Source organism: Rhineura floridana, chromosome 1 (assembly GCF_030035675.1).
Source record: "Rhineura floridana isolate rRhiFlo1 chromosome 1, rRhiFlo1.hap2, whole genome shotgun sequence".
NCBI lineage: Eukaryota > Metazoa > Chordata > Lepidosauria > Squamata > Rhineuridae > Rhineura > Rhineura floridana.
The window spans coordinates 35,672,520-35,727,664 of NC_084480.1; the positions used below are offsets into that span (position 1 = coordinate 35,672,520).

Genomic DNA, 55,145 nt, shown 5'->3' on the forward strand with positions numbered 1-55,145 from the left:
CATTTCAGATTTCAGTAGCAGAGCCAGCGTGGAGTAGTGGTTAAAGTGTTTGACTACTGGGAAACCAGGATTCAAATCCCTACTCAGCTATGAAACTCACTAGGCTGACCTTGGACCTATAGGGCGCTGGGCCCAATGTCCTGTAGGACCCTGCAGAGTTGCGTAGCAGAACGGAGAGTTTTGAGCGAGCTTATGTGTGTGTGTTTGAATCTTTGCTAAGATTCTACCTTCCCTGCAAATTAGTCAGACAGAGGCTTTAAGCTTTAAAATAAGAAAGAACTACTTTATTCTGGAAGTACATGCTTGATAGGAAAGAGTCCTATATCTAGCTAACTAGCTAAGTTGGAGCAATGAGCACCGCGCCCAGTACTCGCCCTCATGCTGGATGAGAGGGACAAAGGAATATGTCTGCTCCCCTCTCGAGAAAGAAAAAGACTGGGAAGGAGGGAAGGAACTGGGATCAACATCCTTTGCATATCAGTCTAGCAGGAAGGAAGAGACAGCAGGAGATCAAAGGGATAGGTATAGCCTAGCAACCAAGAGGTCTCCTCTCTAGCTACCCTTTTTAACCCCATGCAGCCTCAACCCACAAGTTGGAGTTGAACCTCATACATTCCAACAGGACTAGTCACTGTCTGTTGGCCTAACCTATCTAACAGGGTTGTTGCAAGGATAAAATGAGGAGAGAGTGAAACATATATGCTACTTATTTGTCATGGCCTTTGGCTAGCACAATAAATGTATTATTATTGTATGTATGCTACCTTTAGCTCCTTGATATAAATAAATAAATAATAGGGATGGAGAAAAAAAAGAATATAAAAACATAAAAAGAGACTTGCTAGATCAGAACAACGGTCCATCTAGTCCAGTATTCAGTTTCCCACAATGGCCAACCAGATGCCTATGGGAAATAATTATTAAAAGGGTGTTGGACCAGTTTATGGAGGGAGTGGTATAGCTATATAGTTTTAGACCCTAAATATAGTGCTGCTGTTGTTCATGTTTAATAATAATAATAATAGACTGCCATCAAGTCGATTCTGACTTATGGCGACCCTATGAATAGGATTTTCATGGTAAGCAGTATTCAGAGGTGGTTTAACATTGCCTTCCTCTGAGGCTGAGAGGCAGTGACTGGCGCAACGTCACCCAGTGAGCTTCATGGCTGTGTGGGGATTCGAACCCTGGTCTCCCAGGTCATAGTCCAACACTCTAACCACTACGCCACACTGGCTCTCATAATAATAATAATATGATATTGTTGTTATTATTATTATTAACCCCCATCACCTTAAGGGCCTAGGGCAGGTTACAACAATTTCTTAAAAACAATGTAAAAACAATTTACAGTCACAGAAATACGGTGGTCAGCTTTAGACGGCCATTTAGTCTTCATTACTGGAGGTTTATCCTCCATGAATTTGTCTGTCTTGACTGGGACAAGACTGGCAGTAAAATCCATAAGCCTACCTTGGATTTATTTTTAAGATGAAAGCCCCACTCACTTCAAAAAAGCAATGGTTTGTATCCAGCTAAATTGACCCATTGAAATTAGTCATGTCCATTAATTTCTACTCCAAGTATGATTAATGTTAGACACAACTGAATATATTTGAAGAACATCTGTTGTGGTTAATCTGGGGTCGTTGTTCTTTTTACTCCATAATAAGCAGAGATAAAGGTGCTCTTGAAGAACAATCACATGTGGTTTGAAACCTGGAGGGGGAGGGAGTTAACCCCAACAATAACAACTGTCCTCTCTCAGTCTTGAATGGAAAAGTCCCTTTGTTGAAACTAAAAAGACCTCGTCTCCCACTCACTTCTATTTTCTGCTCTATGTACTCACTTTAATCTCTGGCACAATTAACCTGAAATGTCACTGCTGATTGGGAGGAGGAAACCAGCTGTTTTGCCCCTGTGACCTCTCATATATCTTCCTTGCCTTGCTTTGCCTTGCCTTGCTAATGCATTCACAAATAAATTGTGATATATCTCATCAACTTGCAGTTTCTAGAAGGCTGCTTAAGGGATAGTGCCTTCATTTTAAATGCGTAATTAATTTCTCTCATATTCCAGTGAACAAACACATTTAAATTCCTTAACTGTTTCCTCTATTGTGCAGTACTTTTTTTCCCCAGAAGCTTGGGGCATTTCCAGACCATTGCTATTGCTATTTTCAGGTGAGATTCAATTATGGGCTGGCAAATTCAGATTAATTATTATTTTATTATTTATTACATTTGTATACCGCCCCATAGCCGAAGCTCTCTGGGCGGTTAAAAACATTAAAAACAAATATACAAATTTAAAAACACTTAAAAAAAAAACAATTTAAAAACACATGCTAAAATGCCTGGGAGAAGAGGAAAGTCTTGACCTGGCGCTGAAAAGATAACAGTGTTGGCACCAGGCACGCCTCGTCAGGAAGATCATTCCATAATTTGGGGACCACCACTGAGAAGGCCCTCTCCCTTGTTGCCAGACTCCCAGCTTCCCTCCAAGTAGGCACCCGGAGGAGGGCCTTGGATGTTGAGTGTAGCGTATGGGTGGGTTCATGTCGGGAGAGGTGTTCTATCAGGTATTGTGGTCCCAAGCCGTGTAAGACTTTATAGGTTAAAACCAGCATCTTGAATCGAGCTCAGAAACATACAGGCAGCCAATGCAAGCTGGCCAGAATCAGTTGTATATGTTCGAACCGTCTGGTCCCTGTTACCAATCTGACAGCTGCATTTTGCACAAGCTGCAGTTTCCAAACCGTCTTCAAAGACAGCCCCATGTAGAGTGCATTGTAGTAATCTAACTTGGAGGTTACCAGAGCATGGAAAACTGAAGCCAGGTTATCCCTGTCCAGATAGAGGCGTAGCTGGGCCACCAACCGAAGTTGGTAGAAGGCACTCCATGCCACTGAGGCTACCTGAGCCTCAAGTGACAGAGATGGTTCTAGGAGAACCCCCAAGTTACAAACCTGCTCCTTCAGGGGGAGTGCAACCCCATCTAGATTGCGCAATTCAAGTTGATTAGGAGCCCTTGTGCAATAAAAACACTTGCCTGCCAAATGGAACTTTTTAACATAGGAAAAATCATGGGAAAATTCACTCAAAAGTGCAGGATAAGATTTGTTTGATGCCATGCTAGCTAACCTTCCTGCAAACAAATAAGAAAAAACACCCAATAAATAGCTGACAATGACTTCATACGCACAAGTTTAAACCACATGACTTCCCCGCAAGAATACTGGGAACTGTAGTTTGTTAAGGTGCTCAGAATTTTAGCTCTGTGGGGAGTAAACGACAATTCCCAGGATTCTTTGTGGGAAGCCATGTGCTTTAAAAGTGCAAACAAATTACCATAAATTCTTGATAAACATGTTGTCTGGAAGCAACCTGTGTTTCTTCCAGATTGTGCAAATTCACATGTAAACCTAAGGTACAGTTTAGAAAGTTCAGCATTTTGAAGTCCCATTGATTTCAAAGGGAGAGATTTAAGCATGTGCTTAGTGCAATTCTATTACATATCTACACAGAGGTAATGCCCATGAGGGCATTTATTTTAGGAACTGTTACTGGGTGTCTTATTTTTATTTTTTTATTTATTCAAATAGCTTGCACGTGGAAGCCTCTCTACTATGTACAAGCCTTGACATTTGGATTGATGTGGAAGTGGTTCAAACCTTTTTTTAAAAAAAGAGTAAACAGCGTTGCAAATGCATGTACACAAGTTACTAGCCTAGCAAAATTCTTATTAGCCTGCCCACCCAACAGTAAATACATGAATTACAAAGCAAATTAAAAACTGCTGCTTATGATCCACACCCTACTGTAGCAGAATTCTTACAAAAGAAAGAATGAAGATACAGAGAACCAGACATCACAGTGTACAGGGAGACAGATTTTGTTAAGTTTTTCAGAAAGACTGGTGGTTTGTAAGAATCCTAAGAATTACTGTGTAATGTGCCCTATATTCTCCTGTCGCTATTATATTTCACTAACATTTCATACCTTTAGCCAGTGTTTCAGTGACTTCCAGCTTGAATTATACAGCCACAAGCAGAGCTTGGAAAAGTTACTTTTTTGAACTACAACTCCCATCAGCCCAATCCAGTGGCCATGCTGGCTGAGGCTGATGGGAGTTGTAGTTCAAAAAAGTAACTTTTCCAAGCTGTGGCCACAAGAGTGGCTGTATACTATAGCCAGCATGGTTTTTTTTGCATTCCTCCATGTTAAATTGAAGATACCCTCCAAGCTTTCGGCTGCTTCCCATAAGCACATTTCAAAACAAAATCTTACAAAACTTATACTCCTGAACTCAGAAACACTTGCTTAACAATCCTCTAAGTTTTCATGGCAATACACAAAACACTCTGAGAGAATTGTCAATTTAAATTCCAAAACAACAGTAAAAAATCCAGACCCTGACAGTGGCCTCAAAATTTGTTGAAATTAATTAAAAATGAGCCATGTTCACAGAGTATCTGTAATCCTGTTACTGACCTTGCCCCATACTCTGACCTTCATCATCTGTCATTTAAAAGTGACAAAATACATAGCTGATTTTTAATTAATTTAAGAAAATTAAGATTGGAGTCAATGATAAGTACAGGCATGGTCAGTAACAGCCAACTGTCAGTGTTCTAAAAACCTAACAACTGTTTGGCTTGGCTAATCAGGAGACTCCTGTTCTCCTGACAGAGGTCCAATGGCCAGAGTGGCTTAACAATCAGCGCCTCTTCCTAAAGAATTCTGGGAACTGGAGCTCTGTGAGGGGAATAATGGTCTCCTAAACAACTCTCAGCACCCTTCACAAACTACACTTCCCAGGATTCTTTGAGGGAAGCCATAACTGTTTAAAGTGGAATAAATGTCTGGTCTGGATGTGGTCAGGATCAGCTTTGGTTTAAATTTGTGTGAGAGACTACACGTGTCTGCTGTAGAATAAAAAGGTGGGGGAAACCCTGAAAAATAATGATACTGTTTACAATGTTTTCCTTTTGGAAAGGAAATGGGCTACCTGTGCGCATCCCTGCCATGAGCGAAGATGGTGGCAAAGGCTTCAGTCCCTTAGGGAAACCATCTTGGTTAAGGCAGTGCTGTGCATGCAACCGCACAACAGCCAAGAAAGGTAGGTTGAGCAAGGCAATGATGGAGGCTCCGAAGCTCTCACCGTGTGATCTGCAGCAGCAATCCTGCCGCAAATTGCAGAAAGGGAGCACCAGGGCCTGGGGCAGGCTTGTGCCCAAGGGCCCTGGCATGTCTGCGGCTGGCCCTGAGTATAGTCTCCCCCTCACAGTTTTATTTCCCACCACCCTTAACAAACTACACTTCCCATGATTCTGTGGTGGGATTCATGTGCTTCAAAATTATGTTGAATGTGCTTTAAATGCATGGTGTGGAACTGCCCTAGTATGCTGTGCATTCATTAGTGAATTGAAAAGAACAATTTAAAAAGATACTTTTAAAAACAGGGCTGTAGTTCAGTGGTAGGGCACATGCTTTGCATGCAAAGGTCCAAAATTCAATCTCTGGGAGAGACTATCGCCTAGAATCCTGGAGAGCCAATGCTATTCCATGTCATCAGTACTGAGCTAGATGGTACCAAATGGACTGACTCGGTATAAAAGAGGAAAGAGACTCAAGGGTCACAGTGACTCCAAAATTTATTTATGTATTCTATTTACAACATTTATATACCGCTTTATTGTAAAAAAAAACTCAAAGTGGTTTATAGAATGAATTAGAACAATAAATTTATTGGCAAAAACAGTTAAAGACAGGTATTTAAAAACATTCAAAATAATACAACCAACAATGAGGTAAAACAGTTAAAAAACATGCCTGGGTAGGCTTGCCTAAACAAAAATGTTTTTAGCAGGTGCCAAAATGAGTACAGTGAAGGTGCCTGCCTAATGTAACTAGGCAGGGAGTTCCAAAGCATAGGTATTGCGCACACTAAAGGATCAATTTCTTACAAGAGCAGAACAAGTACTATGTGGAACCCGTAACATGGAAAGAACGCCTTGAACGTGGCCTTGTAGCAAATTGTCAACTAGTGCAGATTTCATTATGGTATTATGTGCTGATAGGGTCTCAATCATATCAGCGATCATGTTGCAGCATTCTGCATTAACTGTATCCCCCGGGTCAGGTTGTATTGCATGGGAATTTCTGTGGCCTTGGCTAACTGGCTGCCAGGACTTTTTTAGTTTTGGTTAGGAACCCTGACTGGTGCTAAGTTTTCTGTCTTACTCATAGGAATCTTGTTGTGGTTGGTGTGATATTGCATTTAGGAAATCATCATTGTCTTTTGCTTTTCTTTTTCTATTTGCATTTCATTTACCTCTGACCTTGCTCCCTTAAATCCATAGAAGCAACAACAGTGGTTCCGTGTGGTCAGCTCAACCCCCTTAAACCCGCTGATGATGCACTTTGTTATTTGCATGATGGTTTATTTCTTGCCCAGAGAGCCAGTGTGGTGTAGTGGTTAGAGTGTTGGACTACAACCTGGGAGACCAGGGTTTGAATCCCCACACAGCCATGAAGCTCACTGGGTGACCTTGGGCCAGTCACTGCCTCTCAGCCTCAGAGGAAGGCAATGTTAAACCACCTTTGAATACCACTTACCATGAAAACCCTATTCATAGGCTCACCATAAGTCAGGATTGACTTGAAAGCAGTCTATTTATTTCTTGCCCAATAGTGATAAAAGAATTCACATACTGGAACGTGTGGCTTCAACTGCTGTTGTTCCCAATCTACTGCCTGTTAAGGTAGACCATGTGTGTTTTCTCTCTCAGTTATTACTCACTGGAATTGGGTTGGCTGTCAAAGTGAGTTTATAGCAGCCCACAGAGCAGGCAGGAAAGAGTAGAGAATCTTCTTAACTCTTACTTTTTTCTCAAATCTCTCTCTGCAGTGAAGGGCCAAGTCTGTAAAGAAGTTTGGAGCAGCCATGTTAAAAGGCAGGCAGGGCATTCCAAGCAGGGGGTTGCCAACCCTGCTTTGATACACGTAATAATAATAAATAACAATAAAATTTAATTTATGTGTCGCCTATCTGGCCAATGGCCACTCTAGGCGACGTACATATAATAAAATGCAGCACAATACAATACAGTAAAATACAATATAACAATATAAATTAAGATAATAACAATACAGGGTAGGAGGCATTTCAAACATAAGAACATTAAGCTTCCCCAGAAGTCCCAAAAGCCTGTTGAAAAAGCCAGGTCTTTAAGGCCTTGCGGAACATATTCAGGGAAGAGGCGTGCCGAAGATCTTGTGGGAGGGAGTTCCAGAGGGTAGGGGCCGCCACTGAAAAGGCCCTCTCTCTAGTTCACGCCAATCTAGCTAATTTGGTTGGCAGGACCGAGAGAAGGCCCTGTGTGGCCGATCTTGTCAGGCGGCATAATTGGTGGCGTTGTAGGCGCTCCTTTAGATAGACTGGGCCGAGACCGTATAGGGATTTAAAGGTTAATACCAACACCTTGAATTGGGCCCGGAAAACAACTGGAAGCCAGTGTAGATCGAACAACACTGGTGTGATGTGATCCCAGCGACGACTGTTTGTAAGTAGTCGAGCCGCCGCATTTTGTATAAGTTGAAGTTTCCGGACCGTTTTCAAGGGTAACCCCACGTAGAGCGCATTAGAGTAATCTAATTGAGAGGTGACCAGGGCGTGCACTACCAGTGGGAGCTGATGAACAGGAAGGTAGGGCTGCAGCCTACGTATGAGGTGTAGTTGATACCAAGCTGCTCGGCTCACTGCCGAAATCTGAGCCTCCATGGACAGCTTGGAATCAAGTGCAACCCCGAGGCTGCGGACCTGGTCCTTCAGGGGTAAACTCACCCCATTGAACTTCAGGTCAACAGTTCCCAACCTTCTCTTGTCCCCCACGAGTAGTACCTCGGTCTTGTCGGGGTTCAGTTTCAGCCTATTCCTTCCCATCCATCCACTCACGGACTCCAGGCACTTGGACAAGGTCTCCACAGCCAACTGTGGTGAAGATTTAAACAAGAGATAGAGCTGAGTGTCATCCGCATATTGGTGACACTGCAACCCAAATCTCCTGATGATTGTCCCCAGCGGCTTCATATAGATGTTAAATAGCATGGGAGAGATGATAGAACCCTGTGGCACACCACAATGTAGAGGCCAAGGGTCTGAAACCTCCTCCCCCAATGCCACCTGTTGGTACCTGTCAGAGAGAAAGGAACGGAACCACCATAATACAGTGCCTCCAATTCCCAATCCCTCCAGGCGATATAAAAGGATACTGTGGTCGACAGTATCGAAAGCCGCTGAAAGGTCAAGGAGGACAAGAAAGGTGGGTTCTCCCCTATCTAATGCCCTCCTCATATCATCTACCAGAGCGACCAAGGCTGTTTCAGTTCCGTGACCAGTCCTGAAGCCCGATTGGTATGGATCTAAGTAATCCGTTTCATCCAAGTGTGTCGACAACTGATTAGCCACCACTCACTCAATGACCTTGCCCAAGAATGGTAAATTTGAAATTGGGCGAAAGTTATTAAAAACTTGGGGATCCAAGGAGGGCTTCTTCAAGATGGGCTTTACAATTGCCTCCTTGAGGGCTGATGGCAACACACCCTCTTTCAAGGATGCGTTTACCACCGCCTTAATCCCCTCACCCAACTGTTGGGCTGTGACCCATGGGCATTACTGTCTCTAGTTGTTTTCCAGTAAGCCTGCAAGTTTGGAGAAGTAACTGTTATCTCTTGGCCTGAGAGTGAGCAGACATCCAAGGCCAGCGGTTGTCATGGTAACATGAGATAGCAACTGGGAAAGTTCTAACAGAGTCTGTAAGATGTGTCTTCTGAATTATGCCTCTGAACTGTGAGGCTGGTCTTCTGTGTATTGCCTCTGAACTGAGAGGTTCTCTTCTGTGTTTACCTTTGAAGAGAGAGGCACCAGAAGGGGGGTGACTGAAGAAACTCTACATGTATTTACTCTTAAGCCTTAAGCCATAATGTCTTAATAAAAGACTCTTAACATGCTCTAATGTTCTGAAGAAGTTTCTTGCTCAACTTAACTCCAACGTAATGTATGCTGTTTCACGCAACAACGCACACACGTCTCTGCAGTTCATAATGAGCCACGATGGGCAAGGGTCAGTTAGACAGGTGGTAGGCTTTACAGTTGAGAGCACCTTGTCCACATCCTCAGAAGAGAGAGGCTGAAAACGATCGAAACATACCGGCGTGCAACTGGCCAACTCTGGTTCATCTACCGTATCCACGGCGCATGGGATCGAGCTCCATAAGCGTTCGATTTTATCGGCGAAGTGCTTAGCCAAAATGTCACAGGAGGCTTTTGACTGTTCCAAGGGTTCCTGAGCAACTGGACCGACCAGGCTTTGGACCACTTGGAATAACCTCCTGGGACAGCACTCTGCAGACGCAATAGAGGCAGTAAAGAAAGCCTTCTTTTCTGTCTTTATTGCCACTTGGTAGGCAGTTACAGCTGCTAACTTGTGTCCGGACACCTTCGGAATGGGATTTCCGCCACCGGCGTTCTAGTCGTCTCACCTCCTGTCTCAGAGTACGCAACCGTGGTGTGTACCACAGTGCTAACTGAGTTCTGTTCAGGGGGAGAGGACGTTTCGGAGCCACCCGGTCTAACGCCCTGGTGATCCTTTCATTCCACTCCATCACCAGGGTTTTGACCGGGCGACCTTCAGCAGGTTCCAATTCCCCTAGCGCAGTCAGGAATCCATCAGGATCCATCAGGTGCCTGGGGCGGACCATTCTAATAGGTCCATCACCCCTGCGGAGGGGGTGCGGCAACGAAAAGTCCACGTTTACCAGATGGTGATCTGACCATGACACAGGGGTGGAAAGAACCACTCCCAACTTCAGAGCACTTCTCTCCTCTCCCAGGACAAACACAAGGTCGAGAGCATGACCGGCTACATGGGTGGACCCAGTATTACTAAGGTGCAGTTCCCAGGAAGCCATGGTTTCCAGGAAATCCTGAGGGGCTCCAGTGAGAGTGGTCTCGGCATGCACGTTGAAGTCACCCAGCACTAACAATTCTGGGGACTATGCCCGTACAGCCGAGACCACCTCCAGCACCTCGGCCAGGGAGTCTGCTGTGCAGCGGGGTGGGCGGTACACAAGCAGGAACCCTAAACTGCCCTTCGGGCCCAACCTCCAGTACAAGCAATCAACAAACTTGGTCCTATAGAGAGGAGGTCTGGCAAAAACCAAGGACTCCCGGTAAATAACTGCCACACCTCCTCCCCGCCTTCCCACCCTCGGCTGCTGTGCGCAACAGAAACCTGGCGGACACATGGCCTCAAGAATGGGAGCAGAGGCCTCATCCAGCCAAGTCTCCGTAATACATGCCAGGTCTGCATGCTCATCCAAGATCATGTCGTGGATGAGCGAAGTTTTTTGTACCACAGACCTGGCATTACACAACAGCAGACGAAGGTCGGTAGGAACCTTGCGTCCCCCAGTTATCGTCTGGTTTTGGGCAGACCTGGAACAGGGGATAGGTATAATGCATCTACCCCCTGTTCCCCTATGCTGGCATGGTCTGCCAACAGCACCTTTCCAGCGCCTGCCGCCCAATCTTTCAATAACTTGGCTCCTCACCTCCCCTGTCACATCCCCTCCTGACTTGCACATAACTCTATCCCTGCCCGCCAATCAACAGGCCACCCAGCCTAAAACAATAGTGAATCATAAACCCACCCCCATACCCCTTAGTGATAAATGAAAAAAATACAATTAAAATCAATATAATTATAAATTACATCTCAGCCGCACATCCACACATCCATACATCCAAGGTGCCCACGTGCAGAGCAGGAGCCCCAGAAGGAGAGAGCAGAGCTGTTAGCCAAGCAGCAGCAGCAGCACAAGGAGGCAGATGGCTCTCCCTCTCTGGGCGGTGATGGTCCTCTTCCCCTTGTAGGCACTGGTATAGTTGCAGAGGATCCCTAGTCAAGACTTACCAACATCACAATCCTAACAATATCTACTAAGAAGTAAGTCCTGTTGAGTTATTTGAGGCTTAGTCCCTTAGTAAGTGTGTTCAGAATTGCAGCCTTCAGGGCCACCCATCTGTGCTCCTGAGTGCGTCCATCTAACATCTCCACAACACTAGACTTTCTTCCTACAACAGCCTTCTGGTGACTGGCCTGGCCTGAGGGCACTTAAACCCTTCTTGCCAGAAGCAAGTAGGCTAGATTAAATGTTCCTTACTTAGGCTCTCTAAGCAGGTGAGATGGAATGATCCCATCATTTCAGCTGGACCTGGGAACACCCTCATTTAGCTTCTATCTTAATTTCCAATCAGATAAATTTTTTTGTTTGAGTAGTATGCTCCAATGTGGTTGATGCTTAATGTATCATGCTTAATGACATCACTAGGCTTCCCCCCTTGACATTTCAGGGTTTGAGATGCTTCTGACCCGGCAACCCTACCACAAAAGTGCATCTCATAACTTCACTGTAGTTTTCAGTGATCACTGAATGCACCTCTTTATTCTGGCCTTTGATACCTAAGATGTATATTTTTAGGACCCATCCTATTTTTATTATTGTTTTTAAGGGTGTATTTTAAATTGTTGTAACCCACCCTGGGACCTCAGAATAAAGGGTGGGTAATAAATTAAAATAATAATAGTAGGTGTCAATCATGCTAAGGGCTCCTTCACACTGTAAAGAAAATATGAGACTTGTATCCATTGCATTCCCCATTATACACAGCTTACCTGATTTGTTTTCACTAAGCATATCTCTATGGAGAATCATACCTCGCCCTGGGTTCCGAGAGGAAATATTTTTTATTTTATTTATTGTTACATATATATCCCTCTCAAAAGGAGCCAAAGGTAGTAGTAAGCATGCTATTCCTCCAATTACAAGTTGCAGGGGGGTGGGGGTATTGCCCTTACACTCTAATTGTAAACTTACTGTGGCATCTCTCAGTGGTGGCCCCCGAACTCTGGAACAGTCTCCCTGATGAGGTGCGCTTGGCGCCGACGTTACTGTCTTTCCGGCGCCAAGTCAAAACCTTCCTCTTTTCTAAGGCATTTTAATCTAACTTAATTTAGTTTTAATATGTGTTGTAATTGCTTTTAGTTTTCTTATTCTTTTACATTGTTGTTGTATTTTACTATGGAATTTTTGTATATTTTTGCACTTTGTTGTACACCGCCCAGAGAGCTATGCTAGTCGGGCGGTATATAAATCTAATAAATAAATAAATAATAAATAACAAATGTGGGAGTTAAAGTCAGGACTGAACTTTAGTATGATCCAGCAAGTCAAGCCTGGTATGGTGGAAACCTATTTGATATGTCTAGTCTGCTAACCCATGTATCATCCATCCTTAACATAGTCCAATTACGTTTTTTTTATTTGAATGTCTTTGACTATCTTGTTTTGAAGTGGACTCATCAAAAGAAAACTGCTAGATGAAGAGATTCATCTGATGATGGAATGGCAAGTGAAATTCAAGTCCTGTTAAGAAGACAAGTATTTTATACATATTCAATACAATTATGCTTTGTATTATCTTTCCTAGTTACAGATGTGTCTCCCACAATAAGTAGCCTTGCAAACAAGCAGGACACAAAATAGCAACATTTATTACAAACCTCACCAAAAAATGTATTTCAAATGCTAGAACACACTGGTCACCTTGGGCCAGTCATTATCTACTTCACATAATCTACTTCACAAGGTTGGTGTGTGGATAAAAGGAAGGGGAATTAACCCTATATGCCACTTTGTGTTCCTTAGAAGAAAGGTGGAATATAAATACAAAAAATTAATACTGAGCTGTCTGACTACTGCCTATTGCTAAACTTGAGATAGTTGATCTCCTCCCCCTCCCCCTTTTAAGTATCCGCATGAACTGCAAACTGCTTATTCTATAAAGAAAAGTCTAGAATAAAAATACCTTTTTATGTGGAAAAGCAGCATATATTCTTACAAAGTAAGTTCTGTATAAATCCTTTGCAACCCACTAGGACAGCCTTTTTTAAAAAAAGAAACCACACTTTTATTTTGCTATCATTACTTTTTATTATAAAGTGCTGCCGATATTCAGTGTTTTACATGAAATTACAGCAAGATTGTAATTTGTGGAGGAAGTAAGTTTGTTCTTCAGGGTATTGTACTAAAGCTTCCCACCCACAGAAGGATTGCCACTTGCACAAGACTTTCCCACCCCACCTCCCCCCGCACATACTCCATGCCTTCCCCAAATCTGGTCCAGAGAATTGGGGGAACTCCTAGAACACATTTGAGGGTCAAACATTCTTTTGCACAAGCAAAAAGCCTTGCACTGACAGAACAATTGCCTTTGGACTATGTTGGATTCTACCTTCAACGTTTCAAGTCTTGGTTCAGGATTCAACTTTGCTCCTTCATTCTAGCAAGTTTCACCAAAGCGAAGAGTTCTACCACAATTATTGCATCACTGTGATGTGAGCATCTGACATGGACTACACATATCATGTTAACCCTCTCTATAGTTCAGGGCTGGGCACATTCTTTGCATGGAGGTAGTTTTGGGTTTAATACCTAGGATTTTCATTTTTTTTTCAATGCAGCTGTAGTGTAGATGTGAAAGTTGGACAGTGAAAAAAGCAGATAAGAGAAAAATCAACTCATTTGAAATGTGGTGTTGGAGGAGAGCTTTGCGGATACCATGGACTGCAAAGAAGACCAATGATTGGGTGTTAGAACAAATTAAACCAGAACTGTCACTAGAAGCTAAAATGATGAAACTGAGGTTATCATACTATGGACACATCATGAGAAGACGATTCATTAAAAAAGACAATAATGCTGGGAAAAACAGAAGGGAGTAGAAGAAGAGGAAGGCCAAACAAGAGATGGATTGATTCCATAAAGGAAGCCACAGACCTGAACTTACAAGATCTGGACAGGGTGGTTCATGACAAATGCTCTTGGAGGTCGCTGATTCATAAGGTCACCATAAGTCATAGTCGACTTGGAGGCACATAACAACAACAACAGTGGCAGAGCTGGAAAAGAGACCCCCGCTGCCTGAGAGTCACTTCTAGTCAGAATAGATAGTACTTGACTAGTCTGGCACAGTAGGCAACTTCATGTGTGCATATATGTCCATGAACTCTGCAAGCCAGGGAGGAGACCAGAGAGAAACAGTTGGAAACATAGGGTGATAGTCATACTCACAGTAGACCCATTGCAATCAGTGTACAAGTTACAGTACATTGATTTCAGTGAGTCTACTTCAAGTATGACTTGGGTCACATCCACACCATACATTTAAAGTACACGCCTTCTCCTAACAAATCCTGGGAACTGCAGTTTACTCCTCACAGAGCTAAAATTCTGAGCACCCTTAGCAAACTACAGTTCCCAGGATTCTTTAGGGGGAAGTCATGTGCTTTAAATGTATGGTGTGGATGTGACCCCAGCTGGTTATCCTCTATAACTCTTCAAGCTGTTTGAAACTGCTTGTCATTCTATTCAAAGTTAGCTGAGGAAATATGGAGGCAGTGAGTCATCAGACAAATTACAACTTTTGCTCAGATTGGTGATGAAAACCAAGCCACAGAAATAAAAAAAACACCATCAAATTCCACAATGTACATAAAAGCATAATTGGGATTATAACTGGGAAAATGTGTTTATAGAAATACTAATGTACAAAACATGGTTTTGTAAATTTTCTGGTATTGTAAAAACTGTACCCAAACATCTTAGTCCAAAAAAAAATTTCAGTATCTTTTAATAGTATGTTTGATAGAATGTGGATAGCAAAACTTTAAACAGATGCCACTTAAATCAAGCACATTTGTTCCAATAATAGTAATGCTAAGCTTTGTTGACCAACACTATTTAGAAAGTCACTTTCAAATTCTACTAGTCACCAGAAAACTCCTTTTATATTTATCCTTCATAGAAGATTTCCCCAACAATATGTTCCCCCTACCTGTGTCAATACCCAAAGTAATAGCAGCCTCACCCTTCCTAAACCAGAAGCTGAGTCCTTCAGAAAATCCCCCCCTCCATTTAGATAGAATATTGTGACTATTCAAGGCACATTTTGAATAAAATGGAGGAGATCATGTACTTCATAATTTCTATACTGCTAGGTAAACAGTTTTGACATAAAATGGCTTACCATAAGAGATACTAGGTGTAAAGCAACCTTGTAAATAAAATTACTAGCTCAAAAGAAAAAGTGATCAGCCTGCATGCCTATACACTGTAAAGCAAGCCATTTGTGGCAGTAAGAGCTGGAAAAGAGCTTTCCATTTACAAAAGCTCTCCTGCACGGTTGCTTGCCAATATTTACAAATCTGCTAACAATTTTCTTAAGCTGCAGTGCTGTCCCCCACACCTAAGAGTTAAGTCCCATTGGACTCAGTATTTCTGAGTAAACATGCCATCCCCATCTTCTGTTTAAGATGTAGGCTGATCCAGAAAGCACCAAGGATCACTATTTTTTCAGAATTCCATAGAAATACTTTATCTAGCCTTAAGAGGTCAGAAGTTACAAATAGGAACTGCAACAAAATGTTGCTTTGTGGAGCTCTCCTAATCACTGTTCTAGTCAGCAACACCCTTCTGCCATTCCATTCTCCCCCCACCCTGTTTTAGGTTCCCTTCCCCACTCCGCAGTCACTCAGCCAGCATTCTGTGGCCACTGACCATGCTCAGTCCTCTTTGCGCCATTTTCTGTGTCCCCCCTATTTTTCCCCATTCTACAAACCTTGGGGTTCAGCAGGGCCTGCTGATATCTTCCTCTTGTGTATGGATGGTGTTGTTTTGGCTACATAAGAAATGGTACTCACACCTGAACATTGGAAATAGAGTGAATTATTTATACTATTTTCTCTCTTGCTGACAAATGTACATTAGACACATGATGGAAATCCTTCAGTCTTTGTAAGTAGTTCCTGCTGTAGGATACTTAAAGGAAACAAACATCAATCCCCACTGATGGAGGGGGAGGAAGAGAAGAGTCATCAAAATGCTATCAAACAAAGATTAGTGAAAATGTTATAGAAGCATAAAGAAGAGGACATGGCTTCCAATTAGGGAATAGGTTAATAGATCAGGGATCCAAAACAAAAGTTATTAATAACAACAAAAATTGACATCAACCTTCTTAAGGCACAGTGGTAGTAAAGAACGTAAGGTTCTTATTACTTGGGGGGGGGTTCCAATAAATGGAATAGGGGGAAGAAAAACATCTATGTGAGTTTTAAACAGATGTCCTAACCTGCAGCTGAATATTAGCAACTCTGGTTTACATAAGTTAGCCATAAGCAGCAAACATCTGAAATGCCTTGGTGGAAGCAACACTAAGAATTAACATGAGCAATTCTTTGGCAGGAAGTCACTGAAAGGTGAGGCAAGTGTAGTTAGCTGATTGCATCCCACTTCAATCAGCTGGGAACCCATCTAAACTTATAGCCCCCAGTGGCTGTCCTGATTGTAAATGCATTGCCTTGAGGGAAGGCCAGTGTCCGAATGTTACAATGCTCTTTGATAGCTGTCCGGAAGGACACCCCTTCCTCGAGTTCACTGCCACTGAGGTCCAGGCAGCTGTGGCTGCTGTATGTCTGCAACCCCTGGAAAGCTCCATACATATGAATTGCTTCATTCTCTCCACGCGGGCGCTTTGGGCCTCTGTTGTCATCAATGGACTCCAAGGCTGCATTGCATCTGTCTGATATTTCTTGCAAAATTTCATTCACTTCCATGTCATCCTCTTGTTCAGCAATGGACACCTGCTTGAGGCTTCTCTTGTTGGGACCATTGGCAAGGGAGAAATCTGCACTGTCTTTGCATTGTGGGATCATCAGCTTCTGCCAAGAATCAAAGATATATAACGCTGCAAGTCATTCACTGTGTGACTGGCTTGCATGCCAACCTGAGCGGGAAAGATTCACAAGGCTCCTGGGTTTTTAATCAACAGCACCCCCTATAGAATAAACTGTTAAAAACCCTCATACTCCAGGATATACTATCGTTGATCTGCCATGCTTAGCCACGGATCTTTTTGTTGTTATATGCCTTCAAGTTGACACGACTTATGGCGCCCCTATACCATTGCCTTCCTCTAAGCCTACGGAACCCAGTATTCCCAGGCGGTTTCCAATCCAAGTACTAACCAGGCCTGACCCTACTTAGCTTCCAAGATCAGACAAAATCAGGTGTGTTCAAGGTTTGTTGTTATGTGCCTTCAAGTCGACTATGTCTGACAGCATCTGTCACGAACCACCCTGTTAAGATCTTGTAAGTTCAGGTCTGTGGCTTCCTTTATGGAATCAATCCATCTCTTGTTTGGCCTTCCTCTTTTTCTACTCCCTTCTGGTTTTCCCAGCATTATTGCCATAGGCCATAGATTTTTAGAGGATCCTAATATAACAACATCAAAAGATTGGATCACATATAGATATAGAAGCAACAGGCTCATCTGAGTTCAGCCCCTGAACCTATTCAGTATACTCTGAATATCCGCCCTGGGCGCCTACTGGGAGGAAGGTCGGAATATAAATCAAATAATAAGTAAAATAAATACTCTGGGAAGAAGAATGTGTGCCCGCCTGGGCAAGTGGGGAGACGAAATTTCCATTGTCCCCGTGTAACATCAGCAAGGTTTCCAAACCGGAGGGCACAACTGCCAGACACAGAAAAGAAGATGCAGAAGAGAACAAGTGGGAAAGACATCTCAGCACTTACATCCAACACAGAGGCAAGCTGCTTTGCTTGGCTGGCCAGTTCCTTCAGCTGGACATTTCTTTCCTTCAGAGAAGCAATCTCCTCCTGCTTTTGAGTCAGTGTCAGTTGGAGCTGTTAGGAGATGAATAGGGTCAGTTTTGAAAAAGAGGAAGTCATTAGAGCACAAGGCAGCCTTTTCCCAGTCTGGCGCCCTCCAGATGTTGTTAGGTCTATAACTTCAATCATCCCTGATCATTGGCCATGCTAGCTGAGGCTAATAGGAATTACAGTCCAAAACATCTGGAGGGGACCACGTTGGAGAATGCTCAACTAAGCCTAATGTAGCCACTAGTCATGCATTATGATCTACCAAGTACCTAACAGCCTACCTGTTTTTGTACTCATAGGTAGGTTGCTTGATTAGGCCTTTGGTGGGCCACTGTACATAATGAGTAGGCTGTATTTAGCCTGGTAGGTCTGAATATAGGAGAATAGCTAGATAAAAGTTTCGCGGGCATATGTTTGTCCATATACTTCTCCCATTCTCATATAGCAACCTATTCATTTAACTTTGCAAGTATATTTCACAATCTTGCTGTTTAAGATGTTTTATGTTTAAAATGTTTTCATGATGTTTTGTTTTTGAATTTTTTAAAGACTTTTTAGTGTTTTGTTCTTGGTTTGCCACCCTGGGCTCTTTCTGGGAGGAAGGGTGGGGTAGAAGTTTAAATCATCATTACCATCAGCTGTGAATATTTCCATAATATAGGTGAATATTTCTAACAATCTTAGCAAGTCCTGCAAAATGTGATTTTACAGATACCTAAAAAAACCCAGCCAAAGTGGCCTCCTTGAATAGATAATTTACACCTAAACATGCTAACCTGTTCAACAGAATTTTAATTTGTGATCTCCTGTACATAAGGAGTAACTGTGCTTGAAAGAACCATTCCTTCCAAAGCACATATACTGACTGATGGATTAGTTTACATTTTAATGGGAGGTAATGAGCCTCAGGCTCCTTCTCCTATAATCAAACTACACAGCACAATTCTATGCATTTTTACTCAGAAGTACACTCCATTTAATACAATGAAACTCACTAGCACAAGTAAGATTACAACCCTGATCCAAACTAGTTTAAGAATTGCAAATGGACAGCTCAATCTACAGCACATTAACCAACCTATTCATATTTAAGTATGACCCATTCATCCTTTTGTTTGGATGCCAGTGACACGGAAACCAATGCAACTTGCTTTCATGTAAATGTGTTTCATCTCAGTGTGCTATTCAGCTTATATCCAGGACTTTGTCTTAAGTACTAAAGAAACCAGACTTGCTAAGAAACCAGTCAGGCTGGCTTGATTTTTTCTTTTTCTTTTGCATATTCATTTTATTTTTATACCTGATTGTTTTCCACAAGTGCATCCCCCAGTGCTTTCTGGTTGTGATCTGCCAAGTCTTTCCAGTACTGCTCAGTGGAAGAGATGTTTGTGACATTTATCTGAGAAACAGAATCATCCTGTGCAGGCTGATGAAAGCAAGGACTGAAAGCTCTTCCATCATCCACAGGGAAAGGAAAATCAGGAGAGTCCAGTAGAGGTGGCATCAGAGAGGATGGATCTAGGGAGATCAATAAGAATCAAACAGCTGGTTAACTTCTCTTACTTGACATACACATGTCAAAAACAAGATGTTTTCAGCACAATAAATTACAACTTTGAAGTTTAGACAGGGCAAAGCAGACTGCAACTAGGATCTACTGTGTTTTTAAAAAGACTAATTAGGACCCTACATGGTTGCTTGAAGACTGGAGAAGTGGTGCTCTGAGGAGAGGTTCTTAATAATTTCCCTTACCCTTTTCCAACCTAAATCCACCCGTATTGGCTATTGGCTGTGGAGTTTTCTTTCCCTCTAGGAGCAAATAAGTGCGGGGGGGGTATTTGAATGGGAAAACATTCCTCTCCTCCACCCTGATGCAGTCCCAATCTAGTTTCCTCTCTCTTTGCAGCTGTTTTGTTACAAATAATGGCAGATGTCCAACATCTCATCTTCTTGAACCTTTTAAAGTAGGGGAGAGCAACTTTTTTCTGTTGAGGGGTACATTTCCTGAGGGATAATCTGGTGGGGGCCACATGCTGGCAGTGGGTGGAGTCAGTACCAGTAATGGGACACCAGAAATATATTTGTCTTAAACAAAGTACTGCCCCTACAAAAAAAAACCGATTGAGATCACACTTAAACAGGAAACACACAGGAAGGAAATCTGATGGGACAGAAGACCATGGCAGCTTCAGGAGCTACATAAAAGTGTGTTTGAGGACTATATACAACCCCTAGGCTGAGGATTGCCCACTTGTGTTTTAAAGCAAGTATCACAAGAACTAACGGAATTTATGCCTACAAATGCTGTTTAACAGCAATTTCATGTGTGTTTACTCAAAATTAAGCGCAATTGTATTCAATGGAGTTTTCTTCACTGGATTGCATCCAGACTAGGTTAGACAAGATGCAACGTTGGGAGATCTCTCTCACTGTTTTGCTTTGAATTTCAACAGGGAAATTGGACTAGATCTATTGTGGCAGCAGGAAAAGGAAATTTAATGCCTTCTCCTACATCACTCCTAATTAAACTCCCGCCTCTCATTTACCATTTGACACTTAGGGGAAAACATACAGGCAACCAACAAATCACAGATCTTTCATCAAATCTAGTTTAACTCTTTGCTTGAACAATCATCAAAAGTCAGTCCTGCAGTAAATAGGGCTGCAGTGTTTAGTTAATTAAAAGGTGGTTAATAAATCCAGAAGAGTTTCCATATTAATTGGGTAAAAGCTTTTAAATTGAGTTTTTAATATAAATGCACTGTTTACTTTCCTGCAGAGGGACGCAGCATGCGGCGGAATTCCCTACAATTTTAAAGAGCGTTTTTAATCCATTGACAGCTCTCATCGTCCCCACGTTAGAGACGTTCACTCTAAGGAAGCCATTTTCCTTTGATTGGTGCAGTTTTAAACTCCACTCCGAGAATACTTGCCGGATATGAAGTTATCCACCGCATCGCGAAACTGCTGGAAATCAAACTCGGGCTCGAGTTGCAAGCACGGGCTCTGAAAAATACAAAAGGAACGTGGCGATTAGAGAAAACCCTTACTGGTTCTCAGTTCCTGTCGCTTCCTCTGCCAGAAAAGTTCGCACGTTTAAGACAGGCACGCACCTGAAAGACCGCCGGCCAAGGTAGACAGCGGAGCAGGCAAGCTTGCACTGCCATAACGAAGGAGAAAGCAAAAGGCGCTATCTAAACAGCAGCGACTAAGCGATCCCTATTGGAACGTTCAACACAAAGCACAAACTGAAAAAACCCAGGTAATCCAAGCTCGTGCCGTGTCACGGATGCTTCCCTTTACAGCATTTAACGTGATCTCATTGGCTAGCCGCGCCAGCCAGTCAGACTCCTTTGAGCCGGGCATTCTTCTAGTCCCGGTGAAACATTAACCTGAGCTAGAACTGACTGTGCACCCTCTACATTCAAGCGCAGTGCTGGGCGGGTTCAAAGAGGAAGGCGAATCCTAGCGGCCAGCAGTAAAAACCCACGCGCTGCTTAAGCCACCATTCTTAAACTGGCATTCGTAAAGATCACAGCAAGCAGATTTAACCGATTTGTGTCCGAAAAACAGAGTTTAAGGGGAAATGAACCAGTTTCTGTCCCTTGTGGATTGTCTGGTGACGAATATTTGTGGTTGTGAAGATTCGAGTGAGTCAGGTACCAGTTTCTTCCCAGACAGCGTTCGGAACCTAATCAGTTACGATCCTAAACAAGAAGTACATTCCATTTATAATTCCGTAGTGAAGCGCAGGTTTTCCTGGTAATAAGCAGCACCATTCAGGTCAGTGGGAGTTGCTTCTGAGAAAAAACTATTCTTTATCAAAATATTTGCGCTACAACTTCCTCCAGTTAAAAACGAGGTAGCCATTGCGGTGCCCTCTAGGCAAAAGTGTCCGCAGAAATATTTCGGGGCGGGCAGGGGGAAGGTCTATGAATTGTTACTACAGGAAGCAGGAACGTCCACTGATATAAAGGTGAACTACCAGCATCGCTGTTCTCTGAAATCCTCATGCCCACCGAGAGATCCTCAATACGATCGCTCCGAAATGACTCCGCTTTCCGATTAGGATGAGAACAAATAGCTTTGAGGATCTCACCCTCCAACTACGTACCACTTACTCCCAGTCGAAACACCCTGACCCACTATCATCGCGCCATTTCCGTTCAGATCCATTCCATACGTTCAAAGCATTCCAATACCACTTCAACCGTCATGGAGAATGCTGGGAAAGCGTGCTGAAAATTGGAACTCTGTGAGGTCAGCACCCGTAACAAACTACAGTTCCCGGGACTATTTGGCCGAAGTCTTGACTGTTAAAATGGTATAAGGGTGCTTTAAATAAGTGAGCTTGCCCGCTTCTTCTTCAAAAAGAACCTGCTTCTAGCGAGAATGTATCTACAAACCACATAGGAATGAGGTACTTGCTCCTAAATTTACCCCTTTGGGGGTAATCTAGGGGGGTTCGCTTTTGTTCCTGTGAATGCATCCCACATGAGAGGTTGGTGCCCTGCAAAGTGGCAATGGTTGATGCCAGTGGAAAAATAGCAGTTGTGGGATGGCATCCAGGACGGCTGGGGTAAAGGGTTAAAGCCCTGCAAGGACCGGCCCTACTAGTAGGCACAGTAATGGGTCAGCCTCAGGTGGCATATGCTGTGGGGGGCGGGGGTAGGGCGTGGTGTCACACACCCGGCCTTGGGCCAAGAAGCTAGCTTGCTGCCATCAGGTGCGATGGAGAACGCTATCCCAGCCGGTTCTGAAGTGAGATTCAGCTGCTAGTCCGGTTGGCTTCTTTGCGTGGAACTGGGTCTGGAGCATCTTGCCCTTGTAGCCGGTCCGGCTTCTACCCGCGCCACAGTCCCGATCCGGATCGACCTCGCTGTTCATTTACTCCCCCCCCCCACACCTCGTGCATACATAAATGGGTGAATGGAGTCGCGTCTATTTCAACCCTGGGCAGCGTGCCATAAAGTTCAGTGGGATTGAGAGCAACCATTGTCCATTACCTGCTGGCTTGCAGTGACTCTAGATGCCTCCTGCTGAAAGACTGACGTACAGTCGGCTAAGTCTTGCCAATCGATGGTAGCAAACGCTAAAAGTGAAAAGGGCAGGTCATTGGAAACGCAGGTTAAAGCTTTATTTGGGGGGGTGAGGAGAGAGAGGGAAGAGAAAATGTGCAAGAAAAGATGGCTGTAAACTTGTCAGTAGAAAAGCGAATCATTTTAAAAAAACAAATATACCAACGATTAAAATTAAGCTTCTTTATTCCAGATTAGTTACATTGCAGTAACTGTCACCCTCGGACTGTGTATATACAAATTGCTAATGGAATGATCTTAATAATTGTCTCTTCTCAATCAAAGGCATCTGCTAGGATTATCTCAGTGGTATAACGGTAAAGTCTTAGGTGCAGGAGGTCATCCTGACAGCCCCATAGCATATAAAGGCTAGCAGTACAATGCATACTATCCAGTCTATTAGCATCAGCGTGACTGCAATCCTATGTCTCATTTCCTGGGAGTAAATTCCATCTGAACACACTGGTGCTTGCTTCTGATTGCGTAGGTTCAACTTGTAAAACACAATGAGCTTTAACAAAAGACCTGCAAAAACACAGCCTTTAGTTTTTAATTTGAAATGCAAACAATCTCGCAAAGAAGTGTTACAATTTAAATTGTGAGCATAAAATAGAAATCCCAACAAAGAAAAGTAAAGAAGTATCCAACCTCCGGTTGACTAGGAGTCTGGGCTCTTACTGGGAGGAAGGGCAGGATATAAATTTAATAAATAAATAAATATTTCCCTCAGTCTCTGATTTCCTCTGTTAATCCGACACAAATTTGAAAATCTCATTATCACCTCATTCATCTGAGGGAGCAATAGGGCTCCTCCATTAATTACCATGGCGCTCTGGCATTTTACCTGCTGTTCTGAAACAAATACGGAGCTGTGTTTCCCCCTGCAGTACACCACTAACCGCGATGTATAAAGGGGTAGTTAATGTATTTCTTTAAAAAAAAATACCCCACATTTTGCAAACTGCAGATTTGAAACCGAACTCACCTAAATCTACAGAATCCGGAGGTGGGTCGTTATAAATGACTATTGGGTTGCTTCTGGGGCTGATCTTCCGTGGCACCTGCCAGTAAACAATTACAAACAAAAGCATTAGGGGTCCAAGGCTGCACTCCTGGGCACATTTAGTTGAGAGTAAGCACCACTCTGACTTCCCTCGGAGTAAGCATGTGCAGAGGGATTGGGCTGCATAGCCCTTTGGATGCGCGGATCCTTACTTCTGAGTAAACTTGCTTAGGATTGTGTTGTAAGAGCAACTTTAGATCGTGAGGGCATCATTACTCTAAAAGTAAAGGTACTGGGGGCCTGGGTTTCCCTGGAAACAGCTCCCTTTGCAGTAGAAACTTCCCCGTAATTTCAGACGGCTACCGGTGGTTAATTCTGAAGGCAAAGAACTCTGCACATACTCAGTCACTCCTGGCCTTGCTATTAGTTCCCATCTTCCGGTGGTATGGGGAATAGACTCTTTTGTGGTCGAAAATAAGTCCTTGCTCTAACCACTGGGAGACGCTGTCTACCGCTGGAGAGAGAGAATTGAGTTGCTGCGGGGGGAGAGAGAGACAGGTTTCTCAAGCCAGGTGGTGAGACTCGCTTCTCCGGCTTTGCAGACTCACTTTTCTGCCAACGCACCTTTTTCTCTGCCTTGCCCAACTTTTTGCCCAGACGCTCGGCCAGATCTTGCACCCTGTTGGGGCAGAGGCTGCCACAGGCTTGCCTGCCGCCGCCGCTGCCGCCGCGGTTTTGCATGGCACTTTCTCGCCCGACTCGCTGCCGGGGATGCGGCGATCGGTTGGCTGGGCTCGAAGTGAGCCACGCTTCAGGGGAGCCTGGCAGCCTCTCTGGGGAGGAGAGAGTCGAGGGGAGGCGGGCCGGCTGTCGATTGAGCGCCAGAGGTGGCGCCTTCGCCTTGGCACACACCAGCCTGGCAACAAGGGAGCCCAGCCCCGTCCCCTCCTCTTCCAATCCTTTCCCCTCTGGGATTTTAGACCCGGCCGCTGCCCGGAGCCCACACCACCAAATTGCGCCCTTTCGCTAGACATTGGCGCCGCGGCCAACCGGCGAACGGGGAGTTGGCTTTGGCTTAATTCTCCAGGGTCGGATGGGAGCAAGTAGCGGCTCCCTTTGTCCCAGGGATAAGTCAGTCCCAGGACTTAGGTCTCAGCCCTAGAAATGTGGGAATGCCTTTGAACATGTGCAAAGCACCGTCCCCTCTTCTTCCTGGATCCATTTTCACACGAGGAGCTAACAGCCCAGTACTAGGCATGTAATGTTTGCTTGGATGTAAGACCCGGGAGGGGGTGCCCAGTGATTCCCAAGTTAAGTGTTCGCCCAGGACTGGTGCCTTAAGCATCACTGAGCATCTCTTTGGAATGGTTCAAATGTTCAGGAATGTCGCATGATTTCTCAACGCTTGACTGCTTAAGTGAGACTTGACTCACAGCTACCTGATCCACACATGCAGGGGTATAAGATGGTAGAAGGGACTGAACCACTTCAGACTGCAGGCAAGTAGAGAAATAACATTTTTGCTCTACTTTAAATAAATAAATAAATAATACTTGAAGCACTCCCTGCAAATACAAAACCAGTACAGCAGGCAAAGGGCTATGGTCAAACCTCTTCCTTTGGCATTCGAGTTTTCCATCTGCAGGACAGGTGTTTATTTTATTTATTTATTTATTTATTTATTTATTACATTTGTATACCACCCCATAGCCAAAGCTCTCTGAGCGGTTTATAGCAATTAAAAACATTAAAAACAAATATACAATTTTAATACACAAAAACAATTTTTAAAAAATTATAAACAATTTAAAAACACATGCTAAAATGCCTGGGAGAAGAGGAAAGTCTTGACCTGGTGCCGAAAATATAAGTGTTGGCACCAGACGCACCTCATCAAAGACATCATTCCATAATTTGAGGGCCACCACTGAGAAGGCCCTCTCCTTTGTTGCCAGACTCCCAGCTTCCCTCCAAGTAGGCACAAGGAGGAGGGCCTTGGATGTTGAGAGTAGTGTACGGGAGAGGCGTTCCATCAGATATTGTGGTCCTAAGCCATGTAAGGCTTTATAGGTTAAAACCAGTACCTTGAATCGAGCTCGGAAGCATACAGGCAGCCAATGCAAGCGGGCCAGAATCAGTTTTATATGTTCAAACCGTCTGGTCCCTGTTACCAATCTGGCCACTGCATTTTGCACAAGCTGCAGCTTCCGAACCGTCTTCAAAGGCAGCACCACGTAGAGCGCACTGCAGTAATCTAACTTGGAGGTTACCAGAGCATGGACAACTGAAGCCGGGTTATCCCTGTCCAGATAGGGGCATAGCTGGGCCAGCAACCGAGGTTTGTAGAAGGCACTCCGTGCCACAGAGGCTACCTGAGCCTCAAGTGACAGAGATGGTTCTAGGAAAAACCCCAAGCTATGAACCTACTCCTTCAGGGGGAGTGCAACCCCATCCAGGACAGGTTGGACATCCACCATCCAGTCAGAAGAACCACCCAGTAACAGCATCTCAGTCTTGTCTGGATTAAGCCTCAGTTTATTAGCCCTCATCCAGTCCATTGTCGCAGTCAGGCACTGGTTCAGCACATTGACAACCTCACCTGAAGAAGATGAAAAGGAGAAATAGAGCTGCGTGTCATCAGCGTACTGATGGCAACGCACTCCAAAGCTCCGGATGACCGCACCCAAAGGTTTCATAGAAGTTGAACAGCATGGGGAACAGAACTGACTCCTGCAGAGCCCCATACTGGAGAGTCCAGGATGCCGAGCAATGTTCCCCAAGCACCACCAGGTAGGAGAGGAACCACCGCAGTGCAGTCCCTCCCACTCCCAACTCAGCCAGTCGTCCCAAAAGGATACCATGGCTGATGATATCAAAAGCCGCTGAGAGATCAAGGAGAATCAACAGAGTCACACTCCCCCTGTCTCTCTCCCAACAGAGGTCATCATACAGGGCGACCAAGGCTGTTTCCTTACCAAAATCAGGCCTGAAACCCAACTGAAATGGATCCAGATAATCGATTTCATCCAAGAGTGTCTGGAGCTGGTCTGCCACCACTCATTCAAGGACCTTGCCCAGGAATGGAATAGGTGTTATGTTTGTGGATTTTTTTTCATGCATCTAAAAGTGACATTCCCCATCCTGAAGCTTTCTCCCTCCTATTCTGTTACATATGTAAGGTGATTCAGTTTATATTGAAGTTGTGCCTGTTAATCTGCAATGTATCAGTCAGGGTGCTCCTGTCAACTGCTCTGTGATTTTTAAACTAAGAGCAGCATACAAATAAACAGAATAATTATAATGATGATATTAGTATGCATATAACAAGTGGATGAGCTATTTCTTAGGCTGCTGGAATCAATACAGATAAAGGGAGGTATATAAATATTTTAAATAAATAAATACATTATCACTCTAGTAGGGTTTGAACCTGGGAATCACAAGGCGGGGGCCAATTACATGGTTACATTTCTCTGCAGCAGCACAGAAACACATACAATCTCCCCCACATTCAAATGTTTCCATAGTGACCTGGACAGAACAAAGGGGAGCAGTAACCCCAATTTTTTCTAATGTGAAAGCTGCCCCTTGTGGTATTTGTGACAGGTGTGAACTGTGACTATAATTACACAAAGCTGGACAGAAGACAAGTGGGGCCTGCAACAAAATGTTGAAGTGTGGAGTGCTCTTGTTCAGGGTTCCAGCCAGCCATGCCCTTTTCGAGGATATTCCATTCACCCTCCCCATTGCTGCCCTTACCAACAGACCATCAGCATTCTGTGGCCACTGAGCATACTCAGTTCTCACTGAGAGGGGTGTGTGTTGCAAATGTTGTGTTTTCCCAAGTTTGCTGAAGCCTCCCTCTTGTCCATTAATGGTGCCATTTTGACTACATAAGTATCCACAACTGGATAATAAGGTAGGTGTGTGTGTATCTGAATGTGTATTCTAGCCAATAATGGAACACATTGTAGGAAGGAAGAAGATGATGCCTCCACACTTAAGCAAAGTGCCTTTCCCTCATCACTGACTAGTAATCATAGATCTCAGTTAGCTAGAAGGGCTTCCCGCTCAGGGTGGCATGACATCCCTAAGTCAAGATTGGGGCCCCCAGCACATTTCATTTTTTAAAAAATTTAAGCACTGCAGGATTAGATTCTAGAGAACATCATGGACTAAGGTTTTGCTTGAGTCAGAGATTATGGTTTAGCCCCCTCAACCAATGCAAAAGCTGTTCAGCAATATTTCTCTATATATTTATATTGGTCTGTTGTCATGTTGTGATGACAATATGAACCACTAGCGAGTGCACATGGACTGAGCTGAGACTTGGAAGCCAGCCCTTGCAGGAATCCACCCCAGAGCCCAAATAGGTCAACTTGGGGGGAGGAGTATGAGAGGGAGAGGGGCTGCCATGACCTACTGGGGGCTCTCATCCCTTCCTTTCTCCTTGGCACCAGGGCTTTTTCAGGAGACAGAGACAGGACAATGGGGGGGGGAGATATATATCATTGTCTGTTTGGTGGGAAGATGTTGGTTGGAGAGAGGGTGGTCTGGGGAAGAGATATTGTGACCGTGTTGTAGAGGTTTTGTAGGTTCAGAAGCTGAGGAATAAAGAACACATTGTAGTCTTGGGGAGGGAAACTGAGGCAGGGAGAGGGGAGATATTGTGTTTGTGGAGAGGGAGACTCTGGGGAAGGGTCATTGAGGAGAGAGAAGTTGTGGTCCTAATGGTAAACTGAGGAAGGGAGAGGTGAGATATCATTCTGGGGAGTGAAGCTCTGGGGGAGAGAACTGAGACAGGGAGTCAGGGATGTTCCCTGTCTGCAATAATTATAGTGAGCATATATGCAGAGCACTTTGCCTTTGAGGAGCCAAATGCAGTCACCAGAGATCGTGACAAACTGACATGGGGGAGGTAAAAATAAAAGTTTTTTTAGTTGTCTTATTTTATGAAAGATCCCTGAATAAAAGGAAACATGAATTTGCTACAATAAGCTTTATGATCACAAGCAATAGGCTGGCAGCTTATAGAAAAACACAGAACTGAGAGAGCAATCTAAGAATGGAGAGAGCCATTTAACCACACATATAAGCATCTCCTGCAGAAAGTAACTCGCAGAGGTTTTCTTTGCAGGCTGTCACTCACAATTTTGCAAAGCATTGTACATTGTGGAATACAGCAAACAAATCCGTTGGGGCGTGTCAGTGTATGCTGAAACGGGTATCACAAAAGGTGGGAGTGTAGAACATCCATACACAAAATGAAACTTGTCAGGTGCATCTGTTATAAATAAACTCCACACTAAGTGACAGGTGGCCTGTGTTCTTTTGTAAAAAACAAAACAAAAAGGGAGGGAGTCTTTCGCGGCATGACATTTTGAACAGATGTGTGGAGGAAGTGTAAAATGAGTTATTTATTATTATTTATTTATTATTTATTAGATTTGTTAGACACCCATCTGGCAGAGATTAGTCTGCCATTCTGGGCGACGTACAACAAAAACACAAATACAATCCATATAAAAACATAGACAGAAAACATTAAAAGATTAAAAAGTTAAAAAACCCTAGAATTGCACTCTGACAGCCTAACTCCGCTCCCATGCCTGGTTAAAGAGCCAGTTCCACCATGGATTCTACCACGGCTGTTCTAGCTGCACTTTAGTGCAAATGAATGACAGCCAAAATACAACATTCTCCAGGACAACTCTGGGATCATCCAAATTTGGTTTTGCTGGCCTTCTCCTTTCCTGAATTCTCAGGAATTGGGTTGAGCTGAGAGGCCAACCAAGAGTACCTGCAACCCTCAGATCTTGCCATTTTACACTGGGTGGAAGACAAGAGGAAGGATTTGAGCTCCGATCATGATTTAGAGGGGAGGGCAGACAGAGAGGGAGGATAGCTTTCTGCCTAGCACTGATTTTATGTGAAGTTTAAAAAAATCCCCTCACTGCACTGTACAGGCAGAAGGAAAGGAAAAAGTAACCTTTTCCCTTTCCCACCTTCCAGATATCCCCCTGCTATTCACTATAAAATGTTTAGGCTCCAGGCCCCTAGCGTGAGCCCCATGGCACCACAGGAACATAGGGAGGTGAGATTATTTGTCCATAAACCCAGTATTGTCTACTTTGACTGACAGTGGCCCAGGCACAGGACCTTCAGATCACCTTCTGCATGATCCATTTAGTGCAGTAGAAGGCCATGAGGGATGGCAAGACTCCTGAAACTCCACCTCCCCAAAAGCCAGAATAGCTCTGCAACAAGGGCTGTAAATACACTAGTCGCCAGATCAAAGTGTTTCCATTAGCCAACCTGGAAAGGGGACTGGTTAATCTGCCGATCAGTTGTGAAATCTGAAGCTGAATTTAAAAATGAAAACACACTCAAGCTGCTTCCACAAGGTGTTATAGTAAAAAGGGGCAGGGTTTGACTACCTTCATGTGTCCCCCCCCCCCGGTTTTCAGAAGGCAGAGGTGGAGATGTACGGGAACCAGCAGAACACTGAGTGTTTTCTATCCAGTGTTATCGTTCCAGGCTGGCTCTGGAGTCCTGAGCACATCTCTTAGGGGCTGGGGTACACTGCAGCATTTTCTAACAAGTCCAACTTATTATTATTGTAAAGTCTGTGTTTTGTTCAGTCACAATCACCCACACCTCTACTTTGTGGCACACAAAAGGGAAGACGAAACAAGTGTGTATGGGTTCAGCTCCACACTACAAAAGATACATGGTTTAGAATGGAGGTTGCACCAGCACACTGTAAAGTGGAATGGTGTGTGTGTGGACGAGTGGTGAGCAGGAGGGGGAGGTTCTGAGCCCTTCCCCCCAGCCACTTTTCTACCAGCTAAGTTTCAAGGCCAGAAATAAGTTTGGGTAGGAAAAAATAAGCTAAGGAGAGAGAATGAATGAGGAAAAACAGAAAGTGGGGGAGTTAAGCATAGGGCTGCCAGGCTCAGGTCCCGAGACTGATTCTGTATCGTTAGGAGAAGAGAAAGTCAGCCAAGTGCATGTGTTCTTGGAACACTGTAATGGGAAAATGTAATGGGAAAAACCACAAGGTGGAATTCTCCCTTCCCCCTGCACAACTTAAGATACAGAAGACCTCTTGGTTGCCAGGCCCGGCCTCCAAGAGGTCTTCTGTATCTTTAAAAGTTGTGCAGGGGGAAGGGGGAATTTCACCTTGTGGTTTTTCCCATTATAGTGTTGCAAGAACACCTGCACTTGGCTGACTTTCTCTTCTCCTAAAGATACAGGATCAGTCTCGGGCCCTGAACCTAGCAACCCTAGTTCAGCATACCCTGAGGTCCACTATTTCTCTGCTTGAAATTGCTCCCTTCTGTTTTGCAGAAGGGGTGGGCAACCTTTCCCACCCACTTTCTCCTGGGGGTATCCTGTTAGGGTCACACACTGATTGTGGGGTGAAGACCACTCTTGCCAGAAATCTGAACTGATCACCTGCAGAAGGCCTTTCAGATTAGGCTGAGGGCCGTGTGCCTTTTTTAGGCCAAGGGTCACATTTCCTTCTGGACAGTGGGCAAAAGTGGGCAAAACTATAAATGTGAATTTTATTTTTTTATAGTAGGCTAGTTTCTTCACATTCACACATCCTTCTCTATCCTCCATGCAGGTGAGCAAGAACATTTCAAGGGCACATTCCAGCCAGGCAAAAACCAGCCAGGAGGCTGCAAAGCAGGGCTGGTGAGGGGTGTGCTTCAGGAGGGTATTTGGCTTGAGGAGTGTCCCAAGGGCCAGAGAGCAGCCTGGAGAGTCACATTTGGCCCTTGGGTCTCAGGTTCTGCATTCCTGCTTTACAGCATTTAATGCTAAGAGATGGGACTGACTTGAAGACTGCAATCCTAAACACATTTACTAGGCAGTAAGCATCCTTGGGCACAGGGGACTTACTTCTAGGTAAATATGCATAGGATTGTGCTCTAAGGGACACAATACAGAACTGATTCTTCCCAAAGACCTGTTTTAAAATGGAGTTTGCGCAAAGCTTGGAAGTAATTAGTTACAAGTAACAAATTACTTGTAATTCATTACTTTTTTGAGGAACGAGTGGGTAATTCCTTTACATTTTGATTGTAATAGAACTAGGAGTAATTTTATTACTTTTGTGGAGTAATTGTAAAGTTTCCAGCATTACTTTTGGGTGTTACTTGGGGGGGAAGTCATCTGTTCCTGATTTGTGGATGAAGATCATGTGCCTCAAACTGGGCTTCTGTGTAGAGTCGCTCTTCCCTCATGCTCTGTGGGTGGGTAGGAGGCGACGAGGGAGGAGGTGGAGAGCGAGACAGGGTAGAGTGAGAAAACAATTATTTAAAAAAATGGATGGTGGTGGTAAAGAAGAGTGGAGGGAAAAAGGAGCTGGAGGGCAAGAACATGGATAGAGGAGAAGGAGGCAGCAGCAGAATGGAGATAAAGAACTGTGGAGGTGAAAGGTGACGTGTGTGTGTGAATACTGTTTGCACTTGGCACACAAAGTGGCCTCCACCAGCTTCTCTGGCTACTGTGCTACATTTGCAGTATTTTAACTTTTTTGCATATTGGGAAAATGTTTGTTTGGGTGTGTCCCTTAGTTGGTGGCAGGGCAGGGTCCGGGAGGTGGTTAAGTGAGAGAGATTATACTTGGGGGCTGAGTGGGGGGGATTGCACTTGGTTTGATGTGCAAAGTTCTGAGTAGTGGACTCTGCATCCCTCCCTTACCAGCAGATAGACCACCATTGCTATCTTATGGATAAAAAGAATTATTCTATTACCTCTGTATGTGTGTGTTTATTTTTAATGTTGTTTTAGGCTACTTAGATGTGTAGCAGCCAAGGCCAGCACCTTGTAGGTGTTTTTTAAAAAAAGCAACTGAAATGTAATTGAAGTGATTACTTTTTCTCAAAAGTTACTTTCAGAGCAATTGCAATTATAACAGTAATTACTACTTTTTTGGGCCATGTAACTGTAATTTTACTTTTTAAAAGTAATCTTCCAAGCTCTGAGTTTGCACCCAAACACAGTAAAGTGGTGTATGGAGGGATGATGGGAGTGGTGGTTGGAAGGGGATTGCTGAACCCTTTCCCCTATAACCTTCATATTCTCACATGCTCTGCCTCCATAGGCAGAGGCAGTATGCTTCCAAATACCAGATGCTGGAAACTGCAGGAGGGGAGAGTGCTCTTTGCAACTGGCTGGCCATTGTGAGAACAGGATGCTGGATTAGATGGGCCATTGGCTTGATCCAGCAGGCTATTCTTGTGTTCTTATGTTCATGAGAGGAAACAGAAAATGTAACATGCCAATGCCATTAGAGACAATTACTTATAGAAGCTTTATTAAATGCATTTACAGTACTGTTGTCCTTCCTATGGCTTAGCATTTAACTATCATCTCAATAAATACATACAGGCATAATATACACAGTTTACAAAGTCAGTCTGTTGTTTAAAATAATGTCAGTGCAATATAAGACAAGTCTACTGTGCAAAATAGAATCTGAAATTATGTTTAAAAGATAGAGAAGCCATTGCTTAATTGATTACATTCTAAACCAATTTCATAGCTTCCATTAAAAATAAATATAAATATCATGTAAAACTTTTTGAAGAGCCTACTGAACAAAAGTACAAAGAGAATACTGTTATTTTAGAGGTATTGCAACTATCTATGGTCCTTCCACACTTGCATTGGAAAAATTGGACAAACTTCCAAATGCATGGTCACAAACAGCATTTCAAGTATTTTTGTTTGGTTATCTATTTTTCTAAGTGCAGACATTGATCTGAAATCTCAGGGGGTAGTATCAGAGGCAAAGAGTCCTCATTCAAAGACACCAGTAAATGCAGTTTGTTCAAGCAATCCTGTAAAACTCCTTCTGGATAGTCACTTAATTGCAAGTTCAGAGGTTTTTCGTGCTGCAACATCTGATCGGCCAGCCCCAAACAGCAAACAGCCAGCAAGGAAGGCATATATTTGTTAAAAGCATAGTCAGCGAGACTAAGTTCAGCCACACCTTTGGCCAGAGCTTTGGCATTGTTGGCCTCCCAGGCATCAGCTTCACAAGCCTCCATCCGCATATGAGTGAAGTGTTCCACAAAGAAATTGATGGTGGGGGCTGCCAGACTGAAGTGAAGCTTGTTTAGAATGATGCTCTCTAGGTTACAGAGCTGTTGGCGAGAGAAAGTGTCACAGCAAAGGGCCAAGAGCTGTTTTACCTTGGGTGGATGCACTTCCACCTGAAAGGCACGAAAGCAAAGAAAGCAATGTACACCATAAACACAAAAATATTCACAAAAATAATATCTGGGGATATTTCCAGAATGGTACAAACGTGTACAAACTATTGACTCATATTTCTAAAGGTAAAACACTTCTCATCACCTGTAATTTAATGAACATCAGACACAATGCAACCAAACTTGAGCACTTTTAGAATACATTTTGTTCAGTGGGAGAGTTAAACAAATGCTTAATTGTCTTCTAGTTAAATTAAGTGTGGGTAACTCGCGGCCTAATTTCATATGTGTAATGAGAAGGGGAAAACTGGGAAAGGAAGGGGGGAAGAAAGAGAGAGCAAAGGGGTGGCAGAAACAGAGACAAGAAGGGATGTGCCCCAGCCACTTTTGTCTCTGATCTTCCTTACCACTGCTGCTGGCCCCAACTACCTCTGCCATGCACTCCTCTCCAACAATTATCCTTGAGGGAATATGGCCATTGCGGGGAAAAAAGGCTTCCCAGCCCTAATTTAAATCAATGGAGACTTAAATGGCCTCACTCTGGCTATATTTATTTTATTTTATTATTATTTATTCGATTTCTTAGTCGCTCATCTGGCTGGCTACCCAGCCACTCTGAGCGACGTACAAAGCAAAAAACATATAAAACATCAAAAACACCAATATACACACTATTACATTTTTAAAAGGTTGATGCTCATCTCCAGAGCTGCAGTGCACATCTGCCGTATTTGGGGAAACTGTGGTGATAAACTGCAGCTACTTGTGACCACTGAAAAACCTCTTTGGAGGATCAGGGGCTCTCCTGCACTAAGTAAGATGGAGTGTCGGGCTGCTGGGGAAAGGAGGGGATAGGAAACTTTCCTTCTTCAGTTAATCTTCTTAAGTTATCTTAGGATCCAAGCCTAATTCTCCCTCGCCCTCAGCAACCCCCGCATGCTCCCCCAGAATTCTTTTTGAGGACCCCAGTGGCTACAGGAGGAAAGAGGGAACAGGAAACCTTCCTTCCATGAACTTAAGTTAACTTATGTCATCTTAGGATCCAAGAGATATCATGCTGTTCAATGAACTGTGGCTAGTAAGACTATAATGTGATGAGGGAAATTTTTTTTGTTTATTGTCTGGAAAGACCTTAAGATTTTGATCTACATGTCCGCTATCTTATTTACATTCTTTCATACAAAAATGAATCTATTAGGAAACCTTGAATAAAGTGATTGCTGAAGTTGGTAGAGATGGCTCAAGATATCATCCTGCATAAATTACAAGAGTTTATGAACAAAGCTTATTACCAAGAGTACAGAGCCACATAATACCAGTCCTCCATTTGTATTCATGTTCCCACAGTAACTTTTTGGAGCCTCTCAATTTCAGTTCAGAGAGGTCCATTCTCTTATAAACTGATCTTAAATAAAGTTTGTCCATTCCTCTCTCCAGTTACAAATACAAACCTTACCACCTAAACAAATGGGAAATTCTCTAGGTCCTAGTACCTGTTTGCAAGAGATGAAGAGGGAGGTGACCCCTAGGAGTTGGAAGCAGTCAGCAGCCACTGGGGTGGTGGTGAGGAAGCGGTCAAGAGTGTTTACTGCCAGGCATAAGGACTCAAAAGAGAAGCCGAAGTGTTTATGCACTGGAATTAGCCAGCTGATCAGTTTGCACCGGGCCTCTGCAGTTATCTGGAAAGCCGAGAAGAGAAGGGATTAAAAGAAGCAATAACAAAATGTAGAGGCAACCATTTACTCTATTATAGAATATGTTTAATAAGAACCAAAATATTACTTCAAAAATTTGGGGCATTTACTGAATTCCTGATTATTAGCACTGCCATGTATTAGTTCCAAATGAAATAATCCGCCCTCCCTCAAGCATATAACTTTTGAGAACCAAATTGCAAGAATCTGAAGGATTGTTAAAAGAGCTGTGTAGTTGTAGTTATTTAGATTGTTAAAAGAGCTGTATAGGTGTATGATGGACTTTACTTTTACTTTGTTTTGAGAAAGCAACATTTTTGCAAATTTTGTGATGGCTGCAGAAACCACCATGCATATGACCACAACATATAACTTGTGTCCCACAGGTACATATGGAAGAGTTACAAATAAAGGATTGAAATTAAATGATAGATGTGGAAAAGGAAATGTATCTTCCAGGTTGCAGTTTCTAGACATAAGGTTAGCATTTTATAAATGCTTTTAAATAAAATTAAAAAATAAGCCAGGGCATGGTGTCCAGCTGGCATTCTCCCTCAGATTCCATCCCACAGGCAGATAGCTCTGCCCACTCTGCTTCTGATCTTAATTTCCCAGTATCCGTCATGGTCAGCAGCATCTCTAATTTCAATGATTTTTAAAAACTGACTCTTTACAAACACACTGGTTCTTATAATGTGGTTCTAGCCTCCCAAATTTGCCTAAAACTGTTTGCAATTGTGCAGTTGAAAGTCAATGCGATGCTTTGCTAAACGTGATCTTTTCTCTTGCCACATGCATGAAATAATTTTTTCAGTGCCTACAATAATTTGTTTCTTGCGAACACATTTTTTGAGCAACCGAAAAGACGACTGTACACATGGACATCACCAAATGGTCAATATAGGAATCAAATTGATTATATAATTGGTAGCCGAAGATGGAGAAGTTCCATACTTTCTGCGAAAACAAGACTAGGAGCAGACTGTGGTACAGATCATGAACTGGTCATATCGAAAATCAGAGTAAAGCTAAAGAAGACCAACAAAGCAGTCATAATGCCAAAATACAATTTAAATAACATCCCAGAAGACTATAAAGATCAAATAAGGAACAGATTTGAGGCTTTAAACTTAGTTGACAGAGAACCAGAAGAACTATGGAATGAAGTCAGAGACGTTATCAGGGAAGAATGCAAAAAGACAATTAAAAAGAGAGAAAGACCTCAATGCATGACTGAAGAAACTCTTAAAATGGTTAAAGAGAGAAGGAAAGCAAAAGCAAAAGGAGATAGAAACACAGTCAGAACCCTAAATGCAACAATACAGCGAGTAGTAGGTAGGGACAAAGAGAACCATTACAATAGTTACTGTATAGAAATAGAAGACAACAAAAAGGGTAGAACAAGAGCCCTATTCCAAAAGACTAGAGAAATGAAAGGGAAATTTAAATCAAGAGTAGGGATGTTGAATAATCAACAGGAGAACACAATGACTGACTGAGATGAAATAAAAGGAAGATGGAAGCAATACACTGAAGAACTCTACAAAAGAGATGCCCAGATGACAGATTCATTCATGGAGGAACCGTATGATGAAGAACCAGAAATTTTAGAATGCGAGGTGAAAGCTGCTCTTAAAATACTTGGAAGAAACAAATCACCAGGAACAGATGGCATACCAGTACTGAGACTGAATCTGTCCAAATTTTGTCAAAAATCTGTCAAGAAATATGGAAAACTAAACAATGGCCCACAGACTGGAAGCGTTCCATATACATCCCAATTCCAAAGAAAGGGGATCCCAGGGAATGCAGTAATTATCAAACTATTGCCTTAATATCCCATACAAGTAAAGTAATGCTCAAGGTTCTACAACAAAGGCTCTTACCATATATGGAGCAAGAAATGCCAGACGTCCAAGCTGGATTTAGAAAGGGAAGAGGCACCAGAGATCACATTGCAAACACAAGTTGGATAATGGAACAGACCAAGGGATTTCAGAAGAAAATCACCCTGTGCTTTATAGATTACAGCAAAGCCTTTGACTGTGTAGATCATGAAAAACTATGGAATGCTTTAAAAGAAATGGGGATGCCACAGCGTCTGGTTGTCCTGATGCGCAACCTATACTCTGGACAAGAGGCTATTGTAAGGACGGAATATGGAGAAACTGACTGGTTCCCCATCAGAAAAGGTGTGAGACAGGGGTGTATTTTATCACCCTATTTATTTAATCTATACGCAGAACATATCATAAGGAAAGCAGGATTGGACCAAGATGAAGGAGGTGTGAAAATTGGAGGGAGAAATATCAATAATTTAAGATATGCAGATGATACCATACTACTAGCAGAAACCAGTAATGATTTGAAACAAATGCTGATGAAAGTTCAAGAGGAAAGCACAAAAGCAGGACTACAGCTGAATGTCAAAAAGACTAAAGAAATGACAACAGAAGATTTATGTAACTTTACAGTTGACAATGAGGACATTGAACTTGTCAAAGATTATCAATACCTTGGCACAGTCATTAACCAAAATGGAGACAATAGTCAAGAAATCAGGCTAGGACTAGGAAGAGCAGCTATGAGAGAACTAGAAAAGGTCCTCAAATGCAAAGGTGTATCACTGAACACTAAAGTCAGGATCATTCAGACCATGGTATTCCTGATCTCTATGTATGGATGTGAAAGTTGCACAGTGAAAAAAGAGGACAAGAGAAAAATCAACGCATTTGAAATGTGGTGTTGGAGGAGAGCTTTGCAGATACCATGGACTGCAAAAAACACCAATGATTGGGTGTTAGAACAAATTAAACCAGAACTATCACTAGAAGCTAAAATGATGAAACTGAGTTTATCATACTTGGGACACAATGAGAAGACATGATTCACTAGAAAAGACAATAATGCTGGAAAAAGAGAAGGGAGTAGAAAAAGAGGAAGGCCAAACAAGAGATGGATTGATTCCATAAAGGAAGCCACAGATGTGAACTTACAAGATCTGAACAGGGTGGTTCGTGACAGATGCTCTTGGAGGTCACTGATTTATAGGGTCGCCGTAAGTTGCAGTCGACTTGGAGGCACATAACAACAACAAAAAAATTTGCTCTTCATCTGTAAAACTGATAGATCTCTGTGTTGAAGAGCTTATAATTACAAAAGGGAAACTCTATCGGTGTTTGGTTTTCTACACAGAAACCACATGAAAACAGCATATAGGTAAACCATCATGTGTGGCCATCACACCTAAGTATATATTTTTGAGTGAGAATGAGCAGGAAAGCAGTGGTCAAGTACAGCTTTCTCTAGCAGAGTAAAACACATGCTTATGTGATTGTCACGCATGTTGATCAACACAGTTTCATACTGTTTCTTGTACAAAAATGCATTCCATGGAGGAAAAAACCTAAGAGGAAAAGAGAGCCGAAATATAGCACTCTTTATATATTATGTTGAACGTATGTTGAAGGAAGAGCAGAAATACACCTGCTGTTATGTGAAAGTGCCTAACTGTCTACAAAATGTACTAAAGTAGACTCTGTATACATGATCTGGGACTGCCTATTCAAGGTTGGTATCATATGGAAAGCAGGACTGGACCAAGATGAAGGAGGTGTGAAAATTGGAGGGAGAAATATCAGTAATTTAAGATAGGCAGATGATACCATACTGCTAGCAGAAACCAGTAATGATTTGAAATGAATACTGTTGAAAGTTAAAAAGGAAAGCACAAAAGCAGGACTACAGCCAAACGTCAAAAAGACTAAAGTAATGACAACAGAAGGTTTATGTAACTTTAAAGTTGACAATGAAGACACTGAACTTGTCATGGACTTATCAGTTCCTTGGCACAGTCATTAACCAAAATGGGGACAATATTCAAGAAATTAGAAGAAGGCTGGGACTGGGGAGGGCAGCTATGAGAGAACTAGAAAAGGTCCTCAAATGCAAAGGTGTATCACTGAACACCAAAGTCAGGATCATTCAGACCATGGTATTCCCAATCTCTATGTACGGATGTGAAAGTTGGACAGTGAAAAAACTGGATAAGAGAAAAATCAACTCATTTGAAATGTGGTGTTGGAGGAGGGCTTTGAGTATACCACGGACTGCAAAAAAGACAAATGAAGCTAAAATGATGAAACTGAGGTTATACTTTGGAGACATAATGAGAAGACATGATTCACTAGGAAAAACAATAATGCTTGGAAAAACAGAAGAGAGTAGAAAAAGAGGAAAACCAAACATGAGATGGATTGATTCCATAAAGGAAGCCACAGACCTGAACTTACAAGTTCTGAACAGAGTGGTTTATAACAGATGCTATTGCAGGTTGCTGATTCACAGGGTCGCCGTAAGTCAACTTGAAGGCGCGTAACAACACACAATCCTACTCCCTCTTTACAGCATTTAGTGTAACGTGTGAAGAGTCATTAAAAGATGAAAACAAGACTACACACGCTTTCTCATGTTAACAAAACTTGTCCGCAATTGTCGTGTACTTCATTTTTTAAAAAATCCTAGATGTTTTTCTGTTCCCGAAGTTCAGGCGCAAACAGAACTGTGCCTTTTGTCACCCTAACCCCACCACTCTCCCCTTACTTGAGGCTGCTGGGCCAGCGGGTCGAGCGGATGGAACTTGCTCTCCAGCTCTTTTCGGAAGCGGTACCAGCTTTGCCCGTAATCGCGGAATGTCTGTCGATCCAGAGGGTGCATAGACTCGCAGCTGCGAGGGGAGCCGACCCGTCCAGAAAGACGCCCCACTGGGGGCGGCTTGCTTTTCTTGACGGGCGCGCGAAGCTGGAGGCCGGCTTCGACGCCGCCGTGGGGCTCAGGCCGTTCCTCGGGCGTCACGTCCTCTGGGCGCTGCCGCTTACACGGCGGGCTTCGCCGTCTGTCCAAAGGCGCAGGTCGCTCCTCACTAGGGTGGGTAGTCACCATATTGCTGCTTCTGCAGTTATCGCTGCCTCTCGGGCAGCACCGAGGGGAGGCGCGCGGAGCCGGCTATATGTGAGGGAGCGGCGACCCGCCTCTGGTCCCGCCTGCGGTAGACATTCCCTCCTCGCCTTGCCACCCCAACCCCCACCCCGGTTCGACGGCTTTCCCGGCTAAAGAACCGCTCTCGGCTAGTCGGCGGGGTGCTTTTCCGTGTGTAACCGCTTCAAGTCTTTCGCCTCCCTCCCCAGCAACTGGAGGGAGAGAGTATGGCACGGTCAGGCACCCCTCAAACCTTGAGGGAATCAAGGGATTTCTTTTCAGAATCTTTCACCTGAAACTTCCTCAAGGTCGTAGTGTCACTGCGAGGAGGCGCCTGCCATTTTGTTGTACATCGGCCGTCTTTTTTTTCCACAAGGCGACACGTTCGAATTAACATTAAAAATGTTCGCAACTTGAACACATTAAAAACAATGTTTTATTTAAAAGTTCCTCTTGTAGTGCGTGACGTGGCTTTTCAGACCTCTGACTGAACGACCCCTTGCCTCCCCAGCCAAGCAGGTGGAATTTCTCACATGCAAAAAAATAAAAATAAAAAGTCTCCTGAGACTACGCTCGCGCGATCAGAAAAAATAAAGACACTGGAGAAGAGCGACGCCATCTTCCCTCGCTGACCCCACAGAATCCAACTGTCAAGTATCCCCAGAGATACAAGGCAACTCCTTGTACCCTCAATTTGTTAATCCAGTTGAATTTTTAAACCCAAGGTTTTATTATTATCTGCCACATGAAAACCACCAGAAATGTTGCTTACATGGGGCAATTCCATATTGTTCATTTATTTCTTCAAGACCCATGTACCCCACTTTCCCATCAAAACGTTTAAGACTGCTTGCTAAAGCTTAATTAAGAATAAGGCTGAAGCATTTAATCTATTCATCAGTTAGGTAAATGATTTATTTATTTTTTATTTTATTTATACCCCAACCTTCCTTCCAGCATGAGCCCAGGGCTGCAAACAGAAGCACTAAAAACACTTTAAAACATCATAAAAAGACCTTAAAATACATTAAAAACAAAACATTAAAAACATTAAAAAAAACCTTTAAAAACATCTTTTTAAAAAGGGTTAAAGATATTAAAAGACATATTAAAAGCAATTCTAACACAGAGGCAGACTGGGATAGGTCTCAACTTAAAAGGCTTGTTGGAAGAGGAAAGTCTTCAAAAGGCGCCGAAAAGATAGCAGAGATGGGGCCTGCCTAATATTTAAGGGGAGGGAATTCCACAGGGTAGGTGCCGCCACACTAAAGGTCCGTTTCCTATATTGTGCAGAATGAACCTCCTGATAAGATGGTATCTGCAGGAGGCCTTCACCTGCAGAGCGCAGTGATTGGCTGGGTATGTAAGGAGTAAGACGGTCTTTCAGGTATCCTGGTCTCGAGCTGTACAGTAGGGCCCCACTCATACATCGGGTTATGTTCCAGACCCCCTCTCTAAAGCGAACACCGCTGTAAAGCAGAACCCATTGAATAGAATGGCGCGTGATGCCCGAAAACCACCGTAAAAGCGGAACAAGCGCCGTATGAGTGGGTCTTTAGTCTAATTGCGTCTAATTGAGACTGCTGTATTAGCGAAGTGCTGTAAAGTGAAGCGCTGTAAAGCGGGGCCCTACTGTATAGGGCTTTGTCCACCAGAACTAGAACCTTGAACTTGGCCCGGTAGTAAATGGGCAGCCAGTGCAGTTCTTTCAGCAGTGGGGTGACATGTTGGTGATACCCTGCCCCAGTGAGCAGTCTCCCCGCTGCATTTTGCACTAGCTGCAGCTTCCGGACCAACCTCAAGGGCAGCCCCACATAGAGCGCATTTCAGTAATCCAGCCTAGAGGTTACCAGTGTGTCGTAAAACTTATAGGGGTTCTCTCGGGTAGAGAAAAGACCAACCAAGTAGCGGCGAGTCCAAGGCTTTATTCACAACTACTGCAGTAGGGCAAACACATACATTACACAACAATGGGTGAAGCATGAGTCGTGCCCCCCCTTTTCTGCTTCCCCTTTTTATATGTTTTTGCAGATCACAAAGGCTTACACAGAGAGGCGCACACAAAGGCTTATCTAACCAGGCAGGAAGGAATGGCCAGAACAAGACACAAGACATACACAGTTGCATATGTGAATGTAGCTTGCAAGTCTCCTGTTGTCCTGGGATACGGCCTTGATTTTATCTATTTTATGACATTCTCTTTTACTTTTACTACAAGTGTGTGGATAACAGTGGTCAGGCTATCCTGATCCAGAAACGGCCGTAGCTGTCTTACCAGCCAAAGCTGGTAAAAGGCACTCCTAGCCACAGAGGTCACCTGGGCCTCTAGTGACAAAGATGGATCCAGGAGCACCCCCAGACTACAGACCTGCTCTTTCAGAGAGAGTACAACCCATCCAAAGCAGGCAACTGACAATTATCTGAACTTGGGAACCACCAACCCACAGCACCTCCATCTTGCTAGGATTCAGACTCTATTGGCCCACATCCAGCCCACCACCTAGTCCAAGCAGCGGTCCAGGGCTTGCACGGCCTCTCCAGATTCAGATGTTACAGAGAAATAGAGCTGGGTGTTGTCAGCATACTGCTGACACCTCACCCCAAATCTCCTGATGACAGCTCCCAAGGGCTTCATATAGATGTTAAACAGCATGAGGGACAAGATGGTACCCTGCGGCACCCCACAACACAACTACCAGGGGGCCAAAAGACAGTCACCCAATGCTATTCTCTGAGAGCGACCTTGGAGATAGGATCAGAACTACTGTAAACCAGTTCCTGTAATACCCAGCTCACCCAGTTGGCCCAGAAGGATACCATGGTCAATGGTATCAAAAGCCGCTGTGAGATCAAGTAAGAATAACAGGGTCGCACTCCCCCTGTCCTTCTCCCGATAAAGGTCATCAGTCAGGGCAACCAAGGCCAATTCAGTCCCATAACCAGGCCTGAACGCAGACTGGGATGGGTCAAGATAATCTGTTTCATCCAAGAGTACTTGCAGTTGCTGCACCACAACCCTTTCAATCACCTTCCCTAAAACGGGGGTATTTGCAACCTGTTGGTAGTTGTCATAAACCAATGGGTCCAGGGTGGACTTTTTCAGGAGTGGTCAGATCACCGCCCAGGGCTGTCACTATGGGGGTGCAGGCGGTGCGGCCCGCACCCGGGTGACACCAAGAGAGCGGTGACACCCAGAGCTGCCCCGCCCCTAGGCACCGGGAAGCGGGTCAGCCGAGCGGCCGATTCCTCCCCAACCCAGCCGCTTAGTTTGTTGGCGCTCCAGCTCCGGGGGCCCAGGGGGAGTCTGGGGCTAAGGAGGAGCCGGCTCGGCCTGGCCTGGCCTGGCCTGGCCTGGCCTCCACCACCACCGCCTCTTCGCGGCTCCTGCTGAGGCTGCCAGGCCACTCGGGCGCCATCTCCTAGCAACCGCGCCTGGTCCCGCCTGCTCCCGAGACAGCACCCAAGCGGCCTGGCAGCCTCAGCAGGAGCCGCGAAGAGGCAGTGGTGGTGGAGGAGTGGGAATGTGGGGCTCTGGCCAGCAGAGCTGCTGGAGGGCATCCGAGGCCTGCCTGCCTGCCTGGGGGAAGAAAGGAAAGAGGAATGCTGCCTCCCCTTCCTTAACCTTCTCCATGGCAGGCCCAGGAAGGGCGTCGAGGTTCGTCACGGCCTAGGAGAGCTTCCCACAGCAGGGGCAGTGTATCTTGCTGCCTGGGTGCCACATGTTGCTCTTGGGGATTTAGAATGGCATTTTCCCCCCTTTGAAGGGGCTGGGGACTCTTCTGCTCTCATTTGATTGTATTTCACAGTATTTTGCTGTTGTTATGTGCCTCCAAGTCGACTATGACTTATGGCGACCCTATGAATCAGTGACCTCCAACAGCATCTGTCATGAGCCACCCTGTTCAGATCTTGTAAGTTCAGGTCTGTGGCTTCCTTGATGGAATCAATCCATCTCTGGTTTGGCCTTCCTCTTTTTCTACTTCCTTCTGTTTTTCCAAGCATTATTATCTTTTATAATGAATCATGTCTTCTCATGATGTGTCCAAAGTATGATAAGCTCAGTTTCATCATTTTAGCTTCTAGTGATAGTTCTGGTTTAATTTGTTCTAACACCCAATTATTTGTCTTTTTTGCAGTCCATGGTATGCGCAAAGCTCTCCCCCAACACCACATTTCAAATGAGTTGATTTTTCTCTTATCCGCTTTTTTCACTGTTCAACTTTCACATCCATACACAGAGATGGGGAATACCATGGTTTGAATGATCCTGACTTTAGTGTTCAGTGATACATATTTGCATGTGAGTTCTCCAATAGCTGCCCTCCCCAGTCCTAGCCTAATTTCTTGACTATTGTCTCCATTTTGGTAAATGACTGTGCCATGGTATTGATAATCCTTGACAAGTTCAGTGTCCTCATTGTCAACTTTAAAGTAGGGAAAGGCTAAGCTGGGGTTGAGGGAGGGGGGATTTGCTGCTCCCCCCCACCTTGCAATCCTGTGCATGTTTACTCAGAAGTAAATCCCACCCTGTTGAATGGGGCTTACCCACTAGGACTGGCGTCAGTTTTGCTGAGACGGCACCTCGGCATTGCACCTGCACTCTTTGCCCACTCACTTCTCCCTGCCTCCCATCACATCTGTGGTTCCCACTGGCCCTCAGAATTATCCCCAGGCCAGCAGAGCAGTGAGTGCTTTTCTACCCTATATCTCAGTGGTAGGCTGAGCATGTGCTTTGCATGCAGAAGGTCCTGGGTTCAATCTTTTGCATGTCCTTGTGAAAGGGAAAAAATGTTCTAGGTTGTTTGTGTGACGATCCCACAGCTGGCTCTGTGTGTGTGTGCTATTACATTCAGTGATATATGGGAATTACAATTTATGAGTAACATTAGTACAAAAAACATTACTAAGGATTCTGTATGGTCTGGTACGGGAGGAGGTCCATGGGGGTGACACCATGAGTTATTGCACCAGGTGACACCAACCCTAGTGACGCCACTGTCACCGCCTCCTTCAAGGCACCCGGAACCATTCCCCCCTCAATGATGCCGTTGACCACACTGTGGATCCACTCAGTCAACCCCCCTTGGCAAGCTTTAATAAGCCAAGAAGGACAAGGGTCGAGAGGACACACTGCTGGCCGCATCATCGCAAGCACCTTGTCCACATCATCAGGCCGCATCAACTGAAACCGTTCCCAAGAAGTTGCAGCAGACTTTGCACTGGACACCTCATTGGGACTACAGTAGATGTGGAGGGGCATCAAGACTGCTACGGAGACGAGCAACTTTACCCTCAAAGTGCCTAGCAAACAATTCACAGTGGGCCTCCAAAGGGTCTAAAACTCCATTTCCTGGAGTTGATGTCAACAGACTCCTGACAATACGGAAAAGCTCCACCGGATGGCTACTTGAGGATGTGATGGAGGCCGAGAAGTGGGCCTTCTTCACTGCCCTCACCACCACACAGTAGGCACGATTATGATGTTTTACTCGTGCCCGATCAGCCTCACAACACGTCTTTCGCCACTTGCGCTCTAGCCGTCGTCCAGCCTGTTTCATTGCCCTTAGCTCACTGGTGTACCAAGGTGCAAGCCGGGCTCCACAATGCCAGAGAGGGTGCTCGGGGGCAACCGTGTCAAGAGCCCAACGTGCCTCACTGTTCCACAGTGTGAGAAGGGCTTCAACAGGGTCACCTGCTCTATCTACTGGGAACTCCCCCAGGGCATTCAGGAATCCTGTGGATTCCATTAGGCTCCAGGGGCGGACCATCTTATTCAGTCCACCACCCCTGCAGGGAAGGATCGGAGCCATAAGTCTGAACACCATGACAATGGGGTGACATCCACCACCCCCATCTCCAGACCACCCCTTCCTCCATCTGGAGCAAAAACCAAGTCGAGGGTGTGTCCTGCCCTATGCGTCGGGCCAGTGACAACTTGAGACAACCCCATGGTCATCATGGAGGCCATGAAGTCCTGAGCCGGAACACTAGAGGCAGCCTCAGCATGGACATTGAAGTCACCCAGCACTATCATTCTGGGCTCCTCCAACACCACAACCGAGACGGCCTCCGCCAGCTCAGTCAGAGAAGCTGCTGGGCAGCAGGGTGGATGGTACACCAGTGGGAACCCTAGTTTACTGTCTTCTCAGCCCGACACCAGGTGCAGGCCCTCACAGCCGGCTCCAAGACAGAGTGGTTTCCTGGTGACAGAGATGGAAGTTCTGTAGACCACAGCAACTCCTCCTCCCCGTCCCTGTAGCCTGTGCTGGTGTTGCACTGAGTATCCAGGTGGACAAAGCTGAGTCAGATCAACTCCTCCCAGCTCACCCACCCAGGTCTCAGTAATGCACACCAAATCGGCACCTTCATCCACAATCAAATCATGGATGAGAGTGGTCTTATTGTGTACCGATCATATAAATGATCCAAAACCTATTGATCTACTAAAAAGGCACTGCCTATTAATCAGAAAGCTCTTTTTTAAAAAAAGATAAAATATTTTTAATGTAACCTGTAAGTAAAAGCTGCAGGTAGCAGACATCATCTTAGAAGAGGTATTCTCCCTCATTTCTTACACTGGAGAGAATGCCTCTTCTAAGATAATAAATGCTGTAACACATACTGCTCCTGCTGGACTCCTACTGGGAGGAAGGGCCGGATATAAATCTAATCATCATCATCATCATCATCATAGGCACTGCACTGGCGTGGTTCCTTTCCTACGTTCATAGTTGGGTCCAGAAACTTACATTGGCGGGCTGCTCTTCGGCCCACTGACACTTACACTACGGGGTTCCACAGGGCCTGATTTTGTCCCCAGTGCTATTGAACATGTACATGAAGCTGGTGGGAGTGGTCATTAGGAGTTTTGGAGCATGGTGCCATCAATATGCTGACAACACGCAGCTCTATTTCTCCATAACATCTGAATCAGGAGAGGCTGTGCAAGCCCTGGACTGGTGCCATAATGCAATGATGGACTGGATGAGGGCCAATAAACTGAGTTTGAATCCTGTGAGGACAGAGGCTCTGTGGGTAGCTGAGTCCCATGTCCGGAAGATAGGCTAATTGCCAGTTCTGAATGGAGTTGCAATCCCTTTGAAGGGCCAGGTAGTAGCTTGGGATAGACCTGAATACATCTTTGTCATTAGAGGCCAAGTGACATTGGTGACTAGGAGTGCCTTTTACCAGCTTCATCTGGTGCATTGGCTACGGCCATGTCTGGACTGGGATAACTTGACCACTGTAGTCCATTCAGTGGCAACTCTATGTGGGGCTGCCCTTGGGTTTCATTTGGAAGCTCCAGCTGGTGCAGAATGCAGCAGGCAGACTGCTGGTGGAGGTAGACATCCAATAGCATGTGATACTTTTGCTAAAACATCTACACTGGCTGTCCATATCCTATTGGGTAAGGTTCAAGATTCTTGTGCTGATATATAAAGCCCTGAAAAAATTGGGTCCAGGATACTGTTGCGCGCCTCCTCAATCTCCGAGCGGTGAGATTGCAGGGGTTCCTGCGCTCCTCCAGGGTTTGGTTTCCTTTGGGAAGAAGGTCAGCGGAGACCGCGGTGTCTTTATGAAATATGGTTTATTTATTTACACACATTCTAACCTGAGCTTAGGATGGAGGGGTTCAAGGCATCAGCAGTCCAATATCCAGCTTTTCCATCTGGGTTACAGGAGGCATCCTAAAGCCATCATGCAGAGAGCCAGCCTCTCTGCCTGCCTTCAGTTCCCAGCCTTTCTCTGGAGAACTCTAAAAACACTCAAAGCACAAACCTCTGCTAGCCACGCTGGGGGGGGGGAGGCTCTCCTGCAGAGTTTAAATGACAAAAGGATCTTCCTGGCCCATTCACCAGTTGCTGGGCACTTGAAAGACCCATTAGCAAACTGGCCACTCTGTTAGCTTAACAAAAGAAACTCATCCAGCCAGCAGAACCAGCCCCTCCCCCAAGGCACAGGATTCCAAATCAGAGGCTGGAAGGGAACTCACAGGGATCATCCATTCTAACCCCCAAATTCACAACAATACCTTAATGACTGCTGGAGCCTTTATATTCCAGCCTGATCACAGATATCTGGAGTATTGTTAGTTGTCTCCCATGTTATAGGGAGTCGACTAGCCTCAACCAGAAGTTGGGCATTTCGTGCCACCAGTCCCATGCTGTGGATGCTCTTCAAGTAGAAATTCAACAGGCATCCTTGCTTTTGACTTCAGGCATCTCTTGAAGACTTTTTTTATGCCAACAGGCCTCTGCAGTTTAAATTTTCTTGAGTAGCCAGTCATTTTAATGATTGTTCTGTATTGCTTTAAAATATTTTTAAAATGTTGTACACAACTCTGATGTCTTGTGAGGAGTATATAATATTTATTAATAAATAAATGAATATTTGCATAATTCTGAAAAGAGTATGCTTTTAAGTCCAAAATTCTTGTTTTATTTGTATGTAGATTTAATTAGTCATGGGTGACAGTCCTTCTTAAATAATTGTTTAGTTTATGGGTTCCACAGAATGACATGGAAAGTTTACAAAGAGTATGTGTTAATATGGCACACAGTTACCAGGTGATTCAGGTGTGCCATGTGGAAAGTGCCTCTATACTTTAGGATCCCCCTCCCCAGCACAGGATCACCGCTACATACAATATAAGCTGTACTACTGCATGGAAGAATTTCTAGACAGCTTACATGTGGCTGGTGTATCAGGCTCTTACAATCAAAGTTCCTTCTAATTTCACCTTTGCTAACATAGAAGTATATGGCAGTATTAATTTTTGTGAAATAAAGTAAAGGGATGAGGATTCACTTGGGAAAACCTTGCTCTCTGATATATAGGCCCACATTGATTTTTGTTCTTTGGACATGTTCTAGAAGATTATGGCATAATTAGATAGAATAATACTGTACATAAATGCATACATCCATATACATCCTGCAAGCATGAGGTTGGATGCAGCCTGCTAGTTGCACTTATGTTCCACTGAATTCAACCTAAAAGGTTGGCAATATCAATGGATTTCAATGGGAGCTGGCTCTGTAATATTATCCGTGTTTACCTAGAAGTAAGTGCCATTCTTTTCAGTAGTTCTTATTCCCAGGTAAGTGTGTATAGGATTGCAAGCTAAGTGCAACACCCTATATTCAACCCATAGAACTCTTTCTAATTGCTACTTTCCCCCAAAATCTAAGCCATTTCCACCATTCCATCACATGAATCTTATGGCTTGTTCTGTGCTAGAATGCTAGTTTCTGTTATGAGGTATCATTATCCATGTTTTGACTATTAGGATCACAAATGCCACATTTTGAGAGACTTTTCACATCTCAGCTTTCTGAGTGGTTTAGAAGCTACAGAGAGGGAGAGATGCACAAATGTCCTATTTCCAGATTTTTCTAGTAAACATACAAGATTTAATTAACTTTAAAGTTGACAATGAGGACATTGAACTTAGGATTATCAATACATTGGCACAGTCATTAACCAAAATGGAGACAATAGTCAAGAAATCAGAAGGCGGCTAGGACTGGGGAGGGCAGCTATGATTGAACTAGAAAAGGTCCTCAAATGCAAAGATGTATCACTGAACACTAAAGTCAAGATCATTCAGACCATGGTATTCCCGATCTCTATGTATGGATGTGAAAGCTGGACAGTGAAAAAAGAGGATAAGAGAAAGATCAACTCATTTGAAATGTGGTGTTGCAGGAGAGTTTTGTGCATACCATTGACTGTGATAAAGACAAATAATTGGGTGTTAGAACAAATTAAACCAGAACTATCACTAGAAGCTAAAATGATGAAACTGAGGTTATCATACTTTGGACACATAATGAGAAGACATGATTCACTAGAAAAGACAATAATGTTGGGAAAAACAGAAGGGAGTAGAGAAAGAGAAAGACCAAATAAGAGGTGGATTGATTCCATAAAGGAAGTCACAGACCTGAACTTACAAGATCTGAACAGGGTGGTTCATGACAGATGCTCTTGGAGGTGACTGATTCATAGGGTCACCATAAGTCGTAATCGACTTGAAGGCACATACATCAACAACAACTAGTAAACATGGTATCTTGAACTACACATGTACTATATTTCAAATGTCAGGGCTGTAGCTACCCTAACAATTTCACTAGCCCTCAGAGTGAATGAGTAATCTTCCTTTGTTAGTAAACAGACTGCATATCATGCACAGAAATGCTGTCTGTAAAATAAGTCAGTGGAAGGACAGGGCAGGAGTGGGTCTTCACAGGTCTTGGTCTTCAGGGGAAGTTGTGGAGGACACATTTTGCCCTCAATGCAACAATGTACACAAAGTGCAGCATTTTATTATTTCTAATAGGAGTAACTGGCAGCTACTCACTTCTAATGTAGGTACACAGGGACACTACTGAGCTGGAGAAGTACTAAACCTAGGAGACCTCCACATAGCAGTTTATTGTGGATGCAGTACTGCTCATGCATGTGAGTTTTCCACAGCATGCACATGGCATCTTCATGAATATGTCATCCCAAAAGTTTTCCCCATTTAATCAATTTTAACTATTTCTGAAGAAAGTGTGTTAAGTAAAACAAAGCACAGAAAAATAACACTGGATTAAATGGGGGAAAATATGGCATAGTATTTTGTTGAGGACAATGTCATGCATATGCTACAAAAAACTTGGCATGTATGAGCAGCACCAGGTCCACAATAAATTGCCATGTGGAAGTGCTGCTGTTTGCTGCCCTGACAACCCAGGATGTCAAAAATCAAAGGTGTTCTTAATTGCATAGTCCTATTCTAGATACTATTTCTTGTTCATAGCGTTGGGAGAGTGGGACAGAATTGAAAAGCGTTTTTTATATATTCACTGTATAGAAAAGGCTGTGAAGTTTCATGGGTCAGAGAGGCTATGGTGAAAATAGGGGTGCCTCTTGCCCTATCCTATCTCCTCCCCACACCTCTTTGCTCCAGCTCTCTTACTCTCTCCCTCTGGAAACATTGCCTTAACCTAATCCCTTCCCTATCCCTGAAGTGTGTCCTCCTCAGATATCCTCTGGTACATTATATCAAGCTTGTAGGAATGGATGGAGCCATCCTGGGCTCCTACTGGGAGAAAGGGTGGGATATAAATCTAATAAATAAATAAACAAACAAACAAGTAAGTAAGTAAGTAGAATAAATTTAGTTATAGAGGAGAAAGTAAAGGGATTCAAAGTGCAGGAGGGCATCAACTAAATCTGTTCCTAACAACTAACTCTGTTCCTAACATCAACTAAATCTGATCACAAATCTCAGCCATTAAAAAGCAAGCCTGCTCCTTGCTGTTTACTCACAACTTGGGTTCTCCTACTTGGTCATTATAGAGCAGAGGTGGAGAACCTCATGCTCAGGGGCCAAATGCAGCCTTCCAGGCCTTTCTACCTAGCTTTCAGGACTGTTTCCCAAGCCTGCTTCGTGCCCTCTGAGTGCTTTTGCTTGGCTGGAATGCGTCCTTGAACTGTGATATTTCTTGTCTGTCTGGATGGAGAATGGAGAGGTATGGTCACACTGAAACGTCTGACTTTTGCCTGGCTATAATGCAGCTTATATTTATAAAAGTGAGGACCACATTTGTTGCTCCACGCAGTTTTGCTGCTGGCTCCACCCACTGCTGGCATGCAGCCCCCTGGAATATTGCCCACAATGGAATGTGGCCCTCTGCCTGAAAAACATCACCCACCTCTGTTCTAGAGTGTAACAAGCTCGCACATATGTTGATAGGATTTTGATAGTGTCTGTCAATATACGTAATAGGCATTGCTTATGTGGAAAGCTGGCATGTTATTTTGCAAGGAATCCATGCGGATGAGGTTCTGCTTTGTTTGGTCCATGGACAGTGCATGCAGCTGGAGGACCTCTGTAGTGCTTAGCAGGCCAGCCAGTGTCGGAGATGGGTAAACAATATTTGCTAAGTACAGCACTTAAGGTTTTTGTTTTTTATATAAACAGATCAATGAACCATCCACACACATGGGCCAGAAATACTAAGGGGGAAAGAGAACTAGAGGTAACCCTAGTAATTAAGAATCAGCCCTGCTACTACTAGTGGTGGTCCAACTTCAGGTGTGCTTGGAGGAGACTGACAATCTGGATTCATTTCAGTCTGGCTTTAGGCCTGGTCTTGGCACTGAAACTGCCTTGGTTGCCCCTGGCTGATGACATTTGTCAAGAGAAAAGATGTGCGGAGCGCAACCCTGCTGCTTCTTCACAACAGCTTTTGATACTATTGATCAAGGGGGTGGGGGTACTGTACTTCATTGGTTCTGTTCCTACCACCAGGAATGTTTCCATAAAATAGTTATGGGAGGTTTCTGTTCCACACCATGGGAGCTTTCTTATGGTGTCCTGCAGAGTTCTATCTTGTCTCCCTTGCTATTTAACATCCATATGAAGTTTCTGGGAATGGTCATCAGGAGTTTTGGTGGGAAATGTCACCAATATGTGGATGACACTCAGCCCTATTTCTCTATTCCATCTGAATAGGAAGAGGTGGTTGAGGTGCTAGATAGGTGTCCAGAGACAGTGATGGGCTAGATGTGGGCTAACATACTGAAGCTGAATCCTGAAAAGACAGAGGTGTTACATGCTCCAGGTTTCCAAGTCCAGGAAGTGGGAAGATGGCCTGTTCTTGATAGAGGTGCACTCCCCTGGAAGGAGAAGGTTCATAGCTTGGGGGTACTCATGGATCCAACATCATTACTGGAGGCTCAGGTGGCCTTGGTGGCAAAGAGTGAATATTTCCAGCTCACCAGCTACAATCCTTTATGGACAGAAATTACTTGGCAACAGTATTCCATGCTCTAGTAACTTCCAGATCGGATTATTGCAATGCACTCTATGGGGGCCTACCCTTGGACTCATGAGTTTCAACTGGTCCAACATTCAGCATCAGATTACTGACTGGGGCTGCTTTTAGAACTCATACAACCCATTCTAAAACAGTTGCATTGGTTGCCAGTTCATTTCCAGGCCCAATTCAAAGTGCTCGCATCGGTGTTTAAAACCCTAAATGACTTAGGCCATATATAGAGACCATCTCCTGGATTAGATTGATGATTGGCCTGATCCAGCAGGCTTTTATGTTCTCTGCAAACCCTCTTGGATGTTAAGATCAGCAGAGGGGGGCTTTTTTGGTCATTCAGCACCCTCAGAAGTTTGGGGGACAGTGGTCTGGGAGAAGGCTTTCTCTGTGGCAGCCGCAAAGTGGTAGAATTCCCTCCCTAGAGGTGCATCTGGTACCATTGCTTTACAGTTTTCAGTGAAAGCTAAAGACTCTTTACCCTGGCCTTTGAGATGTCTGATTTCAGGACCTGTGAATGTAATGTATTTTGATAGTTTTTAATACTGTCTTTTAAATATCTATAACCTGCCTTGGGACCTACTGGTGAAGGGCAGGCAATACTAGCTGCATAGCTCTGCATTGTTTCTTGATCACAGTGGAGTATGATGAAGTTCAGTAGTACATCTGTTCAACTGGTCATTGTGTTGAAGCCACAGGATTGTAAACATTATCAAGACCTTATGAGAAAAAGGTATGAACAGCTCTCCTGCAAAGTAGAAAAATTATCGGGTAGAATCAACAAGAGAACAGTTCCAAATGGAAAATTAATGGTTTTATCACAAATATAGCAAATACAGTGATCCTAAAGATGAGGAAACACTTCTTTCATCCTCTTGTATATAAAGTTTATGGCATATTCTACATTATTCTGAAACTATAAAAACACACGCTACAGAACTCTCTATGGTATAGAGAAGCATGCTAAGCTGCACCTGAAATGCTTAAAAATATGGGCTTCCCTATGATGTGAAGGTTCCATAGCTTAATGTTTGCAAAGCAATTTGTTCAGGCAAATTGCTCCCTCTGCTGGATCAGTGGCACAGGCTTTCAGACTATTTTGCATGTTGGGTAATATACATTTAATTCAATACATTTACATCCTGTCTTTCTTCCATCATAAAACTCAAAAGGTAGCATATCTTCTTCTTATGCATACTACTTTGCAGTTCCTATGGATAAAAGGCAAATGTTTCATACGAGAAAGCAAAAGGCACCTATTACCAGTGCTGGAAGCCTTATTACCCAGTTCTATTACTTGCTGTGCTCATGCAGAAGAATTGCAGTACCATATTTCTTTTGAGATCTGTGAAGTGGTTTCTGTCCTAATAGAATTAAAACTTGAGGGTAGCAACTAGAACCCTGATCTATCCTTTTCCCCCCATATTCTTGACACTGTATTTTTATCAGCCTTAGTTCCCAAAACAAAATCTGAATATCCTAAAGGGTTAAACCAAGTCGTCCTCAATATATGTAAGCCACTGACCA

The 55,145-nt window shown here is 43.9% G+C and overlaps 2 protein-coding genes across 3 annotated transcripts; both read right to left on the reverse strand.

Annotated features, from left to right (window-relative positions):
- Nucleotides 1-14,882: 14,882 nt before the first annotated feature.
- On the reverse strand, nt 14,883-21,191 carry MCIDAS (multiciliate differentiation and DNA synthesis associated cell cycle protein). The gene is made up of 5 exons (XM_061607445.1): nt 20,924-21,191; nt 20,744-20,816; nt 19,111-19,328; nt 17,724-17,834; nt 14,883-16,846 (listed from the first exon to the last, which is right to left on the reverse strand). Exons 1-5 carry the CDS (start codon nt 20,975-20,977, stop codon nt 16,424-16,426), a joined length of 879 nt encoding a protein of 292 aa, XP_061463429.1. The 5' UTR covers nt 20,978-21,191; the 3' UTR covers nt 14,883-16,423.
- A 12,274-nt stretch (nt 21,192-33,465) lies between these two features.
- Nucleotides 33,466-40,775, reverse strand: CCNO (cyclin O). 2 transcript variants are annotated; one of them, XM_061607447.1, is made up of 3 exons: nt 40,417-40,775; nt 35,614-35,799; nt 33,466-34,051 (listed from the first exon to the last, which is right to left on the reverse strand). In XM_061607447.1, the coding sequence occupies exons 1-3, from the start codon at nt 40,753-40,755 to the stop codon at nt 33,641-33,643; spliced, it is 936 nt and encodes a 311-aa protein (XP_061463431.1). In that variant the 5' UTR covers nt 40,756-40,775; the 3' UTR covers nt 33,466-33,640. The 2 variants fall into 2 exon arrangements, with proteins under 2 accessions (XP_061463431.1, XP_061463430.1); XM_061607446.1 differs by having other exon boundaries at nt 33,466-34,120.
- Nucleotides 40,776-55,145: the final 14,370 nt, after the last annotated feature.

Bases quoted from the DNA above. Each gene is read 5' to 3' on its own strand.
- CCNO (XM_061607446.1), bottom strand. From the start codon at position 40,755: ATGGTGACTACCCACCCTAGTGAGGAGCGACCTGCGCCTTTGGACAGA. The intron at 35,800-40,416 runs GTAAGGGGAGAG...TCGGCTTTCCAG, and splicing joins CGCTGGCCCAGCAGCCTCAA to ATAACTGCAGAGGCCCGGTG. The intron at 34,121-35,613 runs GTACTAGGACCT...CGTGCCTTTCAG, and splicing joins TCTTCATCTCTTGCAAACAG to GTGGAAGTGCATCCACCCAA.
- MCIDAS (XM_061607445.1), bottom strand. From the start codon at position 20,977: ATGGCAGTGCAAGCTTGCCTGCTCCGCTGTCTACCTTGGCCGGCGGTC. The intron at 20,817-20,923 runs GTGCGTGCCTGT...TGTATTTTTCAG, and splicing joins CTTGGCCGGCGGTCTTTCAG to AGCCCGTGCTTGCAACTCGA. The intron at 19,329-20,743 runs GCAAGTATTCTC...TGATCTCCCTAG, and splicing joins GGTGGATAACTTCATATCCG to ATCCATCCTCTCTGATGCCA.